This window comes from Micropterus salmoides, unplaced genomic scaffold (genome assembly GCF_014851395.1).
Source record: "Micropterus salmoides isolate LMB-PRFRI ecotype aquatic unplaced genomic scaffold, ASM1485139v1 Ms_hic_scaffold_2, whole genome shotgun sequence".
NCBI lineage: Eukaryota > Metazoa > Chordata > Actinopteri > Centrarchiformes > Centrarchidae > Micropterus > Micropterus salmoides.
Genome location: NW_024041150.1, coordinates 53,972,560 through 54,044,648, shown reverse-complemented (window position 1 = coordinate 54,044,648; position 72,089 = coordinate 53,972,560). Strand labels below are relative to the sequence as shown.

General features: G+C 38.8%; 2 protein-coding genes and 1 long non-coding RNA gene across 3 annotated transcripts; 2 read left to right on the top strand and 1 right to left on the bottom strand.

Annotated features, from left to right (window-relative positions):
• Positions 1-12,618: 12,618 nt before the first annotated feature.
• Positions 12,619-13,249, bottom strand: LOC119912768. Its single transcript, XR_005446221.1, has 2 exons — positions 13,200-13,249; positions 12,619-12,905 (listed from the first exon to the last, which is right to left on the bottom strand). It is a non-coding gene; the product is annotated as an uncharacterized LOC119912768 (long non-coding RNA).
• A 19,307-nt stretch (positions 13,250-32,556) lies between these two features.
• LOC119912047 lies at positions 32,557-35,703 on the top strand (the record flags this gene model as incomplete). The annotated part of the gene is made up of 3 exons (XM_038731021.1): positions 32,557-32,881; positions 33,024-33,262; positions 35,623-35,703. Coding segments are annotated over 3 exons (645 nt in total), but the record flags the coding sequence as incomplete, so codon positions are not given.
• A 5,934-nt stretch (positions 35,704-41,637) lies between these two features.
• On the top strand, positions 41,638-43,224 carry LOC119912046. Its single transcript, XM_038731020.1, has 4 exons — positions 41,638-42,035; positions 42,282-42,611; positions 42,754-43,026; positions 43,157-43,224. Exons 1-4 carry the CDS (start codon positions 41,975-41,977, stop codon positions 43,222-43,224), a joined length of 732 nt encoding a protein of 243 aa, XP_038586948.1. The 5' UTR covers positions 41,638-41,974.
• The last annotated feature ends 28,865 nt before the right edge of the window (positions 43,225-72,089 follow it).

Below are 72,089 nucleotides of genomic sequence, written 5' to 3'. Positions count from 1 at the left end.
CACTGTTTGTGTTTGAAGCTACAGCAGCTTGAGCTCAGTTTCATGTCTCTGTGTACAGAAGAACTCATTTTAATTCACTTTCATTTAGCATTGTTGTTGACATATTTGTTGGGATGTGTGTGTGTGTTTGGCTTGAATGGGTTTTCAGCCTTAATGGAGTCAGTAACAGTCTCCTCTTTATCATATCTGGTAACAATATATTAACTGCAAATAAGAAATGTTTACCACTTAATTCTACTCTGTGTTTGTGATTCCTTCACTGTCAGAGATCAAGACTTGAACCCAAACTCAGACTCGAGGCAGACAGGTTATAAATAAAGTCTTTTATTAACACCTTGGAAAGGTAAGGTGAAAGGGTGGCTGGCTGGTGAGAGGGGCAGGGCTGATGAGGTTGAAGACCAGAGAGTGACTTGACTGAGGGATCTGGCTGGCTGTAGCAGGCTAATCTGAAGGCAGAGAAAACCAGGATTAGCTGGGCAGGCACGCAAACAAGCAGACCAGCTAGCTACTGGCAAGTCCAGACATTTAAAGACGGTTCAGTCAGGACGCTCATCAATGTTTTAACTGTTGCAACTAGTCTCAGGGACCCCAAACCTTCCAGGATTTAAAATAGTTTTCATCAGGATTCAATAAACGCCTCTTTGTCTTATGTCCCAATAAAGAGTCAACTGTCAGTTCCTGTGAGCCTCGTGTGTTTCTGATGTTTATCTGGTCATCATTAGGGGTAAAACCTGCAGAGCTCTGCTGCTGTTGTTAACCACATCCTCACTGAAACACATCCTCTTCACATCTCTGAACAAAAATACCTGCAAAGATACAATGAAATCACCATCTAAATAAGAAGTTGCAGTTTTGCAAACATTTATCTTAACCAACAATCTTCACACCTTCAGCTTCTTCATCTTCTTTTCAGGTGGTGAAACACGTCATTTTCACAAATACAGCGGACTGAACAAACTGTGAACTTGAGCCTTAATATAGTTTGTTTGTTTCAGTGTTAGTTTGGCTCAGTGCAGAAACATATTCCTTTGTCTCGTGATCACTGACTTTATCATATGTGTTTGTAGATGTTGGATCTTTGTCAGGCTGCTGTGACCTCTGACCTCTTTACTGATGGCTGCATCTCATATTGTGAAAATTGTAACAGAGTTTTTGTCTGTTTGGACATTGACAAGAAATTCAGAGACTGAAATCTAAAACCATGGACAGTATATTACTGGACAAAACCAACCTGCAGATTTGAATGGAGAGCAGTGAAGCCAGTTTTGGTCCCATGAAATACTACAGCGCTACTTCCTGTTGGCACCAGCGTCTACTGCGCATGATCCACAGCATAACTGTGAAGAAACTGGCAGAAACACAGTAATTCTGGTAGCTGCACAAACAAAAGTGTGATTGTCACTGTTTAATCTGCCCACCTACAAGGTTCACCTGAAAAACACCAACGCAGCGTCACTGATGGCTGAATAGTTTCTTTAGATTCACAGAGAGTTTATAATCTAACCAATACAGTTACATTGGTCATGTGCGACGGGGTGTCTCAGGGTTTTGACGTCATATTTTTGCCTACACGGATCCATGCAGGCTTTGGTCAGCTTCACTGTTTGATCTCTGGTTTACCCCCTTTGTCTAAAACAGACTAAAAGTCTGAGCACGAGAACAAGAGACAGAAGAGGAGAGTTTTGTACATCCACGAACATGAAACAGTTAAAAAAACGTGAACTTTAATTCAGTATTCTGATGTTTTAATATTCTTAAATAAAATTGAGTATGTATCAAAGGTGGCATATAAAATTTTATATTAATTGATAGAATTGGCAGGGAAATGTCTTTAAATGTGCTTCACTCAGAAGATTCTATTTTTCTTTATTTGTACCTCTAAAAAAATTAAATAAGAAATAGCTTGTAGTAAAATTGTTGAATACATTGCTAAAGTGTTGCTGTGTAGTTGCTAAAACACATTGTTTAATCACCATTATAATAATGAAATGTAATCATGATGTTTTGTGAGAATTATGCTTCAGTATTGACAGTAGAAATGTATTTTACTCTGTCTCTACTCTTTTCTGACTCTTTACTCTGACAGGAAGTGTATTGAAAGTGATCAGAATATTATATGTTTTCGATATGCTTTATGTATTGTTATTAGAGAAAAACATTTGGAGTGATTAAAGATGATCTCTACTTTTAACACTAAATGATGGAAAGTTCAACAGATTTTCATTTAGCTGACGCTTTTATCCAGAGAAACTTACAATTACTATATATGTCAGAGGTCACACGCCTCTGGAGCAACTAAGGGTTAAGTGTCTTGCTCAGGGACACATTGGTGGACGTGTCACAGTGGGGGATTGAACCGGGGTCTCTCACACTAAAGGCATGTGTCCACTGCACCATCACCCCCCCCAAAATAGTAGTTTGCTACTTAACCACAAGAGCCTGCATTCAAAGACTCACAGGAAGTGAGCCTCAACCTGCAGATAGCATAGAGTTTATTTAGCTTATGATGAAAATGTGTGAGATATTAACAAGTGATGAACGTGAAGTTTTTAAGATTAAAGAAGGATGTGAAATAACTGACAATGATTGAGGATGCTAAATTTACCTAATCATGATTGATTTACTGATTTATTAAGTAAAAAGAAAGTTAAAATCTAACAGTATCAACGTGTGTTGCCTCTAACGACTGTATTACTTATGATAGATGTATTGATAGATGTATTGTAATGTGATCAGCTGTGCTTACTGATCAATTGATTCAGTTCATGATGATTTATTTCTAAGCTCACTTTAAAACTTAGTTTGGACTAAGTAGAGAGGACGTTGCAGGTATGTGGGTGAGATGGGAGCTATTTCTGAATGTCAAAAGGAAGCCATACATGGGGCCCTCTGTGAAAAGGCAGGAAGACAGACAGGCATGTATTAACCGCATGTATTAAAAGATACCTGATCACGCGTGGACTGAATGCACGCCAGAAAACATCCAATCACAGAGTACTTGACATGCTTTGTCTGAGTGAACAGTGTAGGACGTCCAATCACAAAAGGACATGTCTGCATGGACACTAGAGATCAACCAATCCCAGCAAGCGTTGAGCATCCGAAGTATACTGTCACATCCTGTCAGTTTATCTATGTAAGCTGTAGCTTTTGGTATTATAATACACATTCCTCTGTTCTTTTTCTTTCACTGGGACCTTTTTAGCTTTTGTGTAAACTGAAGTTTATAAAAATTTCCTTTGGGCCTGTTGCTCAAAGGTACATAGAGAAAGTCTCCTATTGTTTCCTTGTTTCTTCCTCCTCCTGAGCTCGGTGAGTAATTCCACTCTGCTACACATTAGCACAGGGCCACACCTCACACTGATAAAACTCCTAACTGGTTAAAAGGAGTTCAGCCTGTCCACTCCGATCAGGGAGGGTTACTGAGACACCTGGGGGTAGCGTTTGGTACAAATGTGGACCAGATCCTTGCAACCAAAACTTTTCTGTTAGCAGGTCCCTACCCTGGAGTGGGCACAGAGAACTAGATAGAGCGAGACTTCCTACAAGAGACACAGAGAATCATGATGGTTGAGTTCAAATGGATTTCTTTATTTCTTACAATGCTGCTTCAGTTTCAGGTAAGGTATCACATATATATGGAAGGCACACTGTAAAAAATAACTTTATCAATATTATTAAAGATTCTTTATTTGCTACATTTGATTTAACTAAGAAAACCAAATCTGTTCCATGTATCATCCAATCATTCAATTATTCCATTTAATCAGGCAAACCAAAAACAAAAAACCAAATCAGTATCTCGTTTTTCTTTATGAAAACTGACGTTTGTTTCCTTGCTTTCAGCTCGAAACGGGAGATATAATAAACAAGGAAACCAAAACAAAATAATAGGTCGAATTTCTTTATTTGTTTCTGTTTTGTGCATGTGCAGTAGATTCTCCAACCACGTGGAGCAGGCCTACAGTTCCTCAATGGCAAGACTGTATGGCTGCATCTTGGATCGTCTCACGCCCTCATCATCATCCGCAAGCTTCTACGTTGCAAAATAAAAGCTAGCGTCTGGTTCGATCTTCCTTGTAGTTTAGTGTTTTTGAATTGAATTGTAAGGGCAATCATGCGAATAAAAAAATACTTATTAAAATATCTGTCAATAAGATAAAGAGATTATCATGCTGAATAAAAATAGCCTACTTGAAAATATGTCCGCCTAAGATGCATAAATACAGACGGTAGACAGACTCATCATGATCTGATCATTATTATTTTGTATTCCAGCAATCTGGTAGAAAGATTATTTTGACTGTAGCCCCGAATGTAACTCCACAGCAACATTAAAATATTTTCCGTATTAATATGTAGCCTTATATCCCGACGCAGCGTGTCTCCCAGCTCTTCAAAGAACGGAGGCTGCTCGCAATGCAGTTTTTCACAATTGCTAAAACACTAAACCCCATTCTCTGAACCCAGTGTTCAATGGCCTAAACCCATTTCTCAAATCAGTCACTATTTTGGCAAAACCTTAAACAAGTTCAGGTAGTTAAAACATCGTTTGCAAATCTCATCCACTCTTTTTGCAAAACTCTAAACACAATCTCACTCACTAAAACACATTTTGCACTGTGATGCACTTTTGTTGCAAAATGGTAAATACATGTGGCAAAAGTTAAACACAACTACAACACAGCTGTCATCTTTCATGCAACAACTCACAATTCTGCACACTTTCTACAGTTTTTCTCAATTGCTAAAACACTAAAACCCATTGGCTGAACAAAGTCTGCAGTTGCCTGAATTCATTTAGCTAATTGTGCAGTCTGTTGTCACTACCATTTCACGTGGTAAAACACAATTTGCAGATCTCACTTAGACTTTTCAGCAGAACTCTAAACATATTCTCATTCTCAAAACACATTCTGCACTCTAATGCACATGTCTTCCATACTGGTAAACACAAGTGGCAACAATCAAATACAAATAGAGAACACACGTCATTGATTAAACACAACCTTCAAAATTCATTTCACTTGTTTCAAATCATGTGACACAATCAATCTAAGCCAGTTCAGAGAGCAAATTGTCCGGCCCTGAACATTGTGCTTTCCATTTGTTTACAGTACTGATTGCTCAATAGATTTTGACTGGTTGCAGGTTCATATCAACAAAGAACAAGAATTACAGTACAAGAAACAAAGGACAAGGTTGTGAGATGCAGGGTACAGAACTGTAAAAATAGGGTTACAAGGAACAAAAAAATTGCAAAGAGAAAAGCAGACTATAAATTCTGATCAATTTTGAGCCACTATGATAGAACATGTTTTCATTCATCAAATTAAATCAATGACGGACAACTATGAAATTTGTTTTGAGATTAAAAATGTACTTCTCTCTGAGAACTATATGTTCTTGATAGTCTATATCATTTTGATTGCTTTGTTTATGATTTGAGAGCAGTGTTTGGTTTTGAGCACAGGTAAAACTGTTTTGAGGCGAAAGTTTCATTTTGCACGAGGAGTCAGAGGTTTTGTAAATAGTGCTTGAAGCTGAGGTTTTGTGTTTCACATTTTCAGAAAATGGAGCGAGGTTTCAGAAATTGTGTTTTAGCAATTGAGAAAAACTGTAATGATGTGATCAAACCAAAATGTGCTCAAGGAGATATATAGACATGCAGGATATCAAATGTAAGGTCTGCTCGATTGATACCCCCCCCCATCGCTGATATTCTGTTCTCAATCTACAGGCCTGTAAAGCATGGGAGTGCTTTTGGTGACAGGAATGTTGATGAATACTCCTGTTTTTATCAATATTTCAATTTTGTCATTTGGAAATTGGTTGTATGGACTGAAAAAGTATTTTAAAGATATCTATCAATAAAAGTCAGCATTTTAACAATAAATATTGCCAAAATATGGAAATTCGCCTGGTATATTTGAAAATATTGTTTGATAACTGTAGTATTTTGGTTTTTTTCATCAGATTTACAGTTACAAGTGCATTGTAGGTGTATTAGAAGATATTCAGTTGCATTAAAAGCTTCCTCAGGATGGTTTTGATGGTTTATTGTATTAAAATATAACGTTTTTTACCAGGCGAGGATAAAAAAAATCAGATTTTTTCTTTATTGCATCTCCATGTAGTCTGTAAAAGTAAAATAAATAGAATAATACACAATGGATTTATATTCCTTAGCTTCTGACTTTTCAAAGGAGACCAGAATTATGCATCTAGGCCAAATGGTTAAGGAGTTATTCCTGATTCATTTTGGGTATGAAATTTAAGGCGTTTTTTCTGGAAAAAGGGGCCTGTTTTTAACAGGTTTAGTCCGCCGCAAAGTAGTGAGAGAATAACATGACACACCTGACCGAGACACAGACACCTGTCGCTCTGTGTCTCTGTCATTCTCACCGCTCAGAGACACTTTGCTCTGTTTGGGACAGTCTCTCTGTTCCAGGATGCTTCCTTCTGAAGCGACTGTGAGCTGCACTTTATCAGAGGTGCTATAGTTAACATTTATATAGATGTGTAGGCTTGTGAGATTTATGTGTTTCAGTTTTCCCAGGCGACTCTGTGTCTGTCAGATAATAGGGGATAACCACTAGGCTACCATATCAGCAGAACACCGGTTAATGCACAGCAGAAGGGCAGGTGGATTTTGTTAAAATATTATGACTTCATTCTTATTAGATTGCAATTATATTCTCATACCTAATATATTTCCAAATATTATTCTGCAAATGTCACAGATAGTTGCGTCTGGTTCAGGCAATCATGCTAATGAATAAAAATACTTCGTCTATAAGATAGGCCTACACAGTACAGACTTAAGATCCATTCTATCATTGTTATTATATTGTATTAAAGCAATCTGGTAGAAATATCGTTTTAAATGTAGTAGCCTATCAAGGGTCGCAAATTATATGTGTGTTACACACTCCTCTAAGTTGTTTGCAACCCGCCATTAATCAAGAGAAGAAGCAGCAGCAGCAGGAGAAAGAGTCGGAGTCACGGGTAAGTTCATAAGCAAGTCTGTTGCAATCAATTAAAAAACTTAAACTTTTAAATCAACGATTTTGGCCATACAGGGGCGGGTTGGCCACCTGGCAATACTGACATGTGCCAGAGGGACTATTTGTTTTGGTGTGGGCCGGTCAGATTGATATTAATATCAGTGTTTCTCACACATCGGCTAACTTGGGCGGCCATTGAGGTACATTAACGGCCACCCAACTATATTTGGTGACCCATTTAAGCATTTTGCAGAGAAACACCGAGAGAAATGATCAAGAAAACAGTCACACAAAAATGTTCGGGTTGTAATAAACTGCAGATAAAAACAGAAACAGCAGAAAAACAGACAGAGAGCAGACAGACTCTACAACATACTCAGATGGACAGCCATTGTTTTAACTGCATATGTGAATTGTTATAAACGTGTGCTCTTAAAAAACTCTTGAGCATATTCTGCCAGTCACATTCATGAAATTTTACAAATCTGTTACCATTGGTGTCATTTACACTAGGTTGGCTGGGGACATGCCCCCATCACTTTTTGAAAGCATAATTGGTTAAATATGTCCTGAAAAATAGTTTGGAATAAGAAATGTTACACTACAAATGAAAAAGCTTTGAGAAAGGTTTATTTGCACAATAAGAAAACATGCAATGCAATTTAAATATAGAAGAAATAAATGTGCATTGTCCAAGAAAGTTACTTAAGCAACAAAAAAATCTACTGATTACTGCATTATATTCCCTTTTATTGTTGTAAGTAAAGACATTTACTCCATAAATTGGTGCAGAAACTTTCTCCAGAATGCAGGAAATTAATTAATGCTCAAAATCTTCTGGGGAGGACACCCAGACCCCCCACTTATACATTTTATCATTGAATATTTCTTCAAAGTAGTGTTAAACTACCTTAATTGTCCCAGATTGCTGGATGTGTCCCTGATGTTAACATATATTTAAATATGACGTTTGTTAGCAAATATCAACGTTACCTCTAGAAATTTAAGGTAGCAGAGTTTGACCTAAGGAATATACCTTTTGTCTTTTAAAAAATGACATGCCGGGTATAGGCCTACTGTATAGCCTACTGTGCTGAGTAAGTCACTTGTTGCTAACAAAAAAGACTGTGTCTGAAACAAAAGAAATCTAAACACTGTATCAGAGCAGATCAAGAGTATGGTTTTGTTCTGTATTTGCTTTAAGCTGGAAAAGAAAAATACCCTGGATTCTGCAGCAATTTCTGATAATTAAGTGCAGGAGGAGAGGGATAATAAGAATAAATAATAATATTATACTCTTTCCAAGACTTTTTCTAGATCCTATATTTTTCCACAATTAATAGGGAAATCACTGTAAATACAATTGCTTATTCTACTGTGTGTGTGTGTGTGTGTGTGTGTGTGTGTGTGTCACTGGGATGGCACATACACAGGATCAGTTTTGGGCAAGTTACTTCCAAAAATGTAATACATTATAGATTACTAGTTATTGTCATTTGAAAGTATATTAGTTATATTACCTGTCCAGGGTGTACCCTGCCTTTTGCCCGACGTCAGCTGGGATTGTCTCCAGCCCCCTGTGACCCTGTACACAGGATAAGCAGTTGACAATGGATGGATGGATGGATGAACATTGTATAATGTCAAAAACAAAAGGATTAAGCTATACATGTGACATATAGATAATCACCAGCACACCCACAGGCCTTCACACAAGCTGACTGAATCTCAATCAGTATGCTTGCCTGTATGTCTATAGCATGGACATACACGCTAATACTGTAACTGTAACAGTGGATAATAACACTTAAAAGTTTAAAACAATCTTTCAACCAGATTTCTGGAATAAAATAATAATGATCTCAGAATGGATCTTTAGTCTGTCTACCATCATCTTATAGAAGTTTTTTTTAATGATTAACACGATATTCTGAATTTATCTTATTGACAGATATTTTATTAAGTATTTTATTAATTTGCAGGATTGCCATTATAATTCAGTTCAAAAACACAAACCAGACACAAGCTTTTATTTTGCAACGTAGAAGCTTGTGGATGGCACCAGGGCAAGAGACTAGAGGCTCCAGCATGCAGTCATACAGTCTTGCCACTGAGGGACACTGCTTCGTAGGCTCGTTCCACGGTTGGAGATCATCCACTGCACATGCACAAATCAGAATGGACGGCACAGTGAGAAATGGGAAAACACATAAAGAAAAATACAGAAAACGTAAATTCGACCTATTATTTTGTTTTGGTTTCCTTGTTTATTATATTTCTCATTTTGAGCTGAAAGCAAGGAAACAAATGCCAGTTTTCATATTTGATTTATATAGAAAAACAGAAACACGAAATATTTATTAGTTTTTTTGTTTTTGGTTTGCCAGATTAAATGGAATAATTGAATGATCGGATGATAAACGGACCAGTGAGTTTAGTGAACTCTTGGAAACTAAGGATAAAGAAATAATCGTCACTAACTATGAACATAACAGACATTTTCTCATTTCACTTTATTTTTCATCATTTTCTCAACAGCAGCAGCTGAAAAACTTCCCCTCTACTTCACTGTCAGAGTTGGAGATGACGTCACTTTGCCTTGTGAAAATGTGATAGACGGTCAGCGAAAATGTGAATATACTACATGGGTCTTCAGGGGTTCAGCAGTAGCCCTGATTAAACTTGGGCAGATTGGTGTAAAGTCCAAAACTAAATCAGACAGACTGAGTGTTACAGAGAACTGTTCTCTGGTTATAAAGGTCACAGTCGAGGATGTTGGTCGTTAAAACAAGCTCCAGACTGTCATGTTTATCTGTCTGTTATTATCAGTGAGTATTTCCATCATAATGTTTTCAGCTCAAACTGTCTTGTTAGAACAATATACTGAAACATTACAATAATTATGATCACAGTGATGAAGTTAACTTTACTCTTGTTGTCTTTTTCTCAAAATATCTCCATCTTCACCAGTGACTGAACGTAAGGACGCTGATGAGGTGACATTGTGGTGCTCTGTGTCGACGCGTGAACAGTTCTGTAGACACACAGTGAAGTGGCTGTATGAGGGTAAAGATGTGGACAAAGATAACAAAGAAATGAAGACATGGCAGGCTGACTGCTCGGCCGCTGTGTCTTTCCTGGATTCTCATTTTAGTAACAAATCAAAGTCTAACTTGAAGTGTGAAGTGACAGATGGTTACTCTGGAAAAGTGCAGCTGTTCACCTTCAGCCCTCAGTCCTCAGGTGAGAAAACAGGTGAGAATATGCTGAGCTGTTGACTAAAACCACCAAAACATTTGTTTATTTGATGACTTTTTAAGATGACATCATTCTTTCTCATTTAGTGACAGCAGATGGTAAACATGAGGGATTTTCTAACTGAACAGTTTTGTGGGTTGTGTTATTAATTCATACAGGTGACGCACAAACAGCAACAACAATAACAACTGAAAACACAAAATCAGTTACAGCCACAACAATGATACTTCAACAAACCTTCAAGGTAGTAACTCATCTTTCTCTAGTGTCAGCCTCTTTCTCTCTCCATAATAAACCTCATTTTACTTTTATTTTATTCATTGTCTAATTTTTTTGCATGTTTCTACTTTTAGGCATTTTTATGGCAAAACATAAAATAATGAAAGCCTCTTTAATTAAGTCACTTTCTAGAAAGACAAAACTGACCATTCATTGTATAAAACAGAAAATAGGAAGTGATCGAGAAAATTATAATTGATTTACTGATTTTTAATTGTATCTCTCCTCTTCTGAAGTCTGAATGTCAGAGCGACACTCAGCTGTGGGAGGAGATATTTTCTTATTCAGTCAGACGTCTTCACACAACACAAAATAACAAAATAAGATGTTGTCCTCTTTTATAGTCTATCGAGTTTGGTGGTGGTTGTTGCAGTTGCAGCTCTCTTAATAACTGTTGTTATTGTTGTTGGATTCATCAGATGGAAGAAAACTAAAGGTGAGAGCAACCACAGATATTATAAACAAGAAGTTTTGATGAACCTGGATTTTTATTGTTGAAGCTAAAGTCGACTCTCTTTTGTCTCTTCAGGAAAAAAACCCAGATGGATGAAAACACTGTGAGTTTTACGGCTGAGTAATCAAATGTTTCTACAGTTATGACAGAGCTGAATCAGCTGCTCTCTGACAGAGTCATCCAAATCTAAACAGCCTTCACAGAGCCAGTGTTTGACCACATGGAAGTAGACTCTGTTTGTTTGTTGTTTTCAGGGACGGAGCTTAAACCCTGCAGTGAGTCCAGAAAGCAGTCAGGACACGGTGAGATCTCACACTACACCCAGGACAAAGTTACACTCACTGTTTTTAGATTTGTTGTTCAAAATGTAGCTCTATGAGACACACAGTGACTCTTGAATCTAAGTTGTTTCTGCAAGAGAAGAAGTGGGGAGTCTGATGATGCAGCTGGACGACACCAGAACAGACCAGAACACAATCAAGTCCACATGTTACTGAGCAGCCATTATGTTGTCTTCTCTGTGTAGGCTGATCCTGAAGATGGTGTTTCCTACGCCTCCATCAGCTACACCAGGAAGACCAACAGTAAAGGCCGGGTAAGCTGTCTGATTGGTTCTAGTGATGATGGCAGTGAATGAAAACACTTCTCAGGTATAAAAACAGGACAGATTCTTTATTTTCCCTTTAAAGCCCAGGTCTACATGTAAGGATTGTGATGTCAGTGTGTCCAACACTTTGGTCCAGAACAAAATATCTCACCAACGAGCGGCCAGAGGAGCTCAGTACATGTACAAACAGATCTTTAACAGCACATCTTCAAACTGAACTGACTGGACTGACTGTTTTGTGTTGCTCTTTGTAATGTTGTTTGCTGTTTCGTTATTGAGCTTTGTGTTTATGTGCTGCTGGATATCATAATGTTGCATTTACCTGCATTATTCTGTCTCATTTAATGTTGTGTAATTTCTGTGTTGTGCTGTTTGTCTCTTTTCCAGGTTCTGGGTAAAGATGGTGATGATGAAGATGATGCAGTGACCTACAGCAGCGTGAAAGCTTCCTCTTCTTCTGCTGGAGCCTCAGCTGATCCCAGCGACCTCTACGCCACCGTCAACTAACCAAACAAATAAGAGACAACAGTGTAGTTACAGTTCATATTATTATTCATTACATATCATTGATAACTGATAAATGTTTTTATTCAACTTCTTTTATGATAATGTTCAGGATGTATTGCTGTAAAAAGCCTTTTAGTCCAGAAGGGGGTGCAGTAGGTTAACTAGTAGCACAATAACAACATTATCTGGCTGCTTGAAATGTAACTGAACATAATATATGGGACATTTAGCTTGATGTCAGGCACTTTAATGTTCTAGTGCTGTGTTTTTTTATGTTCTGGTATGAAAGTAATTAAAACAAACTCAGAGGAAGTGGGACAGTTTTGTTCTTGACTGAGTCACTTTTGAGAGTTGAATTAAACAGCTGAATGAGAGGAAAATGTGGAAACACCACAAGGGTTAAATTTTCACTGGTGTTAATTCCAGATACTCAAATAAAGCAACAACTGAAATACACAGTACACAGACACATTATCCTGCTGAAAGAGGCCACTGCCATCAGGGAATGAATTGAATTTATTTCAGGATAGAGATCATCTCATTTTTGCATAAAACATTCTTTAACAGAATGTTCACATTACATTTAGCTGACGATTATATCCAAAGCGACTTACTATTTTTACATATGTCAGAAGTTGCAACTTGGGGTTAAATGTCAAAGCATCACACTGCCTCCGCTGGCTTGTCCTCTTTCCATAGTGTATCCTGGTGCCACGTGTTCCCCAGGAAGAGGAACTTTCACGGTGCTGTAAGTCTCTGCATCATCTTCATCATCACCATGTTTACCCAGAACCTGGAAAAGAGACAAACAGCACAACACAGAAATTACACAACATTAAATGAGACAGACTGATGCAGGTTAATGCAACATTATGATATCCAGCCATCAATTTGATATAGAAAAAGTGATTCATAAGGCTAGGCCACCTTTTTCCTTTGCTCTGTGGTCCAAATCTGATGCTCACATGCTCATTGTAGGTACTTTCAACAGTGGACAGGGGTCAGTGCAGGCAAACTGACTGGTCTGTAGCTACGCAGGCCCACACACAACAAACCGGGGTGTACTGTGTGTTCTGACCGCTATTACCTTCTTCAGCAATCTGACTGCTTTTCTGTTGGATCGGACGACATGCGTCATTGAGCCTTGGCCATCCATGACCTTGTCACCGGTTCACAGCTTTTCTTTCCTTGGACCACTTTTGATAGGTACTGACCACTGCAGACTAAAACAAGGATAGAGATACAGAAACACAGAGCAGACAAGAACAAATCATGACAGCGTGCCCATTCTCCTGCGTCTAATGCTGGCCGCACAAGAGAGGATAACTGAATTTGGGTTCAATTCATCCCTCCCGACTATTTTTTTAGTTTTTTTTTTAGCCGAGGTTGGTTGAAACCGATTAAAGGCCCAAATAATCCGGTAGTGTGAGGGGTTTGCAGCCATAATCTTAAGGTTGCCAACTTTATTGGAGGCACCCCTGGTCATCATTAGAGGTTAAAAGATCCAAATCAAAAACATCTGAAATGAAGCACTAACAGCCAGAGAAGAGAGAAAGACGTCCCAGAAAGGGTGCGAGCTAATTCTGCATTTTATTCACAACGCTGCAACATTTCCATGCAGAATAGCCGCTGTATGCTGTCAAGCTAGATGGATGGCATTCTGAGACAAGGTCACTCTCTTTAGTTCTCCCGCACACCACCAGCAAGCTAAAGTGTCCTCTCAGATATAAGTGGACACAGTGGTTCAAAGCACCCTGATGCGTGGCTGGATGGCTTTGCGAGTGTATCTTCCAAGACTATGTGCTGCCAGGAACAGACCCATCCACTGCGATCCGTGCACACTTCATCCAAAGTGTGGCAGCGTCAGCAGAGTGTTGAAGAGATCTGCAACGCATTGTGGTCTTCATGACGCCCATTTGTGCTTTTCTATCTCTTGGATGTGTCGGCGCTTCTTAGAATCTGTGCTCGCAGGTGCAACCCAGAAAATTAAAAATTGTTCTGCTTACCTACAAAGCCTTACATGGTCAGGCACCAGCTTACCTCAAAAAGTTCCTCATACCTTACTGCCCAAAGAAAGCACTGCGCTCTCAAAATTCATGGCAGCTTGTGGTGCCTAAGGTCAGAGAGGGAGCCACAGCGTTTATTATCAAGTGCCTCTATTATGGAACCAGTTTGCCAATTTGGGTTTTGAGTTTCAGAGTTCTCTCCTAGGGTGACAAGCAGGCTTTGCATGCACAGCAAACCGCCAGTCACAATATTGTTCGTGATCAGTTTATCAAACAGCCAAAATAGGCCCCGCCACCATTAGTTGTCGACAACAACTTCAAAATAATGAAGGAACAGGAGAAAACCACTGATGGTGTCACGATCGTTGTGTGGAGGCAGGTTGGAGGACCCAAACGCAGGACACAGAGCGGAGCAGGTATAGTTCAACGAAGGGTTTTAATATAACCAAAAGGGAGCACACTTACAGGTGAGTGGCTGAATAACAGAAATCCAAAAGTACAGGGAGACAAGACAAGCAAGGCTGGTTACAGGCAGGCAGAGAGTACACGCACAACAGACTGAGGGGTAACATGAACAATGACCAGACAAAGACAAGACAGAAACACCAGGTATATATACACAGGGACTAACGAGCAGGGCGGGAGCAACACAGGTGACAGACATGAGACTAACGAGGCAGAGAGAGAGAGAGCAGGGGAAAACAGAGAGACTTGACATGACAAGCAGACCTGGGGCAGAGTGAATAAGCGAGAACACAGAACTAGAACACAGTACAGAGCTTAACAGAGAACACAAGACCCGGAGTAAACACTAAAGACATGAACTAACGTACAAGACCAAGAACATGACATGGAATCAAAGACCAACTAAATAACAGATAATGAACTGACCACACAATAACTCAGAGGAACTCAAAACACAACAGACTACATAGCAGATACTGGACACCAGACAGGACAGAACCCAAAACTCAACATACTAAGGCAGATATCAAACCCAAAAGTGCAACACAAAGGATGGACAAAACCGGCAGAGCGTGACAGATGGATGACCACACAGTGGATTTGATTGCAAAAAGAAAAGCATTAAAGCTCAAGAAAGCATAGTCTGCACTCAAAAAAAGTACTATTCAAAAAGACAATTTTCAGCTTATTTATTTAAATTTTCTATACATTTTCCCAAACCCACACACAAAATTCTAGGATGCTTGAAATTCCTGTATTTTTTATATTGCAATATATATCGCAGAAAAGATAATTGTTGCAATATCAGTTTTTTCCAATGTTTTTGGTGATTTTGCACTTTAAATGAAACTTGATTGATTGATTGATCTGTGAGGAGGGACTTTGGTGACTACCAGAAGTAAACAAGCATAGTACACCGACTGTGCCTGATGTTCAGCTCAGGTGGTAATGGCCAGGCCAAACCCATATCAGTCCAGGAACCGTCTCAGGGGCGGCCTGTCACTAAGGTGATGTGGTGCTTGGTGCTGTGGTACTGGGACATTACTATTTATACGGTCCGCACATATCGGTAGAGGTGTCCTATTGGGTGGCTGTGTTTTCACTGGCTGAGAGTGTGTGTGTGTGAGTAGAGGAGGTTTTACCCAAAGAGTCCAGTAGAGGGCTCCACCTGAACTTATAGAACATTGACCTTACTGTTTATGTTGCTGAATGTAGGGTTTTAAAAAGGATTATTCTGATTAATAGCAGGTGGTTGGCCCGTGGATGATTCAGATGACGTCAGAGTCGATCTGCACATCACACCCATTTAACTCATGAATTGACGAGTGCAAAACAGCTGCTGATGTCAAATGAAGCTGTAATATCATCAAACGCATCCTCATTTCATGTTGTCATACAGTAATAATAGTATTTAGTCTGCAAATGTCATTCCATGAGAATAATCATGTGACGCAATGGGTGATGCAATTGGGGCTGTAGGCTACATTTAAGATCAATTTTACTTTTGTTATTTCTTACTGTGATGATGAAACTCTCACCTCAGGAAATGATCTCCTGTTACAGACAAAAGGCACACAGCCAAAAAGAAAGCCTGGGAGTTAACTATACTGAATTTCTGTGTAGCGCATGATTTTGTAACCTGTGGCTGTTGCTTCTTTGAACAGATGCTATAATGTGTTTTGCAACCTCAAGATTTTTCTTTCTACATGTCATAATGTTGACAACTGACATGCTCATCTGACTGATTTCATAGCGGTATGCTGTAGCAATGGACATGTGCCATGCATCATATTTAAATGACTTTGCTTTAAAATGACATCTCCGAAGCAAGGATGTCTTGTTTCAGTAAATGCCTGTTGCCTCAACTATGTTTGGATACCATGCCAAATGACTTAAGAAATCACGTGTTATTCATACACCTTTTGATGATACCAGGCTTCTTCTCTCCTCGCGTCTCTTCCTCAACTTCTCCGCTTGCTCCTCGGGCTGGAGGGACTAAGACGTGAGGCGAGGAGGCGAGGAAAGGAGGAAAGGAGGAAAGGAGGAAAGGAGGAAAGGAGGAAAGGAATTGAGTAGGTACATGAAAAGGCCTTCAGTCTTAGGGTGTTTATTAATAATTAAACAGAGGGAAAATATCAGCTTAGTCAGGAGAGATTTAATTGAAAAGAGGCTTAAAGAGTAATTAATAGGAAAAGAAATAGGAGATTTTAGAAAATGTGAAAGGGATGTATGCCCATCATGATGAGGGTGTTGTCTGCAGCAGATTGGCAGATGAGGCTGGGTGAGCAGGAGAATGAGTAGGAGAAGAGTAGTAGGAATTAAATACTCAGAGGGATCACAGACGACTGGTTCATCCATCAGCTCGTGAAGCGAAAAAAAAAGTACAGAAGTAGTTTTACACAGAATTCAGTAAGCGCCTCTTTGTCTTATGTCATAATAAAGAGTTGAGTATCTGTTCCTGTGAGCTCATGTGTTTCTGATGTTCATCTGGTCATCATTAGTCATCTCCAGAGCTCAGTTGTTAATCAGTAAAATATCATCTTATCTGTGTTCTTCAGCAGCTGCTACAGTATCACCATATTGCACCATGGACATCAGGAGTCAGATTCTGGTGGGAGAGGAGTTTGACTCTTCACCTGTCTGTTCATGTGTGCTGTCAAACATCACCATGGATCCTGTCTGTTTTCTAATAAACACTATCTAAGGATCGCAAGTTTATCTTAAGTAACTATCTTCACACCTACAACTTCCTCTTCTTCTTCTTTTCAGTTGGTGAAACACGTCATTGTCACAAATAGACGGGAATGAACAAAGTGTGAACTTGAGCCTTAATATAGTTTGTTTGTTTCAGCGTTAGATCAGTGACTTTGTTGTATGTGTTTGTAGAAGGTGGATCTTTGTCAGGCTGCACTGACCTCTGACATCTTTACTGACGGCTACATCTCATATTGCCGATCATTAATTTGGGGTCTCTGTCAGTCACTGTGGATGAGAGAAAACTCCATTTCTAAAATGTAAAAGTGAAAACTGTCACAGAGTTTTTGGCTGTTTGGACATCGACAAGAAATTCAGAGACTGAAATCTAAAACAGACTAAAAGTCACTATGAGGAAGTGACATCATCCTAACCACAGGAAGTAGCTGCTGCGTCTCTCTACTAAAGCACTAGTTTAGAAACTCAGACAGTTCTGAGCACGAGAACAAGAGACAGAAGAAGGAGAGACTCAGAGAATCATGATGGTTGAGTTCAAATGGATTTCTTTATTTCTTCAGCGGTGCTTCAGTTTACAGGTAAGAATACATATATCACATATATAAATGGAAGGCACATTGTAAAAAATAACTTGATCAATATTATTAAAGATTCTTTATTAGCTACATTTGATTTAAGAAAACCAAATCTGTTGTTTCTAATGTGGTGAGTTTAGTGAACTCTTGGAAACTAAGGATAAAGAAATAATCGTCACTAACTATGAACATAACAGACATTTTCTCATTTCACTTTATTTTTCTCAACAGCAGCAGCAGAAAAACTTCCCCTCTCCTTCACTGTCAGAGTTGGAGATGACGTCACTTTGCCTTGTGAAAATGTGATAGACGGTCAGCAAAATGTGAAATACTACATGGCTCTTTGAGGTTCAGGAAGCCAGCATAGTAGAGCTGATTAATCTTGGGCAGATTGTTGAAAACACCAAAGCTAAATCAGACAGACTGAGTGTTACAGAGAACTGTTCTCTGGTTATAAAGAAGGTCACAGTCGAGGATGTTGGTCGTTACTACTGTCAACAGTTCATATCAGGAAAACAAGCTCCAGACTCTCATGTTTATCTGTCTGTTATTAACAGTGAGTATTTCCATCATAATGTTTTCAGCTCAAACTGTCTTGTTAGAACAATATACTGAAACATTACAATAATTATGATCACAGTGATGAAGTTAACTTTACTCTTGTTGTCTTTCTCTCACAATATCTCCATCTTCACCAGTGACTGAACATAAGGACGCTGATGAGGTGACATTGTGGTGCTCTGTGTCGACGTGAACAGTTCTGTAACACACAGTGAAGTGGCTGTATGAGGGTAAAGATGTGGACAAAGATAACAAAGACATGAAGACATCACAGTCTGGCTGCTACGCCGCTGTGTCTTTCCTGGATTCTCATTTTAGTTACAAATCAAAGTCTAACTTGAAGTGTGAAGTGACAGATGGTTACTCTGGAAAAGTGCAGCTGTTCACCTTCAGCCCTCAGTCCTCAGGTGAGAAAACAGGTGAGAATATGCTGAGCTGTTCAAGATGACTAAAACCACCAAAACATTTGTTTATTTGATGACTTTTTAAGATGACATCATTCTTTCTCATTTAGTGACAGCAGATGGTAAACATGAGGTATTTTCTAACTCAACAGTTTTGTGGGTTGTGTTATTTCATTCATGCAGGTGACGCACAAACAACAACAACAACAACAACAACAACTGAAAACACAAAATCAGTTACAGCCACAAAACAACTAATGATACTTCAACAAAACTACAAGGTAGTAACTCATCTTTCTCTAGAGTCTCTCTGTCTTCCTGTCAGCCTCTTTCTCTCCCCATACTGAACTAAAACAAACTTTTTTATTGTTTGTTGACTTTTTAACTTTCTGGAAAGACAAAACTGGCCATTCATCAAAGTATAAAACAGAAAGTCATAACAAATAATCATTTGGTTTATTTTACATGTATTCTCCCTCTCTTTCCTCTGAACATTTCTGCTCTGATGTAGTGGAGCATTTAGACGCTTTTATCTAATCGTTTGTAAGTAAAGTTTTTTTTTTTTTTATAACTCCAGTCTCCCTCTGTCCTCTTCTGGAGTCTAAAGTCTGAATGTCAGAGCGACACTCGGCTGTGGGTGGAGATATTCTCTTATTCAGTCAGTCTCACTCAGTTGTTGTTGCTCAAGCCACAAGATCCACTGCTGCTCACAAATCAGACGACTACATTCACAGTTAGCAAAGACATGCGGGAAAACTGTGAGCTGATGAAAGTCTGTGATTCGTTGCTACTTTAGCTGCAGGATTTCAACAGAACTGAACTGTGCAGTCAAAATGTTTCTAATGTTTTCAGAATCGTTCTGGAGGTTCATCATTGTGTCTGTGGGTTTAGCAGCACTCATAATAATTGTTGTGGCAGTCAACATCTGGACAAGAACTAAAGGTGAGAACATTCACAGATGAAATAAAATGGAATATAATTCAGTAATCAATAGCTTTTTGTTGTTGCTTAAATAACTTTCTTGGACAAAAACACATTTGTTTCTTCTATATTTAAATTGCATTGCATATTTCCTATTGAGCTATTTTTCAGAACATATTTAACCAATTATGCTTTCAAAAAGTGATGGGGACATGTCCCCAGCGACCCTAGTGTAAATGATACCAATGGTAACAAATTTGTAACATTTCATGTATGTGACTGGTACTCAAGAGTGTTTTAAGAGCACACGTTTAACAACTTTACACATGCAGTTAAAACAATGGCTGTCCATCTGAGTATGTTCTAGAGTCTGTCTGCTGTTACTGTCCTTCTCTATAGAGTTAATTACAACCATTTTTGTGTCACCGTTTTGTTCCTACCTCTACCACACTCCCTGTCTCTGCTAAGCCTACAGTAGCATCCTTCCTCCCAGCACTGGTACTAGAAGACAAGGACTCTCTGTCTGTACCGATTCCAGCAACATCCATGAACACAGTAGCCTACAGAACATTGCAGAAAAATATTTTCTCACACACTGCTCTCAACGCTGGAATACACATGAATAAAAACATTACTCACTAGCCTACTTAATTCTGCTCCTTGCCTTCACTTCTATTATTTACACACAAGCACAGAACAAACAGCGGCTTGCCCTGCCTCTTTCATTTTCTCTCTCCCTGTATTTGTCGGCTCTGTTTCTCCATCAGCAGTGAGCTCTTTTATAAAGTGGTCGAAATGACAAAGCATTCGCGATTTCCACCCGCGACACCGTTTTCACCCGCGAGTGCGCGGAGGAGGCAATGAGGAAGCCAATCAAAACCAACATTGTACCCAGTTTGAACCTGCACCAAAGTGTTCGCTGTTGCTTTAACCGGTCCATGCTTGTGAAATATCCACAGTCTGAGTCTTATAATATATATAATGGATGATCATTTCTCTCAGTGTTTCTCTGCAAAATGCTTAAATGGGTGCTAACTGTAATTGGAAAGCCGATGTGTGGGAAACACTGATATTAATATCAATCTGACAAGCCCACCCCAAGAACAAATGGTCTGGCCCCTCTGGCATAGCCTATGCCAGAATTGCCAGATGGCCAATCTGCTGCTGTCTGTTCTTCATTCTGAAGTGTAGATATAGAAGAAGATAGAAGAGAAGAAGACAGAAACAGGAATCACTGTTTTATATTGAACCTCTAGTGGCTTTAAACAATGCAGATAGTTTAGTTTTATTTCCAAAAACAACGTCCACGTTACTGTACTACTATAAAATCTAGTTCCAATGCAAACTGTCCAGCAGCCAGTCAGATAAAGATCAGATCAGACAGTAACTAATGGGCGTTCAGGGTCTGCTGACTCAACTGTGAACTGTGGTCAGGAGGTTGGGGTACCACATAAACACTCCCTCTCTGGTCAGTCAGCTGCAGGAACATGTGACAGTTTGGGGTAGCCTACTTTTAGTTTAATATATATTTATATTACTTTAATTAATTAGTTAATTTCCTTCTGCGTGTCCTTCGTTACCACAGAAACACTTCCTCTCTCAGTGGCAGAAACATGTAACAGTAGCTGACGGTGCGTTCAGGTACTGTCAGGTTATTTCTTATCTCCTTGTGTTAAATGTGGGTCAGTGATGTGAAAGTTGTCAGTTAAAGTGTGTCAGAGTGAGGGTTTGTTTGTGTTTCACAGGTGAATAATGATGAAGATGAAGATGATGGTGTGGTGAACTATGAAAACGATGGAGACCCTTCTGCCTCTGTCAGACTCCACTGATCAACAACTTCCATATCAACATCAGCTCATCAGAGAAAAGACTCCACTGCAGTTAAATAACAGCACATTTACACGAGTAGTTGAAGCCTTTAGAGAACAAAATCTCATAAGATCATTTTGGGTTTTTTATGACTGATTGTTTTTGTTTTTATTTATCAGTGTGAGAAATGTTTGTGTGTTTTTTGCTCAGCTGTTTCTGTTTCAGTCTGACTTTGAACAACAATATTCAAGTCTTGATTTCATCTCATATCAGGAAGCCCACTGTGAGTTTTATAAAATGTCTTTTCCTGCATCAGTTGTGAAAATCTTTATTTTCTGCAGCCAATTCAGAACACAGCAGCTGGATTTCAGCTTCATTTAACAGGAACGAGCATTTAACTCTTGTTAACTTCCTTAAATCGTCGTGATTTTAAGGTTCACTGTTTGTGTTTGAAGCTACAGCAGCTTGAGCTCAGTTTCATGTCTCTGTGTACAGAAGAACTCATTTTAATTCACTTTCATTTAGAATTGTTGTTGACATATTTGTTGGGATGTGAGTGTGTTTGGCTTGAATGGGTTTTCAGCCTTAATGGAGTCAGTAACAGTCTCCTCTTTATCATATCTGATAATATATTAACTGCAAATAAAGAAATGTTTACCACTTAATTCTACACTGTGTTTTGTGATTCCTTCACTGTTAGAGATCAATACTTGAACCCAAACTCAGACTCGAGGCAGACAGGTTATAAATAAAGTCTTTTATTAACACCTTGGAAAGGTAAGGTGAAAGGGTGGCTGGCTGGTGAGAGGGGCAGGGCTGATGAGGTTGAAGACCAGAGAGTGACTTGACTGAGGGATCTGGCTGGCTGTAGCAGGCTAATCTGAAGGCAGAGAAAACCAGGATTAGCTGGGCAGCAGGGACGTGCACAGGAATTTTGAAGGGCAGTTGCTCTGACCTGAAAAAAGGCACTAAACACAGTATCCAAAATGTATTAACAATATAAATGTCACCAAAATACATATGAGAAAAAGAGTTCCTTATATTATTGTTTATTGTTTTTTAATCATTATTATTATTTTTTTTTTCCTTTTTTTTTTATTTGAAAATAAATAATCTAGATTGAATTGACAGATGGGGAAAACTCGCTTCTAATAAAATATTAAATAAAAAAACGCTTAGATTTCGGAAAAAAATACAATCCTTTTTTAACCTTTTGGCTTCCCGTACATTCAGTTGCGCTTCTAGCTCGTATTCACTTCTGTTGGTACGTATCACGTATGGTAACTGGGCAAAACTACGCATGATTTGTTGTAGTATGATTGCATAAAGGAAGGAAACAGGAATTCCGGTAGGGAACAGAATCGACTGACGTGCAGGCAGCGCTGCAGCAGTGCAGCCACTTAAACAGAGTTTGCCCTTCCCCTACTTACTTTCACTTTCGGTGCCCGAATGGAAGTGAATGAGGCTTTGCGATCGCGATTATTTTTTTATTTTATTTTTTTTTCTCGGAAGGGCGAGTCGGAAGGGCAACTTGAGTCAGGAAAGGCAAACGGGCAGTTGCCCGGGCAACCAGAGCAACCCCCCTGTGCACGTCCCTGCTGGGCAGGCAGGCAAACAAGCAGACCAGCTAGCTACTGGCAAGTTAACTGTCTTAAACACTACACAAGATTTACTGCGTATGATTCTAAGATAATGCAAGAAAATACTTGATATCAGGACCTGGGTTGTTAAAGGAGTGTTGATTACTTGATGGCAGGTATAGAGGAAAGCCAGAGGCAACCGCACACAGCCAGAAACTGAGAGGGAAAGTGATACAGAGAGACAGACGGAGAAACAAAAGCAAAACACACCAAGCATGCCACATCCATCCAAAAGATAAAAAAAACACTCTCACTCCCATATTCCCACTGGCCAAATGTGTGTAAATACAGACAGTGTAAATGCACCTAATGTGACTTGAGAATTATCAAAAATCTTATAAATCAGGTTACTTCTTCCAAGCTCTGGATGCACATGACCACCTACTCTGACCTAATATGAATGTGAAAACATTTCACACATCTTAAATGTCCGACTTGTCGTGTCTTCAGTGACTTGCAGAGATATTTCCTTTGAAAACAACATGAACAGACCTGCTGCTACATATTGTGGAAGCTTGATGCTCTAAGTCCAGACAGTTAAAGACGGTTCAGTCAGGACGCTCATCAATGTTTTAACTGTTGCAACTAGTCTCAGGGTCCCAAACCTTCCAGGAGTTAAAGTAGTTTTCATCAGGATTCAATAAACGCCTCTTTGTCTTATGTCCCAATAAAGAGTCAACTGTCGGTTCCTGTGAGCCTCGTGTGTTTCTGATGTTTATCTGGTCATCATTAGGGGGTAAAACCTGCAGAGCTCTGCTGCTGTTGTTAACCACATCCTCACTGAAACACATCCTCTTCACATCTCTGAACAAAAATACCTGCAAAGATACAATGATATCACCATCTAAATAAGAAGTTGCAGTTTTGCAAACATTTATCTTAACTAACAATCTTCACACCTTCAACTTCTTCATCTTCTTCTTTTCAGGTGGTGAAACACGTCATTGTCACAAATACACCGGACTGAACAAACTGTGAACTTGAGCCTTAATATAGTTTGTTTGTTTAGTGTTAGATTGGCTCAGTGCAGAAACATATTCCTTTGTCTCGTGATCACTGACTTTATCATATTTGTTTGTAGATGGTGGATCTTTGTCAGGCTGCTGTGACCTCTGACCTCTTTACTGATGGCTGCATCTCATATTGTGAAAATTGTAACAGAGTTTTGTCTGTTTGGACATTGACAAGAAATTCAGAGAGACTGAAGTCTAAAACCATGGACAGTATATTACTGAACAAAACCAACCTGCAGATTTGAATGGAGAGCAGTGAAGCCAGTTTTGGTCCCATGAAATACTACAGGGCTACTTCCTGTTGGCACCAGCTACTACTGCGCATGATCCACAGCATAACTGTGAAGAAACTGGCAGAAACACAGTAATTCTGGTAGCTGCACAAACAAAAGTGTGTGATTGTCACTGTTTAATCTGCCCACCTACAAGGTTCACCTGAAAAACACCAACGCAGCGTCACTGATGGCTGAATAGTTTCTTTAGATTCACAGAGAGTTTATAATCTAACCAAACAGTTACATCGGTCATGTGCGACGGGGTGTCTCAGGGTTTTGACGTCATATTTTTGCCTACATGGATCCATGCAGGCTTTGGTCAGCTTCACTGTTTGATCTCTGGTTTACCCCCTTTGTCTAAAACAGACTAAAAGTCTGAGCACGAGAACAAGAGACAGAAGAAGGAGAGTTTTGTACATCCACGAACATGAAACAGTTTAAAAAAACACGTGAACTTTAATTCAGTATTCTGATGTTTTAATATTCTTAAATATAAATTGAGTATGTATCACAAAGGTGGCATATAAAAATTTTATTTTAAGTTGATAGAATTGGCAGGGAAATGTCTTTAAATGTGCTTCACTCAGAAGATTCTATTTTTCTTTATTTGTACCTCTAAAAAATTATTAAATAAGATAAATAGCTTGTAGTAAAATTGTTGAATACATTGCTAAAGTGTTGCTGTGTAGTTGCTAAAACACATTGTTTAATCACCATTATAATAATGAAATGTAATCATGATGTTTTGTGAGAATTATGCTTCAGTATTGACAGTAGAAATGTATTTTACTCTGTCTCTACTCTTTTCTGACTCTTTACTCTGACAGGAAGTGTATTGAAAGTGATCAGAAATATTATATGTTTTCGATATGCTTTATGTATTGTTATTAGAGAAAAACATTTGGAGTGATTAAAGATGATCTCTACTTTTAACACTAAATGATGGAAAGTTCAACAGATTTTCATTTAGCTGACGCTTTTATCCAGAGAAACTTACAATTACTTATATGTCAGAGGTCACACGCCTCTGGAGCAACTAAGGGTTAAGTGTCTTGCTCAGGGACACATTGGTGGACGTGTCACAGTGGGGGATTGAACCGGGGTCTCTCACACTAAAGGCATGTGTCCACTGCACCATCACGCCCCCCAAAATAGTAGTTTGCTACTTAACCACAAGAGCCTGCATTCAAAGACTCACAGGAAGTGAGCCTCCAACCTGCAGATAGCATAGAGTTTATTTAGCTTATGATGAAAATGTGTGAGATATGAACAAGTGATGAACGTGAAGTTTTTAAGATTAAAGAAGGATGTGAAATAACTGACAATGATTGAGGACGCTAAATTTACCTAATCATGATTGATTTACTGATTTATTAGATGGCTGATTTATTAAGTAAAAAGAAAGTTAAAATCTAACAGTATCAACGTGTGTTGCCTCTAACGACTGTATTACTTATGATAGATGTATTGATAGATGTATTGTAATGTGATCAGCTGTGCTTACTGATCAATTGATTCAGTTCATGATGATTTATTTCTAAGCTCACTTTAAAACTTAGTTTGGACTAAGTAGAGAGGACGTTGCAGGTATGTGGGTGAGATGGGAGCTATTTCTGAATGTCAAAAGGAAGCCATACATGGGGCCCTCTGTGAAAAGGCAGGAAGACAGACAGGCATGTATTAACCGCATGTATTAAAAGATACCTGATCACGCGTGGACTGAATGCACACCAGAAAACATCCAATCACAGAGTACTTGACATGCTTTGTCTGAGTGAACAGTGTAGGACGTCCAATCACAAAAGGACATGTCTGCATGGACACTAGAGATCAACCAATCCCAGCAAGCGTTGAGCATCCGAAGTCACATCCTGTCAGTTTATCTATGTAAGCTGTAGCTTTTGGTATTATAATACACATTCCTCTGTTCTTTTTCTTTCACTGGGACCTTTTTAGCTTTTGTGTAAACTGAAGTTTATTTAAAGAAATTTCCTTTGGGCCTGTTGCTCAAAGGTACATAGAGAAAGTCTCTCTTATTGTTTCCTTGTTTCTTCCTCCTCCTGAGCTCGGTGAGTAATTCCACTCTGCTACACATTAGCACAGGGCCACACCTCACACTGATTAAAACTCCTAACTGGTTAAAAGGAGTTCAGCCTGTCCACTCCGATCAGGGAGGGTTACTGAGACACCTGGGGGGAAGCGTTTGGTACAAATGTGGACCAGATCCTTGCAACCAAAACTTTTCTGTTAGCAGGTCCCTACCCTGGAGTGGGCACAGAGAACTAGATAGAGCGAGACTTCCTACAAGAGACACAGAGAATCATGATGGTTGAGTTCAAATGGATTTCTTTATTTCTTACAATGCTGCTTCAGTTTACAGGTAAGGTATCACATATATAAATGGAAGGCACACTGTAAAAAATAACTTTATCAATATTATTAAAGATTCTTTATTTGCTACATTTGATTTAACTAAGAAAACCAAATCTGTTCCATGTATCATCCAATCATTCAATTATTCCATTTAATCAGGCAAACAAAAAACAAAAAACCAAATCAGTATCTCGTTTTTCTTTATGAAAACTGACGTTTGTTTCCTTGCTTTCAGCTCGAAACGGGAGATATAATAAACAAGGAAACCAAAACAAAATAATAGGTCGAATTTCTTTATTTGTTTTCCTGTTTCCCACGGTGCTGTCCATTCTTTTTTCAAAATAAAAGCTAGCGTCTGGTTCGATCTTCCTTGTAGGTTAGTGTTTTTGAATTGAATTGTAAGGGCAATCATGCGAATAAAAAAAATACTTATTAAAATATCCGTCAATAAGATAAAGAGATTATCATGCTGAATAAAAATAGCCTACTTGAAAATATGTCCGCCTAAGATAGCATAAATACAGACGGACAGATCATTATTATTTTGTATTCCAGCAATCTGGTAGAAAGATTATTTTGACTGTAGCCCCGAATGTAACTCCACATCAACATTAAAAATATTTTCCGTATTAATATGTAGCCTTATATCCCGACGCAGCGTGTCTCCCAGCTCTTCAAAGAACGGAGGCTACTCGCAATACAGTTTTTCACAATTGCTAAAACACTAAACCCCATTCTCTGAACCCAGTGTTCAATGGCCTAAACCCATTTGTCGAATCAGTCACTATTTTGGCAAAACCTTAAACAAGTTCAGGTAGTTAAAACATTGTTTGCAAATCTCATCCACTCTTTTTGCAAAACTCTAAACACATTCTCACTCACTAAAACACATTTTGCACTGTGATGCACTTTTGTTGCAAAATGGTAAATACATGTGGCAAAAGTTAAACACAACTACAACACAGCTGTCATCTTTCACGCAACATCTCACAATTCTGCACACTTTCTACAGTTTTTCTCAGTTGCTAAAACACTAAAACCCATTGGCTGAACAAAGTCTGCAGTTGCCTGAACTCATTTAGCTAATTGTGCAGTCTGTTGTCACTACCATTTCACATGGTAAAACACAATTTGCAGATCTCACTTAGACTTTTCAGCAGAACTCTAAACATATTCTCATTCTCAAAACACATTCTGCACTCTAATGCACATGTCTTCCATACTGGTAAACACAAGTGGCAACAATCAAATACAAATAGAGAACACACGTCATTGATTAAACACAACCTTCAAAATTCATTTCACTTGTTTCAAATCATGTGACACAATCAATCTAAGCCAGTTCAGAGAGCAAATTGTCCGGCCCTGAACATTGTGCTTTCCATTTGTTTACAGTACTGATTGCTCAATAGATTTTGACTGGTTGCAGGTTCATATCAACAAAGAACAAGAATTACAGTACAAGAAACAAAGGACAAGGTTGTGAGAGACAGAACTGTAAAAATAGGGTTACAAGGAACAAAAAAATTGCAAAGAGAAAAGCAGACTATAATTTCTGATTAATTTTGAGCCACTATGATAGAACATGTTTTCCTTCATCAAATTAAATCAATGACGGACAACTATGAAATTTGTTTTGAGATTAAAAATGTACTTCTCTCTGAGAACTATATGTTCTTGATAGTCTATATCATTTTGATTGCTTTGTTTATGATTTGAGAGCAGTGTTTGGTTTTGAGCACAGGTAAAACTGTTTTGAGGCGAAAGTTTCATTTTGCACGAGGAGTCAGAGGTTTTGTAAATAATGCTTGAAGCTGAGGTTTTGTGTTTCATGTTTTCAGAAAATTGGAGCAAGGTTTCAGAAATTGTGTTTTAGCAATTGAAAAAAAACTGTAATGATGTGATCAAAGCAAAATGTGCTCAAGTCCCTGGCGAGCGTAGTGGCGATGTCACACTTTGACCAAGCTATAAGTAAGGGACAGGTTCTCTACTGTCATTCAACCCAGATCAAATGGTTTTGAGGCAAGGGTTTGATTTTGTGGCCGATCCGTTGGAGATATATAGACATGCAGGGTATCAAATGAAAGGTCTGCTCGATTGATACCCCCCCCCCCATCGCTGATGTTCCGTTCTCAATCTAAAGGCCTGTAAAGCTTTGGAGTGCTTTTGGTGACAGGAATGTTGATGAATACTCCTGTTTTTATCAATATTTCAATTTTGTCATTTGGAAATTGGTTGTATGGACTGAAAAAGTATTTTAAAGATATCTATCAATAAAAGTCAGCATTTTAACAATAAATATTGCCAAAATATGGAAATTCGCCTGGTATATTTGAAAATATTGTTCGATAACTGTAGTATTTTGGTTTTTTTTCATCAGATTTACAGTTACAAGTGCATTGTAGGTGTATTAGAAGATATTCAGTTGCATTAAAAGCTTCCTCAGGATGGTTTTGATGGTTTATTGTATTAAAATATAGCGTTTTTTTACCAGGCGAGGATAAAAAAAATCAGATTTTTTCTTTATTGCATCTCCATGTAGTCTGTAAAAGTAAAATAAATAGAATAATACACAATGGATTTATATTCCTTAGCTTCTGACTTTTCAAAGGAGACCAGAATTATGCATCTAGGCCAAATGGTTAAGGAGTTATTCCTGATTCATTTTGGGTATGTAATTTTAGCCGTTTTTTTCTGGAAAAAGGGGCCTGTTTTTAACAGGTTTAGTCCGCCGCAAAGTAGTGAGAGAATAACATGACACACCTGACCGAGACACAGACACATGTCGCTCTGTGTCTCTGTCATTCTCACCGCTCAGAGACACTTTGCTCTGTTTGGGACAGTCTCTCTGTTCCAGGATGCTTCCTTCTGAAGCGACTGTGAGCTGCACTTTATCAGAGGTGCTATAGTTAACATTTATATAGATGTGTAGGCTTGTGAGATTTATGTGTTTCAGTTTTCTACCTCCAGTACGGTCCCAGGCGACTCTGTGTCTGTCAGATAATAGGGGATAACCACTAGGCTACCATATCAGCAGAACACAGGTTAATGCACAGCAGAAGGGCAGGTAGATTTTGTTAAAATATTATGACTCCATTCTCATTAGATTGCAATTATATTCTCACGCCTAATATATTTCCAAATATTATTCTGCAAATGTCACAGATAGTTGCGCCTGGTTCAAGCAATCATGCTAATGAATAAAAATACTTCATCTATAAGATAGGCCTACACAGTACAGACTTAAGATCCATTCTATGATCGTTATTATATTGTATTAAAGCAATCTGGTAGAAATATCGTTTTAAATGTAGTAGCCTATCAAGGGTCGCAAATTATATGTTTGCAACCTGCCATTAATCAAGAGAAGAAGCAGCAGCAGAAGGAGAAAGAGTCGGAGTCACGGGTAAGTTCATAAGCAAGTCTGTTGCAATCAATTAAAAAAACTTTTAAATCAACGATTTTGGCCATACAGGGGCGGGTTGGCCACCTGGCAATACTGACATGTGCCAGAGGGACTATTTGTTTTGGTGTGGGCCGGTCAGATTGATATTAATAAAATCGGCTAACTTGGGCGGCCATTGAGGTACATTAACGGCCACCCAACTATATTTGGTGACCCATTTAAGCATTTTGCAGGGAAACACAGAGAGAAATGATCAAGAAAACAGTCACACAAAAATGTTCGGGTTGTAATAAACTGCAGATAAAAAACAGAAACAGCAGAAAAACAGACAGAGAGCAGACAGACTTTACAACATACTCAGATGGACAGCCATTGTTTTAACTGCGTATGTGAATTTGTTATAAACGTTTGCTCTTAAAAAACTCTTGAGCAAATGTTACAAATCTGTTACCATTGGTGTCATTTACACTAGGTTGGCTGGGGACATGCCCCCATCACTTTTTGAAAGCATAACTGGTTAAATATGCTCTGAGAAATAGTTTGGAATAAGAAATGTTAAATTACAAATGAAAAAGCTTTGAGAAAGGTTTATTTGCACAATAAGAAAACATGCAATGCAATTTAAATATAGAAGAAACAAATGTGCATTGTCCAAGAAAGTTACTTAAGCAACAAAAAAATCTACTGATTACTGCATTATATTCCCTTTTATTGTTGTAAGTAAAGACATTTACTCCATAAATTGGTGCAGAAAATTTCTCCAGAATGCAGGAAATTAATTAATGCTCAAAATCTTCTGGGGAGGACACCCAGACCTCCCACTTATACATTTTATCATTGAATATTTCTTCAAAGTAGTGTTAAACTACTGATACGTGGGATGTTAACATATATTTAAATATGACGTTTGTTAGCAAATATCAACGTTACCTCTAGAAATTTATTGTAGCAGAGTTTGACCTAAGGAATACACCTTTTGTCTTTTAAAAAATGACATGTCGCGTATAGGCCTACTGTATAGCCTACTGTGCTGAGTAAGTCACTTGTTGCTAACAAAAAAGACTGTCTGAAACAAAAGAAATCTAAACACTGTATCAGAGCTGTGTGTGTGTGTGTGTGTGTGTGTGTGTGTGTGTGTGTGTGTCTATGTGTCACTGGGATGGCACATACACAGGATCAGTTTTGGGCAAGTTACTTCCAAAAATGTAATACATTATAAAATTACTAGTTGCTGGCATTTTAAAGTAATTAGTTATATTACCTGTCCAGGGTGTACCCTGCCTTTTGCCCGACGTCAGCTGGGAGTGTCTCCAGCCCCCTGTGACCCTGTACACAGGATAAGCAGTTGACAATGGATGGATGGATGGATGAACATTGTATAATGTCAAGAACAAAAGGAATAAGCTATACATGTGACATATAGATAATCACCAGCACACCCACAGGCCTTCACACAAGCTGACTGAATCTCAATCAGTATGCTTGCCTGTATGTCTATAGCATGGACATACACGCTAATACTGTAACTGTAACAGTGGATAATAATACTTAAAAGTTTAAAACAATCTTTCAACCAGATTTCTGGAATAAAATAATAATGATCTCAGAATGGATCTTTAGTCTGTCTACCATCATCTTATAGAAGTTTTTTTTAATGATTAACACGATATTCTGCATTTATCTTATTGGCAGATATTTTATTAAGTATTTTATTAATTTGCATGATTGCCATTATAATTCAGTTCAAAAACACAAACCAGACACAAGCTTTTATTTTGCAACGTAGAAGCTTGTGGATGGCACCAGGGCAAGAGACTAGAGGCTCCAGCATGCAGTCATACAGTCTTGCCACTGAGGGACACTGCTTCGTAGGCTCGTTCCACGGCTGGAGATCATCCACTGCACATGCACAAATCAGAATGGACGGCACAGTGAGAAATGGGAAAACACATAAAGAAAAATACAGAAAACGTAAATTCGACCTATTATTTTGATTTGGTTTCCTTGTCTATTATATTTCTCATTTTGAGCTGAAAGCAAGGAAACAAACGCCAGTTTTCATATTTGATTCATATAGAAAAACAGAAAAATGAAATATTGATTAATTTTTTTGTTTTTTGTTTGCCAGATTAAATGGAATAATTGAATGATCGGATGATACACGGACCGGTGAGTTTAGTGAACTCTTGGAAACTAAGGATAAAGAAATAATCGTCACTAACTATGAACATAACAGACATTTTCTCATTTCACTTTATTTTTCATCATTTTCTCAACAGCAGCAGCTGAAAAACTTCCCCTCTCCTTCACTGTCAGAGTTGGAGATGACGTCACTTTGCCTTGTGAAAATGTGATAGACAGTCAGCAAGAATGTGAATATACTACATGGCTCTTTGTTGGTTCAGGAAGCAGATCAACAGTAGAGCTGGTTAATCTTGGGCAGATTGTTGAAAACACCAAATCTAAATCAGACAGACTGAGTGTTACAGAGAACTGTTCTCTGGTTATAAAGAAGGTCACAGTCGATGATGTTGGTCGTTATGACTGCAGACAGTTCATATCAGGACAACAAATTTCAGACTCTCATGTTCATCTGTCTGTTATTATCAGTGAGTATTTCCATCATAATGTTTTCAGCTCAAACTGTCTTGTTAGAACAATATACTGAAACATTACAATAATTATGATCACAGTGATGAAGTTAACTTTACTCTTGTTGTCTTTCTCTCACAATATCTCCATCTTCACCAGTGACTGAAGAGGAGGACGCTGATAAGGTGACATTGTGGTGCTCTGTGTCGACACATGAACAGTTCTGTGATCACACAGTGAAGTGGCTGTATGAGGGTAAAGATGTGGACAAAGATAACAAAGACATGAAGACATGGCAGATTGACTGCTCGGCCGCTGTGTCTTTCCTGGATTCTCATTTTAGTTACAAATCAAAGTCTAACTTGAAGTGTGAAGTGACAGATGGTTACTCTGGAAAAGTGCAGCTGTTCACCTTCAGCCCTCAGTCCTCAGGTGAGAAAACAGGTGAGAATATGCTGAGCTGACGACTTTTTAAGATGACATCATTCTTTCTCATTTAGTGACAGCAGATGGTAAACATGAGGGATTTTCTAAATCAACAGTTTCTTGGGTTGTGATATTTCATTCATGCAGGTGACGCACAAACAACTACAAAAACAACAACAACATCAATAACAACAACTGAAAACACAAAATCAGTTACAGCCACAACAACAACCAATGACCCTTCAGTAGACCTACAAGGTAGTAACTCATCTTTCTCTAGAGTCTCTCTGTCTTCCTGTCAGCCTCTTTCTCTCCCCAGGCTAAATGTCATTATTTAACTTTTTATTAGAACATTTTTTCATTTTTATGGCAAAAATAAATGTAAAAAGCCTCTTAAATTAAGGTTACTTTCACACCGACCTTGTTTATTATGGTTGAACCAAACCCTGAGTGTTTAACCCCTTGGTGCGGTTTGTTTGGGTTGGTGTGAACGCTGGACTTGAACTTTGGTGTGTATCAAACAAACAGCTCTCTGCTCTGTCTCAATGAGGTGGTCTAGGATGCTGTCAAGTGAATTCTGGAACGATTTATTTCTGGTGTGAACGCCATTTGAATTAAACACTGGAAGCTATCATTGTAGGCCTGTTTCTTTAAAATTGTTTTTATTTATTTGTACTGTACTATTTAATGTTTTATTGTTATTTACAATATTTCATATTTATCAGAACCTAGGTTTTATTACCAAAATAGGTTTCACGGTTTGCCAATTTGCCCAGGTGTTTGGTTCATACAATTTACACTTTAGAAGAGGAAATAAAAAGAAAGACAAAGTACGCTACTGCAACAGTCAATAACTCGGGAGGCATGCCTGTCAAACAGGAAGGCAGCTCAGGGAGGACAGAAGGGCAAAAGCTCGCTTGATCTTGATTTTCATCATGATAGAGAATAGAAAAACAGTCAAAATATGAACAACCTATCTAATATAATAATATGCTTAATAAAGTCGCTTTGGATAAAAGTGTCTGCCAAAACAGTAAATGTAAATGTAATGTAATGTAATTAGCATATAACTAAAATGATTCTCTGCGGGTCAACAAACACACGTGGGAGCCGCATGCTCTCTTGAAGGGACTGCAAAACTGACCTGTATCACACAGGAAAAGACTATTTTAGAATAAGTCTAGAATGCATGTTTATAGGCAATGTTTTATATTATTAGGCCCATTGTAATATATGTTTAGGGCTATATCTATCACAATAATTGAAAGCCATTGGTTTTTAATGATCATGTAGCCTACCCAAAAGTTACCAGTCTATACAAGGTTGTTTATTAGTCATTATCCAGCACAAGGCTGCATAACGAAATTAAATTTGTAGTTTTTTCATGCTACACACAAGTGTAGGCCTATATTCAAATATGGTAACATATAAAATAAAACAAGATATATACAGTTAGTGTCCACCAAAGTGCTTTTTTTAATTCCTTGCAATGGAAGCGCTGGTAAAAACGCCAGCAGCATGTCAAGGCGCTGAGCTTCGTGGAAAAGTAGAGTACAAAAATGTTCAACTTTGGGAAAGACGCTGCGCTCGTCACTGTCACTTTTTACCTAGCTGTCCAATCACAATAGAGGAGAGGCGAGACAAATACCACACCGTTACAACGGTTACTATCCTGGAACAGGGCTGATCTAACCTCAGCTCTTGGACCAAACGTACTCGCCGAGATGTTTCCTAGCCCAAAAAATCTCATGAACCCACATACGGCGAGTCCGTCCTCTGTCTCTACCTGCTTCCGCCGTCTCTTCATACAGAGCAAGGGCCAGAGCAAGTCCTCTACTCTGTGTTGACATTTTTACATCCAGTAAAGTTGGGTAGAACTACTTGCAACCATGGATTTATGTATCATTGCAACAATGCTGCGCCTCAAAAATGCACCCTCGCGCCAGAACCGCTTTAAGGCCTTTTCACACGGGAAGCGACACTCCGTCTGCGAAGTCACCTGACCCCGCGAGGTCGCTCTGTGCTTCTCTTGTGAACAGACACCAAGACAAGCGCTCCGCAAGTAAACGGAAGGCGGTCAATAGATAGTAACCACGGCAACGGCTTCTGTGTGCCACTGTATACCTCCATAGCCTCGCTTAAAGTAAAACTATAAGTAACGTTAGTTGATATATAGCTATATTTTATTATTCATATAGCTGATAAATCTAGTCATGCAAACGCCCTCCAGTTAATGTCCCAACTGTTTAGTGAACACATATATTTCAGGGAAGTCACAGATGGCGAGGATCAGTGTCTCATCCATCTTCTTTTTGTGCTGCGCGTTGCGTAGGCTACAGAAAGTTCAAGTCAATTCAACTTTGGCAGGGGCGGGCTTGTTCGTGAGACGAGCACGGGGCTTCAGGCCCAGTAAGCCGCTGCATTAATGCGGGCTTGCTTAGCGCTCCCAGCTAGGAGTTTTCAGCTGGTAAAAAAACACTTTGATGGACAAAGGCCCTTAGGCTATTTATATACATAGGCCTACACGTAAAAACCCCGAACATTCCACAGTGCATTTTTTGAATTTGCATCTGGGGTAAACAGCAGCAACCAGATAATATGGTTTCATCTGCACAATAAACCGTCTGATATTTGGGATGGATGGAGTCCATCTTGACTGCGTTTGTGCACAAAGCATCATTGATGTAAAACAGTTCACTTCCTCATCTTGCCGGAGTCTTGCGCTCACAGCTCGGAATATGGACCACCTGAGTGCTTGATCCGGGATGTTGATAGGGCAGGTCTCTGTAATGATATGAGCACAACAGTCTCTGAATTCCGTTGTTTGGTCAACATAAGTCCCAATTTGTCCAGACTGGATCTTTAGGAGCAGAAATATGTCTATATAGACTAGTTTTGCCATGTTGGCAAATGAAAATGGATGCAGAGTTTATGCATGTTTACTTTCTGCAATCGGTTCCCCCCCGTGCCCCTGTAACACAGACCTTGGACCGCTCTATGGCCCCCCTCAGAACAAAGAGTCTACAATAATCATAGACTGTCAAGACCCATCGGCAACAGTTTGTAACGCACTAGGGAACCCTATCGTGTCATAGTTCAACGCAGTGGGGGAAGCCCTGTAGCGTCAGTTTGACCGTAAACACAGGCATATGATATGTAACCGAGGGGTTCAAATCCCCAAATATTCAATTACCAGTTGCCATGGGTTTCCCACAATTAATAAAATTCGAAGACATGAGTTTTGACCAGAAGATTTATTTAAACAATTAATAAAAAATTAAAAAAAAACTATCTACAAATAAGATGTAGATGCCAATACTGCCAGAGATGCTAAGGGATAAGAGCACAGTTACAAACACCTCAGCATCAACAGGGGCCAGACCTGGGGGGGGGGGCACCAAGGTGCCTTGACACCACCACTCACACTGGTGTGCAGCCACCTAGACACAGCAAGACACACACAAACATCACACAATAAACAGCTGTCATACCCACCACCACATGCATTGAAGGGGAAAGGGGTTCCCACAATCCACCACCCTGTCCATCTGGCAGAACACTAAAAGGGGGGAAAAAATGGCTGAGGAAAATCTTACAGCCAAAAAACAGGGACAACCGCTACACCCTTAGCAGACCTTGGCAGTTGGTAACCACATTCACAGGGGCCCATCCACCTGTAATAAATCTTATAAAATAAGAATAGACATAACAATTCAATCACAAATAGTTAATAATTTTTATTTCAGTAGTTTTGTTGCCTAAACTAAACCACAGTGCAACGTTTCGTGACTTTAAAAACGTGCCGTTTCAAAATGGCGATGTTTCGAAATGCTAGTGTTTTATTTTGAAAGTCTAACCGGACTGTAGCATGACTACACTGTTTTAATAAATTTATGAGAATTAATACCAAATTATGAATTTTAATATTCAGAAAATATTAATCCATAAATCTCTCGTTTTGCGGGGCACCACCGCAGTTTTAAATAACCCAGAGTCTCCGGACCTCTGGGTAGCATTTTAATAATTATACAATTATTCACCAGTGATCAGTTAATAATCGCTCAATTTTCTTAAATCAATCAGTCAGTCTTATATTGAAGGGGTAAATTCTCTTGGCAGGGACTTGGAGAGAGGCAATACACACAATTCCTTGATGACAGTGAAGTTTGTTAACTAACTAAGGTGACACATCAAAGAAATAAACAATGGCTAAACAATGAGAAGGGGTTCTATTGTGTGGAGCATTTGACTCATACGGGCAGCTAATGAACGCAATTAGATGATAACTCGGTTAAATTTGTCCAGGAGTTTCAAGGATTAAATATACTGGACTGAGACTATGGGACATCACTGATCACAGAGTGCAGGGTTTTGGTCTTACTGCTTGTGTTTCTCCCCGCCGGGTTGCTGGTAAAACGGCCTCACACTGGCAGAGTCCGTTTAGTTTAGCTTTCTGGATATAGGCTATTGGCTGTTACATATTCTTAGAGAATATAAGCAAGATACACGAATGGCATTAGATTATGGACAGGTAAATAAAGTGACATTTATACATTTCAGACGATAGCCTGTAATACTTCTTTTGTTTGCTTGGGTTACATGACGATAGCTCTGATTAATCCTAAAACAATCTTCTCAGGAGCTGGAGAATTTAGTCATTTTTAACCTTAAATTCAAGCTGGAAAATTAATCGAGTATAGGATGACATTTCTTTATCATCATTTCTAAAGGAGGTGTCCGAAAGTGTTGGGAAAAAGCATTGGTTACACATAAAATGAAGGAATGTCATTAACCTTGCTGAAAATTAAAACACACAAAAATTAACTTATTTAGATTCTTTAAACAACAACATGGTAACGTAACTACTCAAATGGAGGCGAACGCCACTACTGACTTAGCAAGGATTATTGGTTAAACAGAACAACAGTTTATAATGAAACATTGTTTTAGCTCAAGAAGGTAGGAGTTGTTAAGGCCCCCTTTCGCCTTCCTGGCTTATCACGTTTGCACATCAGTTAAAAGAAGAGACGAGAGTGGCGTTTTGTGGCGCAGCCATTCTAAGGGAAAAGGGATCAGAACATCCGGTACTTTGATGTCTTGAGGCACCCTAGAAGGAGAGGCATTGGACACTTCTTTTGCTGTCCTGCTAAGTGTCTATTGACACCATTACGGCATCCGTAAGCGATGCATGTCTGATTGAGTCTCTGCAGACTCTTACCAAACACCAGGCGATCTCTCTAGTTTTTGCATGTCAAAAGGCCAAGAAAACTTTCCTACCCCCTCCTTTTTCTCAGAGAGAGAGAGGGAAGGGATTTTTGAGTCTCCAAATTATTTGATATAAAATGCACAAATCCACACTGTTGGTACACAACAGGACGTTGCATATTTATTGTCGCTAACTTTACAAGACGTTACATATTTGTTGTTGCTAAGTGTTGGTGAAGGAATTAAATCTCTAATCCAAGTTACCTATTAATCCATGAACCCAGTTTTATCCATACCAAGACCTCCAATGTCTACAGTATGAAGGGTATTTGTGTGTGAAGTTGCTGCTTCAGAGTCTCTTATCGCAAATACTGTGTGGATATGATCCCCTCTCCCTTTGCTCCACCTTAATGTCACTGAAGGCAGTAAAATTACCACGGGGAAAGTTTTTACAAAAGTTGTCCCCTCTGAGGTTAATTAAAAGAAAATATTTAGCTGTGGTCTTTTTTTTGCTATTTTCGCTATTGTCCTGAAATAGAGTCAAGATGTGAATCCTAACAGTAACCATTTAACTGAATTCCTTGGATCAGATTTGTGTGGAAAAAATGTACTCATTGGTCTCTGTATGTTGTTTGCTTCAAAAGTTACGCTGTTTTCTGTTTATTTTTGGGTTCAGGTTGACAATAAGTATAATAAAGGGTTAAAAATAAACCCCATAGTACATTATTTCAGCCTGTTAACTGGCAGAATCTTAAAATAGACACTTCAAGAATTAATAAAAAAACATCCTATGCGCATGGACCTGTGTTACCATCTAAACTAAATCTGTTCTGTCAATTTTTTTTCTTTCCAGCTTTGTGGCTCATCATTGTGTCTGTGGGAGTTGCAGCACTCTTAATAACTGTTGTTATTGTTGTTGCTCTTATCAGATGGAAGAAAACTAAAGGTGAGAGCAACCACAGATATTATAAACAAGAAGATTTGATGAACCTGGATTTTTATTGTTGAAGCTAAAGTCGACTCTCTTTTGTCTCTTCAGGAAAAAAAACCCAGATGGATGAAAACACTGTGAGTTTTACGGCTGAGTAATCAAATGTTTCTACAGTTATGACAGAGCTGAATCGGCTGCTCTCTGACAGAGTCATCCAAATCTAAACAGCCTTCACAGAGCCAGTGTTTGACCACATGGAAGTAGACTCTGTTTGTTTGTTGTTTTCAGGGACGGAGCTTAAACCCTGCAGTGAGTCCAGAAAGCAGTCAGGACACGGTGAGATCTCACACTACACCCAGGACAAAGTTACACTCACTGTTTTTAGATTTGTTGTTCAAAATGTAGCTCTATGAGACACACAGTGACTCTTGAATCTAAGTTCTTTCTGCAAGAGAAGAAGTGGGGAGTCTGATGATGCAGCTGGACGACACCAGAACAGACCAGAACACAATCAAGTCCACATGTTACTGAGCAGCCATTATGTTGTCTTCTCTGTGTAGGCTGATCCTGAAGATGGTGTTTCCTACGCCTCCATCAGCTACACCAGGAAGACCAACAGTAAAGGCCGGGTAAGCTGTCTGATTGGTTCTAGTGATGATGGCAGTGAATGAAAACACTTCTCTCATTTAATGTTGTGTAATTTCTGTGTTGTGCTGTTTGTCTCTTTTCCAGGTTCTGGGTAAAGATGGTGATGATGAAGATGATGCAGTGACCTACAGCAGCGTGAAAGCTTCCTCTTCTTCTGCTGGAGCCTCAGCTGATCAGCTGATTAAAGCAACAACTGACATATGAGAGAAAAAGAAAGGTCAGTCACAATGAGGAAGTGACAAATGACTAATTAGAGGAAACAGCTACAACTTTTTTCTTTAAGAAGCAACTCGTAGATTTACAAGTAGAAGAAGCAGAGAGGAAAGAGAGACAGAGAGGCATGATGGTTGAGTTCAGATGGATTAAAGTCTTTTTATTTCTGATTCTGGTGCTTCAGTTAACTGGTAAGAATATATAGAAAATCTATCAGACTACTGTGGTGGCAGAAAATTGTGTCCTCTTACATTTAATCTTTATGTATGTTTTTTACTATTATTATTACTATTGTTATTCTAATATTGTTATGTCTTATAGATATATGTATTGTTTTTTAACCTTTCCTCTCCTATACTGCTTATGTTAGTCCGTCCACATTTACTAGGGTTTAAGTCAGAGCCGTGAGATTGTTTTGGTGTTTCCTCTCTTGTTGTTCCTCTCCTCTCCTGGAATGATCATTCAAGGCTGAGAGAGGATCTCTGTTCCCCAAAACATAGAAACCTAGACTGAGTAAATGATTATGCATCCCTTTGCTCGGGGCCAGACGCCTGAAGCCACCCTAGGCGGCAGGTCTCTGGACCAGCTGTATATGTGTTTTAGTACTTCTGTTTATTCTCTTTTATTAATAAATTCTTCAAAGACAACTGTTGGTTGTCACTGAATTATTTGCTCAATCCCTCACCAGCAAGATACAATTTACACGACAACTACCAGAAACATTAAAAAAGTTGAGTTATTAGTATTTATTACTTAACCTAAATTTAACCAAGACGTCAAGTGTTTTACTTTCTTAAAATTTTAATGTTTCTCTCACATCTTCTCAGCAGCCAGTCAGCTTTTCCTTTCATTTTTCTGTTATTTACAGTGAGTATTACATCATAATGAACAGTTCTGAAACAATTTATCAACCAAATCTTTTATATGGGTGACTGGAAGCTGCATGTAACGTGATATTAAACTGACTGGCACCTGCCTGAACTATAAGGCTCTATTCCGTATTTAAGTTAAATTATCACCATTGTCTCTCAACAAACACTGAAAAGGCCTCAGAGAGTATTCTAGGATATAGCATAACTTATGCTGTAGTACTACCTTCCTGCACTTATCTGTATGAACACTTCTGCACTTCTGGTTAGATGCAAACTACATTTCATTAGCCGTGTACCCGTACTCTGCATAATGATAAAGCTGATTCTAATCTAATGAGTCCAGAGAGCAACATGTGTCATCAGAGTGTTGGTTGGTTGTTCCTGAGAGCCTGATTAGAAGGTAAACCTTCCAGAGCTGCTGTTGTTAACCACATTAACAAAAAATACTTCTCATTCAGTTCTCAGAAAACATGACAAAGCTACAAAGAGGAACCAACAATTCTTAAACCACTACATCACCACATCACATTTGTTTTCCGCCAGTTTCATGATTTTGGACCACGAGCCTCTGGTTCCCTCCACATTATTGGTTTTGCTGAAAACTCGAAGACATCAGTTGCTCTTCTTGCTGTTAAAATATTTATAAGAAAGAAAACGAGAAAAACTGATGGACTCAACAACAAAGAATGAAAAAAGATGCAAGTCACTATAAGGAAGTAACACTTTAATAACGGGAAGTAGATGCCGCATCTCTCTTCAAGACGCACAAGTTCAGAGACAGTTGAGGGCGTGAGAACAAGAGAGAGAGAAGCAAGATGGTTCGATTCAGATGGATTAACGTGTCTTTATTTGTGATACTCGTGCTTCAGTTTACAGGTAAGAATTCACAAAACACATACATGCATAAAATAAACATTACAAAACATTACTAATAGTGTTTAAGAAGCTAACCTTAAAGTTTGATAGCCAAGTTTACTGTTTGTTTTGAACCTGGTGTGTTGAGTGGATTCTTGTAAAAGGAACATACTGTACACTGTTTGTTATTCTCACACATAACTATAAATATAAAAGCCATATTCCTCTCACAGCTCATTTTTTACATTTATCTCTCATCTTCAACAGCAGCAACTGGGCAGAACCTCTCCTTCACTGTCAGAGTTGGAGATGAAGTCACTTTGCATTGTGGAAATGTGATACAAAATCAGGATAATTGTGACGGTACTTCCTGGTTGGTCAGTCGTGATATTGGGGCAGCAGCAACAGAGCTGATTACACATGGGAAAAATGGGATTTCCAAATCTAAATCTGACAGACTGAGTGTTACAGAGAACTGTTTTCTGGTTATAAAGAAGGTCACATTCGAGGATGTTGGTCGTTACACCTGCAGACAGTTCAAGAAATCAGGACAACAACAAGGTCCAGACTCTCTGGTTCTTCTGTCTGTTATTAACAGTAAGTATTTCCATCATAATGTTTTCAGCTCAAACTGTCTTGTTAGAACAATATACTGAAACATTACAATAATTATGATCACAGTGATGAAGTTAACTTTACTCTTGTTGTCTTTCTCTCACAATATCTCCATCTTCACCAGTTGAACAATATCAGAACAATGATACAGTCGGCTTCATCTGCTCTATGTTGACATATGGAAGGTGTGGACACACAGTCGAGTGGTTGTATGAGGGTAATAAGAACAACATGTTGACATCACAGGGTTCCTGTTCAGCCACTGTGGTTTTTACAACTCCTCCTCTTAGCCAGAAGTCAAACTATTGTGAGTTACTGAAGTGTAAAGTGACAGATAATAAGAGTGGCCAGATGCTGCTGTGTAGCGTTGACCTCCAGTCCTCATGTGAGAAAACAGGTAGGTTTGATTTTATTTGATGAATTTTAATGTTTAGGATTAGAACATTATTCTTTCTCATTTTGTTAACATGAGGTATTTTTTCATATCTTCTTGTGTTCTTTCATATCGTATTCACCAAAATCTAAAGGAAGCACATTAGAGGGGAAAAACAAAACACCATCTGGAAATGATGAAACAAAACAAGGTAGTGACTAAACATCTTACATCTCTCTCTCTTTCCTTGTGAAGTCTACATTATGAATGATTGTCACTCGGCTATGTTTGGTACTCCTCTACACATGTGAGATTAAATCTGGAACAATTTTTTTTTAGAAAACTAGAAGTATAGAAGTAGTTTTAAAAGGTCTGGATTTGTGTTGGCATGAAATCTTTATCAATAATAAAATTCACGTCAACCAAGGACACTTTCCAACAGAACTGAACTGTGCAGTCAAAATGTTTCTAATGTTTTCAGAATCGTTCTGGAGGTTCATCATTGTGTCTGTGGGTTTAGCAGCACTCATAATAATTGTTGTGGCAGTCAACATCTGGACAAGAACTAAAGGTGAGAACATTCACAGATGAAACTCAGAAACAGGAAGTTTTGATAAAGCTGGATTTTCACTGTGGAAACTAAAGTCGACTCTTTCTCTTTTCTTTTCAGGGACAAAAACACAGATGGATGAAAACACAGTGAGTTTATAATGTTTTTACAGTTGGTACTTTACACACCAAACCAGTGTTTGTGACATCTGTTCTTCATTCTGAAGTGTAGATATAGATAGAAGAAGACAAACAGAAACAGGACTCACTGAGTTGTACTGAAGTGGCCTTAGCAGCAAAGTTCAAAGGATTCATTGCATATAAAAATTAAACAAAAGAATATTACAATAAAAAATTAAATGGATGCAAACATTAGATAAACATGACAATTTAATCACAACACCAACACAAACTACAGCCTCCAAAGACGCCATTCTCACTTAACCTCTAGCGGCTTTAAACAACACAGATAGTTTGGTTTTGGTCAGTCAGCTGGAGGAACATGTGACAGTTTAGGGTAGCCTACTTTTGGTTTTATTTACTATATATTTATTTTCTTTGACTTTATGTCCTTTGTTACCACAAAAACACTTCCTCTCTCAGTGGCAGAAACATGTAACAGTCACTGACGATGCGTTCAGATCATTTCATATCTCCATGTGTTACATTAATTTACATTTATTCATTTAGCTGATGCTTTATCCAAAGCGACTTACAATTGCTGTACATGCCAGAGGTCAAACACCTCTGGAGCAACTAGGGGTTAAGTGTCTTGCTCAGTGACACAATGGTGGATGGCTCACAATGGGGGATTGAACCCAGGTCTCTCACACCAAAGGCATAGTCTTATCCATTGCGCCAGAGTGAGGGTTTGTTTGTGTTTCACAGGTGAATAATGATGAAGATGAAGATGATGGTGTGGTGAACTATGAAAACGATGGAGACCCTTCTGCCTCTGTCAGACTCCACTGATCAACAACTTCCATATCAACATCAGCTCATCAGAGAAAAGACTCCACTGCAGTTAAATAACAGCACATTTACACGAGTAGCTGAAGCCTTTAGAGAACAAAAATCTCATAAGATCATTTTGGGTTTTGTTTGTTGACTGTTTTTGTTTTTATTTATCAGTGTGAGAAATGTTTGTGTGTTTTTTCAGCTGTTTCTATTTCATTCTGACTTTGAACAACAATATTTAAGTCTTGATTTCATCTCATATCAGGAAGTCCACTGTGAATGGTCCATATTTGTACAGCACCTTTCTAGTCTTTTTGACCACTCAAAGCACTTTTATATGACATCTGCATTCACCATTCACACACTGAGCCTAATGGCTCAAACAGAAACTAAGATTCACACACATTCATACAGAGGTAATTCAGGGTTCAGTATCTTGCCCAAGGACACTTTGACATGCAGCCTAGAGGAGCCGGGGATTGAACCGCTGACCTTCCGATTAACAGGTAACCCGCTGTACCTCCTGAGCCCCAGCCGCCCCGCTTTGAGTTTTATAAAATGTCTTTTCCTGCATCAGTTGTGAAAATCTTTATTTTCTGCAGCCAGTTCAGAACACAGCAGCTGGATTTCAGCTTCATTTAACAGGAACGAGCATTTAACTCTTCAGACCTGATTTTAAGGTTCACTGTTTGTTTTTGAAGCTGCAGCAGCTTGAGCTCAGTTTCATGTCTCTGTGTACAGAAGAACTCATTTTAATTCACTTTCATTTAACATGTCTCAGGGTCCCCAAACCTTCCAGGAGTTAAAGTAGTTTTCATCAGGATTCAATAAACGCCTCTTTGTCTTATGTCCCAATAAAAAGTCAACTGTCAGTTCCTGTGAGCCTCGTGTGTTTCTGATGTTTATCTGGTCATCATTAGGGGGTAAAACCTGCAGAGCTCTGCTGCTGTTGTTAACCACATCCTCACTGAAACACATCCTCTTCACATCTCTGAACAAAAATACCTGCAAAGATACAATGAAATCACCATCTAAATAAGAAGTTGCAGTTTTGCAAACATTTATCTTAACTAACAATCTTCACACCTTCAACTTCCTCATCTTCTTCTTTTCAGGTGGTGAAACACGTCATTGTCACAAATACACCGGACTGAACAAACTGTGAACTTGAGCCTTAATATAGTTTGTTTGTTTCAGTGTTAGTTTGGCTCAGTGCAGAAACATATTCCTTTGTCTCGTGATCACTGACTTTATCATATGTGTTTGTAGATGGTGGATCTTTGTCAGGCTGCTGTGACCTCTGACCTCTGAGCTCTTTACTGATGGCTGAATCTCATATTGTGAAAATTGTAACAGAGTATTTGGCTGTTTGGACATCGACAATAAATTCAGAGAGACTGAAATCTAAAACCATAGACAGTATATTACCAACCCGCAGATTTGAATGGAGAGCAGTGAAGCCAGTTTTGGTCCCATGAAATACTACAGGGCTACTTCCTGTTGGCACCAGCTACTACAGCGCATGATCCACAGCATAACTGTGAAGAAACTGGCAGAAACACAGTAATTCTAGCAGCTGCACAAACAAAAGTGTGTGATTGTCACTGTTTAATCTGCCCACCTACAAGGTTCACCTGAAAAACACCAACGCAGCGTCACTGATGGCTGAATAGTTTCTTTAGATTCACAGAGAGTTTATAATCTAACCAACACAGTTACATTGGTCATGTGCGACGGGGTGTCTCAGGGTTTTGACGTCATATTGGGGCGTACATGGATCCATGCAGGCTTTGGTCAGCTTCACTGTTTGATCTCTGGTTTACCCCCTTTGTCTAAAACAGACTAAAAGTCACTATGAGGAAGTGACATCATCCTAACCACAGGAAGTAGCTGCAGCGTCTCTCTACTAAAGCACTAGTTTAGAAACTCAGACAGTTCTGAGCACGAGAACAAGAGACAGAAGAAGGAGAGTGTTGTATATCCACGAACATGAAACTGTTAAAAAAAACATGTGAACTTTAATTCATTATTCTGATGTTTTAATATTCTTTTCTATCAATCTATTCTAGATTTTCATTTAGCTGACGCTTTTATCCAGAGAAACTTACAATTGCTTTATATGTCAAGTCGCACGCCTCTGGAGCAACTAAGGGTTAAGTGTCTTGCTCAGGGACACATTGGTGGACGTGTCACCGTGGGGGATTGAACCTGGGTCTCTCACACTAAAGGCATGTGTCCACTGCACCATCACCCCCCCCAAATAGTAGTTTGCTACTTAACCACAAGAGCCTGCATTCAAAGACTCACAGGAAGTGAGCCTCCAACCTGCAGATAGCATAGAGTTTATTTAGCTTATGATGAAAATGTGTGAGATATTAACAAGTGATGAACGTGAAGTTTGTAAGATTAAAGAAGGATGTGAAATAACTGAAAACGATTGAGGACACTAAATTTACCTAATCATGATTGATTTACTGATTTATTAGATGACTGATTTATTAAGTAAAAAGAAATTTAAAATCTAACAGTATCAACGTGTGTTGCCTCTAACGAGTGTATTACTTATGATAGATGTATTGATTGATGTATTGTAATGTGATCAGCTGTGCTTACTGATCAATTGATTCAGTTCATGATGATTTATTTCTAAGCTCACTTTAAAACTTAGTTTGGACTAAGTAGAGAGGACGTTGCAGGTATGTGGGTGAGATGGGAGCTATTTCTGAATGTCAAAAGGAAGCCATACATGGGGCCCTCTGTGAAAAGGCAGGAAGACGGACAGGCATGTATTAACCGCATGTATTAAAAGATACCTGATCACGCGTGGACTGAATGCACACCAGAAAACATCCAATCACAGAGTACTTGACATGCTTTGTCTGAGTGAACAGTGTAGGACGTCCAATCACAAAAGGACATGTCTGCATGGACACTAGAGATCAACCAATCCCAGCAAGCGTTGAGCATCTGAAGTATAATGTCACATCCTGTCTGTTTATCTATGTAAGCTGTAGCTTTTGGTATTATAATACACATTCCTCTGTTCTTTTTCTTTCACTGGGACCTTTTTAGCTTTTGTGTAAACTCTTCTTAAAGAAATTTCCTTTGGGCCTGTTGCTCAAAGGTACATAGAGAAAGTCTCCTATTGTTTCCTTGTTTCTTCCTCCTCCTGAGCTCGGTGAGTAATTCCACTCTGCTACACATTAGCACAGGGCCACACCTCACACTGATTAAAACTCCTAACTGGTTAAAAGGAGTTCATACCAGCCTGTCCACTCCGATCAGGGAGGGTTACTGAGACACCTGGGGGGAAGCGTTTGGTACAAATGTGGACCAGATCCTTGCAACCAAAACTTTTCTGTTAGCAGGTCCCCCTGGAGTGGGCACAGAGAACTAGATAGAGCGAGACTTCCTACAAGAGACACAGAGAATCATGATGGTTGAGTTCAAATGGATTTCTTTATTTCTTACAACGCTGCCTCAGTTTACAGGTAAGAATACATATATCACATATATACATGGGAGGCACACTGTAAAAAATTACTTTATCAATATTATTAAAGATTCTTTATTAGCTACGTTTGATTTAACTAAGAAAACCAAATCTGTTCCATGTATTATCCGATCATTCAATTATTCCATTTAATCAGGCAAACAAAAAACAAAAACCAAATCAGTATCTCGTTTTTCTTTCTGAAAACTGACGTTTGTTTCCTTGCTTTCAACTCGAAACGGGAAATATAATAAACAAGGAAACCAAAACAAAATAATAGGTCGAATTTCTTTATTTCCCACGGTGCTGTCCATTCTGTTTTGTGCATGTGCAGTAGATAATCTCAACCACGTGGAGCAGGCCTACAAAGCAGTTCCTCAATGGCAAGACTGTATGGCTGCATCTTGGAGCCTCTCGTCTCACGCCCTCATCATCATCCGCAAGATTCTACGTTGCAAAATAAAAGCTAGCGTCTGGTTCGATCTTCCTTGTAGTTTAGTGTTTTTGAATTGAATTGTAAGGACAATCATACGAATAAAAAAAATACTTATTAAAATATCTGTCAATAAGATAAAGAATTATCATGCTGAATAAAAATAGCCTACTTGAAAATATGTCCGCCTAAGATGGCATAAATACAGACGCAGATTGCAAAAGAGAAAAGCAGACTATAATTTCTGATCAATTTTGAACCACTATGATAGAACATGTTTTCATTCATCAAAAGACAATGACGGACAACTATGAAATTTGTTTTGAGTTTAAAAATGTACTTCTCCCTGAGAACTATATGTTCTGAACAACGTGTATTGTATTTTTTGGTGTATAGTTTACTGACTGCTTGATAGTCTATATCATTTTGATTGCTTTGTTTATGATTTGAGAGCAGTGTTTGGTTTTGAGCACAGGTAAAACAGTTTTGAGGCGAAAGTTTCATTTTGCACGAGGAGTCAGAGGTTTTGTAAATAATGCTTGAAGCTGAGGTTTTGTGTTTCATGTTTTCAGAAAATGGAGAAAGGTTTCAGAAATTGTGTTTTAGCAATTGAGAAAAACTGTAATGATGTGATCAAAGCAAAATGTGCTCAAGTCCCTGGCGAGCGTAGTGGCGATGTCACACTTTGACCAAGCTATAAGTGAGGGACAGGTTCTCTACTGTCATTCAACCCAGATCAAATGGTTTTGAGGCAAGGGTTTGATTTTGCCAGAAAAGTCAGGGTTTTTGTGAATGTAGTTTAAAGATTGCGTATTGTGTTTAAAGTTTCGAGAATTTGGGTGAAAGTTTCAAGAAATGTGTCTTTGTGAAAAACTGTAATATTGCTACATTTTGTTTGAAGTTCATGTAATGTGACACCCCCACCGTTAGGCCTACTCAGCATGCCGAGAGAGAGAGAGTGGGGGGGGGACATTGCGCAAAGCTAAGGGCTGAATTACTAAATTGTCCCTGGCAAAACTGTAATCAAAACTTTTAAATGTAAATGTTGTCGGTCAGTGTCTAGTCAGTGTATTTGCTGCTGAAAACAGACACCCCCGGGACCGGGGGCGATGGTGCTCTGGGCGAAATTACTGATTGAAACATTTTTTTTCCGGCCGTTTTAACTCCGAAACCCGCCGATGTTGTTGCTCCGAGTCTAAGCGGGTTTTTTGCCATTTTGTGGCCGATCCGTTGGAGATATATAGACATGCAGGGTGTCAAATGAAAGGTCTGCTCGATTGATACCCCCCCCCATCGCTGATATTCTGTTCTCAATCTACAGGCATGTGACAGGAATGTTGATGAATACTCCTGTTTTTATCAATATTTCAATTTTGTCATTTGGAAATTGGTTGTATGGACTGAAAAAGTATTTTAAAGATATCTATCAATAAAAGTATATGGAAATTCGCCTGGTATATTTGAAAATATATCGATAACTGTAGTATTTTGGGGTTTTTTCATCAGATTCATTTACAGTTACAAGTGCATTGTAGGTGTATTAGAAGATATTCAGTTGCATTAAAAGCTTCCTCAGGATGGTTTTGATGGTTTATTGCATTAAAATATCGCGTTTTTTACCAGGCGAGGATAAAAAATCAGATTTTTTCTTTATTGCATCTCCATATAGTCTGTAAAAGTAAAATAAATATAATAATACACAATGGATTTATATTCCTTAGCTTCTGACTTTTCAAAGGAGACCAGAATTATGCATCTAGGCCAAATGGTAAAGGAGTTATTCCTGATTCATTTTGGGTATGTAATTTTAGGCTTTTTTTCTGGAAAAAGGGGCCTGTTTTTAACAGGTTTAGTCCGCCGCAAAGTAGTGAGAGAATAACATGACACACCTGACCGAGACACAGACACCTGTCGCTCTGTGTCTCTGTCATTCTCACCGCTCAGAGACACTTTGCTCTGTTTGGGACAGTCTCTCTGTTCCAGGATGCTTCCTTCTGAAGCGACTGTGAGCTGCACTTTATCAGAGGTGCTATAGTTAACATTTATATAGATGTGTAGGCTTGTGAGATTTATGTGTTTCAGTTTTCTACCTCCAGTACGGTCCCAGGCGACTCTGTGTCTGTCAGATAATAGGGGATAACCACTAGGCTACCATATCAGCAGAACACAGGTTAATGCACAGCAGAAGGGCAGGTAGATTTTGTTAAAATATTATGACTTCATTCTCATTAGATTGCAATTATATTCTCATACCTAATATATTTCCAAATATTATTCTGCAAATGTCACAGATAGTTGCGCCTGGTTCAGGCAATCATGCTAATGAATAAAAATACTTTGTCTATAAGATAGGCCTACACAGTACAGACTTAAGATCCATTCTATCATTGTTATTATATTGTATTAAAGCAATCTGGTAGAAATATCGTTTTAAATGTAGTAGCCTATCAAGGGTCGCAAATTATATGTGTGTTACACACTCCTCTAAGTTGTTTGCAACCCGCCATTAATCAAGAGAAGAAGCAGCAGCAGCAGGAGAAAGAGTCGGAGTCACGGGTAAGTTCATAAGCAAGTCTGTTGCAATCAATTAAAAAACTTAAACTTTTAAATCAACGATTTTGGCCATACAGGGGCGGGTTGGCCACCTGGCAATACTGACATGTGCCAGAGGGACTATTTGTTTTGGTGTGGGCCGGTCAGATTGATATTAATATCAGTGTTTCTCACACATCGGCTAACTTGGGCGGCCATTGATGTACATTAACGGCCACTCAACTATATTTGGTGACCCATTTCAGCATTTTGCAGAGAAACACTGAGAGAAATGATCAAGAAAACAGTCACACAAAAATGTTCGGGTTGTAATAAACTGCAGATAAAAACAGAAACAGCAGAAAAACAGACAGAGAGCAGACAGACTTTACAACATACTCAGATGGACAGCCATTGTTTTAACTGCGTATGTGAATTTGTTGTAAACGTTTGCTCTTAAAAAACTCTTGAGCATATTCTGCCAGTCACATTCATGAAATTTTACAAATCTGTTACCATTGGTGTCATTTACACTAGGCTGGCTGGGGACATGCCCCCATCACTTTTTGAAAGCATAATTGGTTAAATATGTTCTGAAAAATAGTTTGGAATAAGAAATGTTAAATTACAAATGAAAAAGCTTTGAGAAAGGTTTATTTGCACAATAAGAAAACATGCAACATGCATGTTACCTCTAGAAATTTATGGTAGCAGACGGATATAGGCCTACAATATAGCCTACTGTGCTGAGTAAGTCACTTGTTGCTAACAAAAAAGACTGTCTGAAACAAAAGAAATCTAAACACTGTATCAGAGCAGATCAAGAGTATGGTTTTGTTCTGTATTTGCTTTAAGCTGGAAGAGAAAAATACCCTGGATTCTGCAGCAATTTCTGATAATTAAGTGCAGGAGGAGAGGGATGATGAAGAATAAAATAATAATATTATACTCTTTCCAAGACTGGTTTTTATTTCTAGATCCTATATGTTTCCTCATTTAATAGGGAAATCACTGCAAATACAATTGCTTATTCTACTGTGTGTGTGTGTGTGTGTGTGTGTGTGTCTGTGTGTGTCACTGGGATGGCACATACACAGGATCAGTGTTGGGCAAGTTATTGTCATTTGAAAGTAATTAGTTATATTACATTATTACTGCTGGCGACCTGTCCAGGGTGTACCCTGCCTTTTGCCCGACGTCAGCTGGGATTGTCTCCAGCCCCCTGTGACCCAGTTGACAATGGATGGATGGATGGATGAACATTGTATAATGTCAAAAACAAAAGGAATAAGCTATACATGTGACATATAGATAATCACCAGCACACCCACAGGCCTTCACACAAGCTGACTGAATCTCAATCAGTATGCTTGCCTGTATGTCTATAGCATGGACATACACGCTAATACTGTAACTGTAACAGTGGAGTAAAGTATATAAATAAAGTATTTTATTAATTTGCATGATTGCCATTATAATTCAGTTCAAAAACACAAACCAGACACAAGCTTTTATTTTGCAACGTAGAAGCTTGTGGATGGCACCAGGGCAAGAGACTAGAGGCTCCAGCATGCAGTCATACAGTCTTGCCACTGAGGGACACTGCTTCGTAGGCTCGTTCCACGGTTGGAGATCATCCACTGCACATGCACAAATCAGAATGGACGGCACAGTGAGAAATGGGAAAACACATAAAGAAAAATACAGAAAACGTAAATTCGACCTATTATTTTGTTTTGGATTCCTTGTTTATTATATTTCTCATTTTGAGCTGAAAGCAAGGAAACAAACGTCAGTTTTCATATTTGATTTATATAGAAAAACAGAAACACAAGTTAGTTTTTCGGTGAGTTTAGTGAACTCTTGGAAACTAAGGATAAAGAAATAATCGTCACTAACTATGAACATAACAGACATTTTCTCATTTCACTTTATTTTTCATGATTTTCTCAACAGCAGCAGCAGAAAAACTTCCCCTCTCCTTCACTGTCAGAGTTGGAGATGACGTCACTTTGCCTTGTGAAAATGTGATAGGCGGTCAGCAAAAATGTGAAAATACTACATGGCTCTTTGTTGGTTCAGGAAGCCGAGTATTAGTAGAGCTGATTAAACTTGGGCAGATTGTTGAACCCAAATCTAAATCAGACAGACTGAGTGTTACAGAGAACTGTTCTCTGGTTATAAAGAAGGTCACAGTCGAGGATGTTGGTCATTACACCTGCAGACAGTTCATATCAGGACAACATCAAGCTCCAGACTCTCGGGTTCTTCTGTCTGTTATTACCAGTGAGTATTTCCATCATAATGTTTTCAGCTCAAACTGTCTTGTTAGAACAATATACTGAAAACATTACAATAATTATGATCACAGTGATGAAGTTAACTTTACTCTTGTTGTCTTTCTCTCACAATATCTCCATCTTCACCAGTGACTGAACCTAAGGACGCTGATAAGGTGACGTTATACTGCTCTGTGTCGACGCGTGGAGAGTGTGAACACACAGTGAAGTGGCTGTATGAGGGTAAAGATGTGGACAAAGACATGAAGACATCACAGTTTGGCTGCTCGGCCGCTGTGTCTTTCCTGGATTCTCATTTTAGTTACAAATCAAAGTCTAACTTGAAGTGTGAAGTGACAGATATTAACTCTGGAAAAGTGCAGCTGTTCACCTTCAGCCCTCAGTCCTCAGGTGAGAAAACAGGTGAGAATATGCTGAGCTGTTCAAGATGACTAAAACCACCAAAACATTTGGTTATTTGATGACTTTTTAAGATGACATCATTCTTTCTCATTTAGTGACAGCAGATGGTAAACATGAGGGATTTTCTAACTCAACAGTTTCTTGTGTTGTGTTATTTCATTCATGCAGGTGACGCACAAACAACAACAACAACTGAAAACACAAAATCAGTTACAGCCACAACAACAACCAATGATACTTCAACAAAACTTCAAGGTAGTAACTCATCTTTCTCTGGAGTCTCTCTGTCTTCCTGTCAGCCTCTTTCTCTCCCCATACTGAATTAAAACAAACTTTTTTATTGTTTGTTTGATGATTTTTTAACTTACTTTCTGGAAAGAAAAAACTGGCCATTCATCAAAGTATAAAACAGAAAGTCATAACAAATAATCATTTGGTTTATTTTATTTTACATGTATTCTCCCTCTCTTTCCTCTGAACATTGCATTTCTGCTCTGATGTAGTGGAGCATTTAGATGCCTTTATCTAACCGTTTGTAAGTAAAGTTTTTTTTCCAGTCTCTCTGTCCTCTTCTGGAGTCTAAAGTCTGAATGTCAGAGCGACGCTCGGCTGTGGGTGGAGATATTCTCTTATTCAGTCAGTCTCACTCAGTTGTTGTTGCTCAATCCACAAGATCCACTGCTGCTCACAAATCAGACGACTACATTCACAGTTAGCAAAGACATGCAGGAAAACTGTGAGCTGATGAAAGTCTGTGATTCGTTGCTACTTTAGCTGCAGGATTTCAAACAGAACTGAACTGTGCAGTCAAAATGTTTCTAATGTTTTCAGAATCGTTCTGGAGGTTCATCATTGTGTCTGTGGGTTTAGCAGCACTCATAATAATTGTTGTGGCAGTCAACATCTGGACAAGAACTAAAGGTGAGAACATTCACAGATGAAACTCAGAAACAGGGAGTTTTGATAAAGCTGGATTTTCACTGTGGAAACTAAAGTCGACTCTTTCTCTTTTCTTTTCAGGGACAAAAACACAGATGGATGAAAACACAGTGAGTTTATAATGTTTTTACAGTTGGTACTTTACACAGCAAACCAGTGTTTGTGACATCTGTTCTTCCTTCTGAAGTGTAGATATAGATAGAAGAAGACAAACAGAAACAGGAATCACTCTAGTGACTTTAAACAATGCAGATAGATTATTTTTATTTCCAAAAAACAACGTCCACGTTACTGTACTACTATAAAATCTAGTTCCAATGCAAACTGTCCAGCAGCCAGTCAGATAAAGATCAGATCAGACAGTAACTAATGGTGCGTTCAGGGTCTGCTGACTCAACTGTGAACTGTGTTCAGTTTCATCAGCAGTAAACTGGGAGGAACATTTTGGATTCGAGGTACCACATAAACTCTCCCTCTCTAGTCAGTCAGCTGCAGGAACATGAACACTTGATTTAATATACTTTGTATTTATGTTCTTTGACTTTTAATTAATTAGTAAATTTCCTTCTGCGTGTCCTTCGTTACCACAGAAACACTTCCTCTCTCAGTGGCAGAAACATGTAACAGTAACTGACGGTGCGTTCAGGTGCTGTCAGGTTATTTCTTATGTCCTTGTGTTAAATGTGGGTCAGTGATGTGAAAGCTGTCAGTTAAAGTGTGTCAGAGTGAGGGTTTGTTTGTGTTTCACAGGTGAATAATGATGAAGATGAAGATGATGGTGTGGTGAACTATGAAAACGACGGAGACCCTTCTGCCTCTGTCAGACTCCACTGATCAACAACTTCCATATCAACATCAGCTCATCAGAGAAAAGACTCCACTGCAGTTAAATAACAGCACATTTACACGAGTAGTTCAACAATCTCATAAGATCCTTTCGGTTTTTTTATGACTTATTGTTTTTGTTTTTATTTATCAGTGTGAGAAATGTTTGTGTGTTTTATGCTCAGCTGTTTCTGTTTCAGTCTGACTTTGAACAACAATATTCAAGTCTTGATTTCATCTCATATCAGGAAGCCCACTGTGAGTTTTATAAAATGTCTTTTCCTGCATCAGTTGTGAAAATCTTTATTTTCTGCAGCCAGTTCAGAACACAGCAGCTGGATTTCAGCTTCATTTAACAGGAACGTTTAACTCTTGGAAACTTCCTTAAATCGTCTTCCAGCTGGAGAATTCTGACATGATTTTAAGGTTCACTGTTTGCTTTTGAAGCTACAGCAGCCCGTTATAAACTTTGTGCAACCAGCAAAAAGCTTTTAACCGCGAACATTTCTACATTGACTTAGGCTAATTGAAGCATCAGCTAAAGCAAAACAGCAACGTGAAACTCAAAAAGAAACTCCAGTCGCTACTGCCATTATGCTTGGACTCATCAGGAGAGAGTGGCGTCTTTTATGTCCTTTTGGCAAGTTATAAATTAATTTCTTGTGAATGGTTGTTACGGGGTTTCAGACGGCTTTGAACCGCGGGGTCGCTCCTCATCAACAGACAGGCGAGGTAACCATAGCAATGGCTTCTGTGTAACTGGCATGGTCATTCTCCTACAGTTTATCAATAGACAGAGACTGATCTGACTGTTTGATCTGAGTTTCCTGAATAATATAACTGTTTCTTTAACAGTAAACAGACAGCGACCTTTGCTGCTGTCTCTTATTCATTAAAAATAATCTATTAACTTCTACTGAACTAATTTTATAGAATAAATTATTTCATGTTGCACATTTAACTGTTGAAGCTTGGTAAAAAAATGAATACAAAATAATTATTATAGAGAGGTGGCGATGGAGCAGTGGATTAGACACTTGTCTTTGATTCCCACTGCAACACATCCACCAAATAAGTTGTTGTCATGGGTCCTGCTTCACCATCCATGTTATAATAGAGTCAGTATATTTTCCTGCTTTTTTGCCCTTTGCCAATCACATGCCTGGTAAATACAGACAGTTTAAATGCACCTAATGTGACTTGAGAATGTACAAAAATCTAATAATTCAGGTTACTTCTTCTATGCTCTGGATGCACATGACCATCTACTCTGACCTGATGTTTATCTGGTCATCATTAGGGGGTAAAACCTGCAGAGCTCTGCTGCTGTTGTTAACCACATCCTCACTGAAACACATCCTCTTCACATCTCTGAACAAAAATACCTGCAAAGATACAATGATATCACCATCTAAATAAGAAGTTGCAGTTTTGCAAACATTTATCTTAACTAACAATCTTCACACCTTCAACTTCTTCATCTTCTTTTCAGGTGGTGAAACACGTCATTGTCACAAATACAGCGGACTGAACAAACTGTGAACTTGAGCCTTAATATAATTTGTTTGTTTCAGCGTTAGTTTGGCTCAGTGCAGAAACATATTCCTTTGTCTCGTGATCAGTGACTTTATTATATGTGTTTGTAGATGGTGGATCTTTGTCAGGCTGCTGTGACCTCTGACCTCTTTACTGATGGCTGCATTTCAGATTGTGAAAATTGTAACAGAGGTTTTGTCTGTTTGGACATTGACAAGAAATTCAGAGAGACTGAAATCTAACACCATAGACAGTATATTACTGGACAAAACCAACCTGCAGATTTGAATGGAGAGCAGTGAAGCCAGTTATTGCGCATGATCCGCAGCATAACTGTTTATAATCTAACTGTAATGTTGTGAATTATTGCAAAAATATATAAAAAGTTAAAAAAAACTCAACAAGGAAACTAAGTATAAACTATTCAAATTATCATTACAAACTGATATTAAACAACACCAAAAACAAAAAACCTATATCAGGCCCTGACTATGGTTTCTAGCACATGTGCCCTTCCAGGCCACAGCTGTTCTCTCAAGAGGAGCCTCTGCCTCCTTCCTTTATACCAGAAGCCCCTCCTACAAGACAAACCAAAGCTAATTGACAATCAATTAAATACCATTATGTTACCTCAACAGTCCAAAACATTTCTGGCTACATCAATACACAATGTATCGACTATAAAACCAGAAATTAAATTTTACATGCTAAACAAAGCTTCTTTGTTTAAAACAGCAACTTAAGGTACTCCAGTACACCCCTCTGTACTGGCTCACATTTGGACCATTCCAGGTCTTCCCCCCTATAAATGACTCCACACTCCATCACTTCCTGTTTGCCACTTCGGCCCAGATCCCTGCTTGAGGATGAGAACAGGTGAATAAAACATACAAACATTTGGATGACCTTGGGTAAATCCAATGAGCTAAAATAAATGACTTGAAATGAGCTGTGTATGTGTTGTATTTATCTAACCATGATTTCAACTCTTCTGACTAGTACTTAAATGAACTGAAATGAAAGGACATGAAATGACAAGCCATGTGTCCATTGATGCTAGCCCATATGCTAAAGGTAATGCTAATGCTAAAAGTCCTATGCTAATGCTCAGCTAAGGTTAAGGCTAAGACCAATATTACTGCTGGCTTAAGATGATCTTTACTTTTAGCACTTAATGATGAAAAGTATGACAAAAAAGACATTTCTTTTATCCAAAGCAACTTATATGGCTTTATATGTCAGAGGTCACACGCCTCTGGAGCAACCAGGGGTTAAGTGTCTTGCTCAGGGTAACAAAGGTGGACGTGTCACAGTGGGAGATTGAACCTGGGTCTCTCACACTAAAGGCATGTTCCCCCTCCCTAGTAGTCTACTACTTCCCCACAAGAGCCTGCATTCAAAGACTCACAGGAAGTGAGCCTCCAACCTGCAGATAGCAGAGTTTTTTGCTTATGATGAAAATTGAGGATGTTAAATTACCAATTTCTCTATCAATCATGATTGATTTAATGATTTTAGTAGACGAATGATTTATTAAGTAAAAAGAAAGTTAAAATCTAACAGTATCAATGTGTGTTGCCTCTAACGAGTGTATTACTTATGATAGATGTATTGATTGATGTATTGTAATGTGATCAGCTGTGCTTACTGATCGATTGACTCAGTTTATGATGATTTATTACTAAACTCACTTTAAAACTTAGTTTGGACTAAGTTTGAGAGGACGTTGCAGGTATGTGGGTGAGATGGGAGCTATTTCTGAATGTCAAAAGGAAGCCATACATGGGGCCCTCTGTGAAAAGGCAGGAAGACAGACAGGCATGTATTAACCGCATGTATTAAAAGATACCTGATCACGCGTGGACTGAATGCACACCAGAAAACATCCAATCACAGAGTACTTGACATGCTTTGTCTGAGTGAACAGTGTAGGACGTCCAATCACAAAAGGACATGTCTGCATGGACACTAGAGATCAACCAATCCCAGCAAGCGTTGGGCATCCGAAGTATACTGTCACATCCTGTCAGTTTATCTATGTAAGCTGTAGCTTTTGGTATTATAATACACATTCCTCTGTTCTTTTTCTTTCACTGGGACCTTTTTAGCTTTTGTGTAAACTGAAGTTTATAAAAATTTCCTTTGGGCCTGTTGCTCAAAGGTACATAGAGAAAGTCTCCTATTGTTTCCTTGTTTCTTCCTCCTCCTGAGCTCGGTGAGTAATTCCACTCTGCTACACATTAGCACAGGGCCACACCTCACACTGATTAAAACTCCTAACTGGTTAAAAGGAGTTCAGCCTGTCCACTCCGATCAGGGAGGGTTACTGAGACACCTGGGGGGAAGCGTTTGGTACAAATGTGGACCAGATCCTTGCAACCAAAACTTTTCTGTTAGCAGGTCCCTACCCTGGAGTGGGCACAGAGAACTAGATAGAGCGAGACTTCCTACAAGAGACTCAGAGAATCATGATGGTTGAGTTCAAATGGATTTCTTTATTTCTTACAGCGGTGCTTCAGTTTACAGGTAAGAATACATATATCACATATATAAATGGAAGGCACATTGTAAAATTTATCAATATTATTAACGATTCTTTATTAGCTACATTTGATTTAACTAAGAAAACCAAATGTATCATCCGATCATAAATTATTCCATTTAATCAGGCAAACCAAAAACAAAAAACCAAATCAGTATCTCGTTTTTCTTTCTGAAAACTGACGTTTGTTTCCTTGCTTTTCAGCTCGAAACGGGAAATATAATAAACAAGGAAACCAAAACAAAATAATAGGTCGAATTTCTTTATTTCCCACGGTGCTGTCCATTCTGTTTTGTGCATGTGCAGTAGATAATCTTCAACCACGTGGAGCAGGCCTACAAAGCAGTTCCTCAATGGCAAGACTGTATGGCTGCATCTTGGAGCCTCTCGTCTCACGCCCTCATCATCATCCGCAAGCTTCTACATTGCAAAATAAAAGCTAGCGTCTGGTTCGATCTTCCTTGTAGTTTAGTGTTTTTGAATTGAATTGTAAGGGCAATCATGCGAATAAAAAAATACTAATTAAAATATCTGTCAATAAGATAAAGAGATTATCATGCTGAATAAAAATAGCCTACTTGAAAATATGTCCGCCTAAGATGGCATAAATACAGACGGTAGACAGACTCATCATGATCTGAGATCATTATTATTTTATATTCCAGCAATCTGGTAGAAAGATTGTTTTGACTGTAGCCCCGAATGTAACTCAACAGCAACATTAACAATATTTTCCGTATTAATATGTAGCCTTATATCCCGGCGCAGCGTGTCTCCCAGCTCTTCAAAGAACGGAGGCTACTCGCAATACAGTTTTTCACAATTGCTAAAACACTAAACCCCATTCTCTGAACCCAGTGTTCAATGGCCTAAACCCATTTGTTGAATCAGTCACTCTTTTGGCAAAACCTTAACCAAGTTCAGGTAGTTAAAACATCGTTTGCAAATCTCATCCACTCTTTTTGCAAAACTCTAAACACATTCTCACTCACTAAAACACATTTTGCACTGTGATGCACTTTTGTTGCAAAATGGTAAATACATGTGGCAAAAGTTAAACACAACTACAACACAGCTGTCATCTTTCATGCAACAACTCACAATTCTGCACACTTTCTACAGTTTTTCTCAATTGCTAAAACACTAAAACCCATTGGCTGAACAAAGTCTGCAGTTGCCTGAACTCATTTAGCTAATTGTGCAGTCTGTTGTCACTACCATTTCACATGGTAAAACACAATTTGCAGATCTCACTTAGACTTTTCAGCTGAACTCTAAACATATTCTCATTCTCAAAACACATTCTGCACTCTAATGCACATGTCTTCCATACTGGTAAACACAAGTGGCAACAATCAAATACAAATAGAGAACACACGTCATTGATTAAACACAACCTTCAAAATTCATTTCACTTGTTTCAAATCATGTGACACAATCAATCTAAGCCAGTTCAGAGAGCAAATTGTCCGGCCCTGAACATTGTGCTTTCCATTTGTTTACAGTACTGATTGCTCAATAGATTTTGACTGGTTGCAGGTTCATATCAACAAAGAACACGAATTACAGTACAAGAAACAAAGGACAAGGTTGTGAGAGACAGAACTGTAAAAATAGGGTTACAAGGAATAAAAAAATTATATATTGACTATAATTTCTGATCAATTTTGAGCCACTATGATAGAACATGTTTTCATTCATCAAAAGACAATGACGGACAACTACGAAATTTGTTTTGAGTTTAAAAATGTACTTCTCTCTGAGAACTATATGTTCTGAACAACGTGTATTGTATTTAGTTTACTGACTGCTTGATAGTCTATATCATTTTGATTGCTTTGTTTATGATTTGAGAGCAGTGTTTGGTTTTGAGCACAGGTAAAACTGTTTTGAGGCGAAAGTTTCATTTTGCACGAGGAGTCAGAGGTTTTGTAAATAGTGCTTGAAGCTGAGGTTTTGTTTCATGTTTTCAGAAAATGGAGCAGGTTTCAGAAATTGTGTTTTAGCAATTGAGAAAAACTGTAATGATGTGATCAAAGCAAAATGTGCTCAAGTCCCTGGCGAGCGTAGTGGCGATGTCACACTTTGACCAAGCTATAAGTGAGGGACAGGTTCTCTACTGTCATTCAACCCAGATCAAATGGTTTTGAGGCAAGGTTTGTTTTTGCCAGAACGTCAGGGTTTTTGTGAATGTAGTTTAAAGATTGGGTATTGTGTTTAAAGTTTCGAGAATTTGGGTGAAAGTTTCAAGAAATGTGTCTTTGTGAAAAACTGTAATATTGCTTCATTTTGTTTGAAGTTCATGTAATGTGACACCCCCACCGTTAGGCCTACTCAGCATGCCGAGAGAGAGAGAGTGGGGGGGGGACATTGCGCAAAGCTAAGGGCTGAATTACTAAATTGTCCCTGGCAAAACTGTAATCAAACTTTTAAATATAATGTTGTCGGTCAGTGTCTAGTCAGTGTATTTGCTATACAAACCTGATGGTGCTCTGGACGAAATTAATGATTGAAACATTTTTTTTCCGGCCGTTTTAACTCCAAAACCCGCCGATGTTGTTGCTCTGAGTCTAAGCGGGTTTTTTGCCATTTTGTGGCCGATCCGTTGGAGATATATAGACATGCAGGGTATCAAATGAAAGGTCTGCTCGATTGATACCCCCCCATCGCTGATATTCTGTTCTCAATCTACAGGCCTGTAAAGCATGGGAGTGCTTTTGGTGACAGGAATGTTGATGAATACTCCTGTTTTTATCAATATTTCAATTTTGTCATTTGGAAATTGGTTGTATGGACGAAAAGTATTTTAAAGATTCTATCAATAAATCAGCATTTAACAATAATATTGCCAAAATATGGAAAATCGCCTGGTATATTTGAAATATTGTGCGATAACTAGTATTTTGGTTTTTTTTCATCAGATTTACAGTTACAAGTGCATTGTAGGTGTATTAGAAGATATTCAGTTGCATTAAAAGCTTCCTCAGGATGGTTTTGATGGTTTATTGCATTAAAATATAGCGTTTTTTACCAGGCGAGGATAAAAAAAATCTGATTTTTTCTTTATTGCATCTCCATGTAGTCTGTAAAAGTAAAATAAATATAATAATACACAATGGATTTATATTCCTTAGCTTCTGACTTTTCAAAGGAGACCAGAATTATGCATCTAGGCCAAATGGTTAAGGAGTTATTCCTGATTCATTTTGGGTATGTAATTTTAGGTGTTTATTCTGACTCCATAACCAGAAACCTCCGTTTCTTTAACGCTACCACTCACTGCTTCCCTGGTGCCACCACGGCTGACATTTTAAAAAAACTCCAGGACCTGATGCCGTCGCTCCCTCCCTCCATCACAAGAGTGATGGTCCAATGTCGGAACAAATGACACAGCTCTTCGGCAGTCTGAGCTGACAAAATCAGATTTTAACCGTCTTTTTAACTTTTTAAAGCAGTGTGGAAAGTCCGTTTTTATCTCTGGTCCCATTCCCACAGTTGGTCGCGGTGCTGGCCGCTTCAGTAGACTCCTTGGCCTCCACGACTGGCTCCAGTCCGCCTGCAGGGCTCATCGTGTGTGTTATGTGGATAATTTTAATATTTTCTGGCAAAGAATGTCTCTTTTTAAGACAGACGGACTTCACCCAAACAAACGGGACTCAGAAATGTTAGCTGCTCACATACAGCATGTGGTGCGGTCCACACATGACTTACGTGAATGACTCATCATTCATGCAGCACACCTGGACACACCACCGCTCACTGAACAGATCTCTGGCTCACTGCCACAAACACCTGTCTCCACCTGCTGGCATGTAAAGCCGTCTGCTACCAGCGCTGTTCCACAGACTTCTATTCCTGTCATCATCACGCATAGACCAGTAAACCGAAATGTGCACATCCCACACAGAAATATTAGTAATCTCTCAAGGATTAGGACAACTGCACCAACTCCAGCAACCAGAACAAACTCATTTAAAATGGCTCTCTTCAATGCAAGATCACTTTCAAGTAAGACTTTTATCTTAAATGATTTTATCTTGTCTGCAAATCTAGATTTTATGTTTTTAACTGAATCCTGGTTGCAAATGAATGACTATAGCCAGCTAGCTCAATATGATTGCTTTAGTCAACCGAGGGTCAGTGGTCGTGGTGGTGGGCTAGTGAGCGTGTATAGGAAAAATTTTAAATGTCATCAAGTAAGCTGTGATGAATTTAACTCCTTTGAAGTTCTCACTCTTAAAGTTGGAGGGCTGCAACCGATCATATTTGTTATAATTTATCGCCCCCCAAAACCGCCTGGAGGATTTTTATCAGAACTTCCTGAATTTTTATCTACTCTGGTTTTAAATTCTGACAGAATTGTTCTTTGTGGCGATTTTAATATTCATGTTGATGACCCCAACAATGTTAATGCAACTGACTTTTTAAATATGGCCACTTCTTTTAACTTCAAACAACATGTCAAAGGGCAAACACATAACCGTGGTCATACACTGGACTTGGTTTTTACCCTGGGTGTCAGCATTTCCTCTGTGGAATTAGTGGACATGACCATATCTGACCACAGATGTATTGTTTTTAGCTGCGATTCGCCTGTTACTCATGCCGCCTCACCAAGCTCCGTGTGTTCTCGCATCTTTAATGAACAAAGTGTTTCAAAGTTTTGCGCATTCTTTCAGAGCCAAAGCCAACACCTGTCTGATTCCAACACCAACAATCTGGTCGATCACTTCAATCATATCTGCTTGTCGTCACTAAATATTACTGCTCCTCTAAAGGTTAGGCCTACGTCTAAAGCTAGAAAGCAACCCTGGATAAATGACAGCATTCGCAGCCTAAAAAGGGAATGCAGGAAAGCAGAGCGCAGATGGAAAAAATCCAGTCTCCAAGTCCATTACCTCAGTCTGAAGGATTTATTAATTAACTACAATAACTTGGTTAAGGATGCGAGAACACACTATTTTTCTGAACTCATTACTACACATAAACACAATCCCAGGTTTCTGTTTAAGACTGTGGATCAGCTGGTAAACCAAACCCCTCCTTGTGCCTCAGCTGGAAGTAATGATGACTGTGAATTGTTTTTATCTTATTTTACCAATAAGGTGGTGTCAATCAGAGCCTCTATTACCCCCGTGGACTCTTACTCAGAGGTTCCTCACCAGCAACAACAGAGTTTCAACCAGTTTTATCCCATCGACTTGGCTGAGCTTTTAAAAACAGTATCACAAATGAGAGTGTCCTCCAGCCCACTTGATATAATAGTTTTTACTGAATGGGCCCCATTTGATCTCTGTTTTCAACAGCTCCCTATCTACTGGTTGTGTCCCTGATTATTTTAAAACGGCTTGCGTGAACCCACTTTTAAAGAAACCTGGTTTAGATCCCTCCCTCCCACATAATTTTAGACCAATTTCAAAACTGCCTTTTATTGCAAAGATTCTAGAAAGAATTGTGTCCAAACAGCTGCTCACTGTACTGGAAAATAACAAAATATATGAAAAGTTTCAGTCTGGTTTTAGGAAGTACCACAGCACTGAGACTGCCCTGCTTAAAGTCACCAATGACCTTTTAATGTCTGCTGATGAAGGCATGTGCTCAGTCCTGGTACTCCTGCTGCTTTTGACACCATTGATCACAACATCATGTTAGACAGGCTGAGGCACTGGGTGGGGATCTCTGGTACTGCTCTAGAATGGTTTTCATCCTACCTGTCAAATAGGAAGTTTTGCGTGTCTTTAAACAACTATGTCTCTTCATTCTGTCCAGTTAAATATGGTGTGCCTCAGGGGTCGGTCTTAGGACCCATTTTGTTTTCCTTGTATCTGCTTCCCCTTGGACATATTATCCATAAACATGGCATTTCTTTTCATATTTATGCTGATGACACACAAATATACTTGCCCGTCAGATCCACAGACCCTGGAATGCTGAGTTCACTTAACAACTGCCTTTGTGAAGTTAAAAAATGGATGTCAAATAATTTCCTCCAGCTGAACTCAGACAAAACAGAAATCCTGGTCATCGGGTCCCAGCAGATAGCAAATCAAATACTGCCATCTGCTGGTTCCCTAGTAAATCACATTAAGCCTGTGGCAAAGAACCTTGATGTTTGGTTTGATAGTAATTTAAATTTCGAGCAGCACACCACAAAGCTTGTTCAATCATGTTTTTATCAACTTAGAAATATAGCAAAAATTCGATCTATCTGCGACACCGAGACCATTTTACACGCCTTCATCTCATCACGCCTGGATTATTGCAACAGCCTTTTCACCTGTTTAACCCAAAAATCTATTGATCGACTCCAGACTGTCCAGAACTCAGCTGCCAGGCTTTTAACCAGAACAAAGAAATATGACCACATTACTCCTATTTTAGCTTCATTACACTGGCTCCCAGTATGTTTTAGAATTGACTTTAAAATTCTATTGATCACTTTTAAAGCTCTTCATGGCCTCTCGCCTTGTTATATTTCTGACCTTTTAGTCCCATACGCACCAGCACGTACCTTGAGATCCTCGGGCAGAGGTCTGTTGTCTGTTCCAGAGTCTCGACTGAAAACTAAAGGGGACAGAGCGTTTGCTGTCAGGGCCCCGAGGCTCTGGGACAGCCTGCCCGAGGAAATCAGGTCGGCTGAGTCAGTGAACTCTTTTAAGTCCCTTCTTAAAACATACTTTTATAGGAGAGCCTCTCCCGATCTTATTTGACTTTATTTTATCCCTTTTATTTTATTGTATTTTACTAATTTTATATAAAATTTTCATGCTCTTATCTTTTTTTTTTTTTGTATTATTCTTTATACTTGTTAAAGCACTTTGTAACTTGTTTTTGAAAAGTGCTCTACAAATAAGGATTATTATTATTATTATATTATGATGAAGTGCCTCTATTATGGAACCAGTTTGCCAATTTGGGTTTTGAGTTTCAGAGTTCTCTCCTAGGGTGACAAGCAGGCTTTGCATGCACAGCACACCACCAGTCACAATATTGTTCGTGATCAGTTTATCAAACAGCCAAAATAGGCCCTGCCACCATTAGTTGTTGACAACAACTTCAAAATAATGAAGGAACAGGAGAAAACCACTGATGGTGTCACGATCGTGGTGTGGAGGCAGGTTGGAGGACCCAAACGCAGGACACAGAGCAGAGCAGGTATAGTTCAACGAAGGGTTTTAATATAACCAAAAGGGAGCACACTCACAGGTGAGTGGCTGAATAACAGAAATCCAAAAGTACAGGGAGACAAGACGAGCAAGGCTGGTTACAGACAGGCAGCGAGTACACGCACAACAGACTGGGGGGTAACATAAACAATGACCAGACAGAAACACCAGGTATATATACACAGGGACTAACGAGCAGGGCGGGAGCAACACAGGTGACAGACATGAGACTAACGAGGCAGAGAGAGAGAGCAGAGGAAAACAGAGAGACTTGACATGACAAGCAGACCTGGGGCAGAGTGAATAAGCGAGAACACAGAACTAGAACACAGTACAGAGCTTAACAGAGAACACAAGACCCGGAGTAAACACTAAAGACATGAACTAACGTACAAGACCAAGAACATGACATGGAGTCAAAGACCAACTAAATAACAATAATGAACTGACCACACAATAACTCAGAGGAACTCAAAACACAACAGACTACATAGCAGATACTGGACACCAGACAGGACAGAACCCAAAACTCAACATACTAAGGCAGATACCAAACCCAAAAGTGCAACACAAAGGATGCACAAAACCGGCAGAGCGTGACAGATGGATGACCACACAGTGGATTTGATTGCAAAAAGAAAAGCATTAAAGCTCAAGAAAGCATAGTCTGCACTCAAAAAAAGTACAGACAAAAAGACAATTTTCAGCTTATTTATTTTAATTTTCTATACATTTTCCCAAACCAACACACAAAAATTCTAGGATGCTTGAAATTCCTGTATTTTTTCATATTGCAATATATATCGCAGAAAAGATAATTGTTGCAATATCAGTTTTTTCCAATATCGTGTAGCCCTAATTGGGAGCATGTTTTTTGGTGATTTTGCACTTTAAATGAAACTTGATTGATTGATTGATCTGTGAGGAGGGACTTTGGTGACTACCAGAAGTAAACAAGCATAGTACACCGACTGTGCCTGATGTTCAGCTCAGGTGGTAATGGCCAGGCCAAACCCATATCAGTCCAGGAACCGTCTCAGGGGCGGCCTGTCACTAAGGTGATGTGGTGCTTGGTGCTGTGGTACTGGGACATTACTATTTATACGGTCCGCACATATCGGTAGAGGTGTCCTATTGGGTGGCTGTGTTTTCACTGGCTGAGAGTGTGTGTGTGTGTGATTAGAGGAGGTTTTACCCAAAGAGTCCAGTAGAGGGCTCCACCTGAACTTATAGAACATTGACCTTACTGTTTATGTTGCTGAATGTAGGGTTTTAAAAAGGATTATTCTGATTAATAGCAGGTGGTTGGCCCGTGGATGATTCAGATGACGTCAGAGTCGATCTGCACATCACACCCATTTAACTCATGAATTGACGAGTGCAAAACAGCTGCTGATGTCAAATGAAGCTGTAATATCATCAAACGCATCCTCATTTCATGTTGTCATACAGTAATAATAGTATTTAGTCTGCAAATGTCATTCCATAAGAATAATCATGTGACGACAGGTGCAATTGGGGCTGTAGGCTACATTTAAGATCAATTTTACTTTTGTTATTTCTTACTGTGATGATGAAACTCTCACCTCAGGAAATGATCTCCTGTTACAGACAAAAGGCACACAGCCAAAAAGAAAGCCTGGGAGTTAACTATACTGAATTTCTGTGTAGCGCATGATTTTGTAACCTGTGGCTGTTGCTTCTTTGAACAGATGCTATAATGTGTTTTGCAACCTCAAGATTTTTCTTTCTACATGTCATAATGTTGACAACTGACATGCTCATCTGACTGATTTCATAGCGGTATGCTGTAACAATGGACATGTGCCATGCATCATATTTAAATGACTTTGCTTTAAAATGACAGCTCCGAAGCAAGGATGTCTTGTTTCAGTAAATGCCTGTTGCCTCAAATATGTTTGGATACCATGCCAAATGACTTAAGAAATCAACGTGTTATTCATACGCCTTTTGATGATCCAGGCTTCTTCTCTCCTCGCGTCTCTTCTCAACTTCTCCGCTTGCTCCTCGGGCTGGAGGGACTAAGACGTGAGGCGAGGAGGCGAGGAAAGGAGGAAAGGAATTGAGTAGGTACATGAAAAGGCCTTCAGTCTTAGGGTGTTTATTAATAATTAAACAGAGGGAAAATATCAGCTTAGTCAGGAGAGATTTAATTGAAAAGAGGCTTAAAGAGTAATTAATAGGAAAAGAAGTAGGAGATTTTAGAAAATGTGAAAGGGATGTATGCCCATCATGATGAGGGTGTTGTCTGCAGCAGATTGGCAGATGAGGCTGGGTGAGCAGGAGAATGAGTAGGAGAAGAGTAGTAGGAATTAAATACTCAGAGGGATCACAGACGACTGGTTCATCCATCAGCTCGTGAAGCGAAAAAAAAAGTACAGAAGTAGTTTTACACAGAATTCAGTAAGCGCCTCTTTGTCTTATGTCATAATAAAGAGTTGAGTATCTGTTCCTGTGAGCTCATGTGTTTCTGATGTTCATCTGGTCATCATTAGTCATCTCCAGAGCTCAGTTGTTAATCAGTAAAATATCATCTTATCTGTGTTCTTCAGCAGCTGCTACAGTATCACCATATTGCACCATGGACATCAGGAGTCAGATTCTGGTGGGAGAGGAGTTTGACTCTTCACCTGTCTGTTCATGTGTGCTGTCAAACATCACCATGGATCCTGTCTGTTTTCTAATAAACACTATCTAAGGATCGCAAGTTTATCTTAAGTAACTATATTCACACCTTCAACTTCCTCTTCTTCTTCTTTTCGCTTGGTGAAACACGTCATTGTCACAAATAGACGGGAATGAACAAAGTGTGAACTTGAGCCTTAATATAGTTTGTTTGTTTCAGCGTTAGATCAGTGACTTTTGTTGTATGTGTTTGTAGAAGGTGGATCTTTGACAGACTGCTGTGACCTTGACCTCTTACTGATGGCTGCATCTCATGTTGCTGATCAGAATTTGGGGTCTCTGTCGTCACTGTGGATGAGAGAAAACTACATTTCAAAATGTAAAAGTGAAAATTGTCACAGAGTTTTTGGCTGTTTGGAATCGACAAGAAATTCAGAGAGACTGATCTAAAACACTGACAATAAAAGTCACTATGATGAAGTGACATCATCCTAACCACAGGAAGTAGCTGCTGCGTCTCTCTACTAAAGCACTAGTTTAGAAACTCAGACAGTTCTGAGCACGAGAACAAGAGACAGAAGAAGGAGAGACTCAGAGAATCATGATGGTTGAGTTCAAATGGATTTCTTTATTTCTTACAGCGGTGCTTCAGTTTACAGGTAAGAATACATATCACATATATAAATGGAAGGCACATTGTAAAAAATAACTTGATCAATATTATTAAAGATTCTTTATTAGCTACATTTGATTTAACTAAGAAAACCAAATCTGTTGTTTCTAATGTGGTGAGTTTAGTGAACTCTTGGAAACTAAGGATAAAGAAATAATCGTCACTAACTATGAACATAACAGACATTTTCTCATTTCACTTTATTTTTCATCATTTTCTCAACAGCAGCAGCTGGAAAACTTCTCCTCTCCTTCACTGTCAGAGTTGGAGATGACGTCACTTTGCCTTGTGAAAATGTGATAGACGGTCAGCAAAAATGTGAAAATACTACATGGCTCTTTGATGGTTCAGGAAGCAGATCAACAGTAGAGCTGATTAAACTTGGGCAGATTGGTGTAAAGTCCAAAGCTAAATCAGACAGACTGAGTGTTACAGAGAACTGTTCTCTGGTTATAAAGAAGGTCACAGTCGAGGATGTTGGTCGTTACACCTGCAGACAGTACAACCAAAAGGAAGGACAACAACAAGCTCCAGACTCTCTGGTTCATCTGTCTGTTATTACCAGTGAGTATTTCCATCATAATGTTTTCAGCTCAAACTGTCTTGTTAGAACAATATACTGAAACATTAAATAATTATGATCACAGTGATGAAGATAACTTTACTCTTGTTGTCTTTCTCTCACAATATCTCCATCTTCACCAGTGACTGAACGTAAGGACGCTGATAAGGTGACGTTAACCTGCTCTGTGTTGAATATGAACAGTCCTGTAGACACACAGTGAAGTGGCTGTATGAGGGTAAAGATGTGGACAAAGATAACAAAGACATGAAGACATCACAGTCTGGCTGCTACGCCACTGTGTCTTTCCTGGATTCTCATTTTAGTTACAAATCAAAGTCTAACTTGAAGTGTGAAGTGACAGATCATTACTCTGGAAAAGTGCAGCTGTTCACCTTGAGCCCTCAGTCCTCAGGTGAGAAAACAGGTGAGAATATGCTGAGCTGTTCAAGATGACTAAAACCACCAACATTTGTTTATTTGATGACTTTTTAAGATGACATCATTCTTTCTCATTTAGTGACAGCAGATGGTAAACATGAGGGATTTTCTAACTCAACAGTTTCTTGGTTTGTGATATTTCATTCATGCAGGTGACGCACAAACAACAACAACAACAAAAACTGAAAACACAAAATCAGTTACAGCCACAACAACAACTAATGATACTTCAACAAAACTACAAGGTAGTAACTCATCTTTCTCTAGAGTCTCTCTGTCTTCCTGTCAGCCTCTTTCTCTCCCCATACTGAACTAAAACAAACTTTTTTATTGTTTGTTTGTTGACTTTTTAACTTTCTGGAAAGACAAAACTGGCCATTCATCAAAGTATAAAACAGAAAGTCATAACAAATAATCATTTGGTTTATTTTACATGTGTTCTCCCTCTCTTTCCTCTGAACATTGCATTTCTGCTCTGATGTAGTGGAGCATTTAGACGCTTTTATCTAATCGTTTGTAAGTAAAGTTTTTTTTTTTTTTTATAACTCCAGTCTCTCTCTGTCCTCTTCTGGAGTCTAAAGTCTGAATGTCAGAGCGACGCTCGGCTGTGGGTGGAGATATTCTCTTATTCAGTCAGTCTCACTCAGTTGTTGTTGCTCAATCCACAAGATCCACTGCTGCTCACAAATCAGACGACTACATTCACAGTTAGCAAAGACATGCAGGAAAACTGTGAGCTGATGAAAGTCTGTGATTCGTTGCTACTTTAGCTGCAGGATTTCAAACAGAACTGAACTGTGCAGTCAAAATGTTTCTAATGTTTTCAGAATCGTTCTGGAGGTTCATCATTGTGTCTGTGGGTTTAGCAGCACTCATAATAATTGTTGTGGCAGTCAACATCTGGACAAGAACTAAAGGTGAGAACATTCACAGATGAAACTCAGAAACAGGGAGTTTTGATAAAGCTGGATTTTCACTGTGGAAACTAAAGTCGACTCTTTCTCTTTTCTTTTCAGGGACAAAAACACAGATGGATGAAAACACAGTGAGTTTATAATGTTTTTACAGTTGGTACTTTACACAGCAAACCA

Bases quoted from the DNA above. Each gene is read 5' to 3' on its own strand.
- LOC119912046 (XM_038731020.1), top strand. From the start codon at position 41,975: ATGGTTCGATTCAGATGGATTAACGTGTCTTTATTTGTGATACTCGTG. The intron at 42,036-42,281 runs GTAAGAATTCAC...CATCTTCAACAG, and splicing joins ACTCGTGCTTCAGTTTACAG to CAGCAACTGGGCAGAACCTC. The intron at 42,612-42,753 runs GTAAGTATTTCC...CATCTTCACCAG, and splicing joins TCTTCTGTCTGTTATTAACA to TTGAACAATATCAGAACAAT.